This window comes from Somniosus microcephalus, unplaced genomic scaffold (assembly GCF_052327205.1).
Source record: "Somniosus microcephalus isolate GS21.2 unplaced genomic scaffold, FLI_Smic_1.0 unresolved_chr1, whole genome shotgun sequence".
Classification (NCBI taxonomy): Eukaryota; Metazoa; Chordata; class Chondrichthyes; order Squaliformes; family Somniosidae; genus Somniosus; species Somniosus microcephalus.
Window position 1 is genome coordinate 87,349,222 of NW_028225179.1, and position 71,009 is coordinate 87,420,230.

The 71,009-nt window shown below is 54.7% G+C and overlaps 1 protein-coding gene across 1 annotated transcript; it reads left to right on the plus strand.

Moving 5' to 3' along the window:
• The first annotated feature begins 13,362 nt into the window (after window positions 1-13,362).
• On the plus strand, window positions 13,363-41,813 carry LOC147095564 (zinc-binding protein A33-like). The gene is made up of 6 exons (XM_085974692.1): window positions 13,363-14,523; window positions 16,207-16,302; window positions 16,383-16,616; window positions 28,593-28,615; window positions 28,708-28,835; window positions 38,551-41,813. The coding sequence occupies exons 1-6, from the start codon at window positions 13,426-13,428 to the stop codon at window positions 39,099-39,101; spliced, it is 2,130 nt and encodes a 709-aa protein (XP_085830818.1). The 5' UTR covers window positions 13,363-13,425; the 3' UTR covers window positions 39,102-41,813.
• Window positions 41,814-71,009: the final 29,196 nt, after the last annotated feature.

The window sequence follows — 71,009 nt, forward strand, 5'->3', positions numbered from 1 at the left end:
GCAGCCTCTTGGCAATCTAGGAAGGAATGCTTCTTTTGTGGAGATGCTTTTCACCCTCGGAAAACCTGCCCTGCTCGCAATGCAATCTGCAGTTATTGCGGGAAAAAAGGACACTTTGCTAAAGTTTGCCTATCAAGGGCCTCTACGAGGGCCAATCCAGCTAAGGCCTACCGAACTGCCCCAATTAGGGCCTATCAAGATGCTCCAGCTAGGACCTATCAAGCTTCCTCTCGAGCTCTCTCCCGAAGAAGCACACCGAGAGTTTTAGCCACTCTCTGTGCAACGACACCAATTACAGCTGCTTGCCCACAGAACCTGTCTCATGCAGCCACAAAAATTTCAATTAAAGGGCATACCTTAGATGCCTTAATTGACTCAGGAAGTACTGATAGTTTCATTAAGGAACAGATTGTTGCGAAATTGAAACTACATGTCTTCCCATCGGACCAGGCAATTGCGATGGCCCAGTCATCACTTAATACCAGAATCTCCGGCTTTTGTGTTGTTGATATGACACTTCATGGTCGTATGTATCCCTCCACCCGACTTTCGGTGCTCAAGGACTTATGTAGTGATCTCCTCTTAGGGCTGGACTTCCAAAAACAGCATAAGAAACTCACCATTGAGTTTGGTGGATCCAAACCCGGACTTACTATTTCTAATATACCGTCTAAATTACCATTTTGTGCATTATCAGCAGCTTCACTTGATGAACCCTCATTATTTGCCAGTATTCCGCCTCAATGCGAACCGATAATAACGAAATCGCGGCGCTTTAATCAGGAAGACCAATCTTTTATTGCGGCCGAAATCTCTCGACTTCTAGCAGAGGATATCATTGAACCATGTTCGTCGCCCTGGCGGGCTCAAGTCGTCATTGTCAAGAACCCTCTAAAACCTCACAAACAGCGACTATGCATCGATTATTCGCAAACCATCAATCAATATACCGACTTGGACGCCTACCCATTGCCACGCATTGATGATATGGTTAATAAACTGGCCGAATACAAAGTGTTCTCAACTTACGATTTAAAAAGTGCCTATCATCAGTTACCCTTGAAGGTCTCAGATAAGCAGTACACAGCCTTTGAGGCTAATGGACGGCTGTACCAATTTCGTCGCCTCCCATTCGGGGTTACTAATGGAGTGGCTGTCTTTCAACGGGCAATGGATGGCCTGGTTAAGCAGGAAAACCTAAGGGACACCTTTCCCTATCTTGATAACATTACCATTGCAGGTCACGATCAACAGGAACACGACTCCAACCTCCAAAAATTTCGGGATGCCCTCCATCGCCGTAATTTGACCCTGAATGAATCCAAATCTGTTGAGTCGCAACCGACCATCAACATCCTTGGCTACTGCGTAGGCAATGGTATCATTAAGCCAGACCCGGAAAGACTTCGCCCGCTCCAAGAGCTCCCGTCACCTAAGAATCCGGCTTCTTTACGTCGGGCTCTCGGTCTGTTTGCATACTACGCTAAATGGATTCCTCATTTTTCGGACAAAATCCAACCCTTGCTGCATGCTAGATCATTTCCACTGGGAACAGCGGCTGTTGCAGCCTTTAACCTTCTCAAAAAACAGTTGGAGAAAGCGGCTCTTCACTCCATTGATGAGAATCTCCCTTTCGTGGTTGAATGTGATGCCTCGGAGGTGGCGATCTCGGCTACTCTGAATCAGGAAGGTCGTCCTGTAGCATTTATGTCCAGGACCTTACAAGGTGCCGAGCTACATTATCCTCCGGTTGAGAAAGGAGCCACAGCCATCATAGAGGCAGTACGGAAGTGGAACCATTTTCTAGCTCGCCAGCACTTTACATTGATCACGGACCAACGATCAGTCGCCTTCATGCTCGATAATCGAAAACGAACCAAAATTAAGAATAATAAAATACAACTTTGGAGGATGGAACTGGCCTCTTTTGGTTATACCATTCTCTATCGGCCTGGCAAGGAGAATGTGGCCCCGGACACCCTCACACGGGCATTCTGCTCCACTATGTCATCCTCCACTCTCATGGATGTCCACAATGGTTTGTGTCATCCTGGCGTTACGCGCATGCTACATTTCGTACGATCACGGAATCTCCCTTTTTCCACTGGAGATGTAAAGAAAATATGCTCAGAATGCCGGCTTTGTGCGGAATTAAAACCTCAGTTCTTCCGCCCCTCAGATGGTATACTCATACATGCAACCCAACCGATGCAACGACTTAGCATCGATTTTAAGGGCCCAGTGCACTCTTCAACTCGGAACACATATTTGCTCACCATGATTGACGAATATTCACGTTTTCCGTTTGCCTTCCCCTGCTCCAATATGCTGGCGTCCACAGTAATCTGCTGCCTTGAGCAGGTATTTTCTCTCTGTGGCATGCCGGCTTATATTCACTCAGATCGGGGTCCATCCTTTATGTCAAGGGAACTCAAGGACTACCTCTCAGAACGGGGAATTGCTACAAGCAAAACAACACCATACCATCCCATCGGAAATGGGCAGGTAGAGAGGTATAACGGTATCATCTGGAATTCCGTACGTCTCGCTTTAAGATCTCGGGGCCTACCAGACCAGCAATGGGAAACAGTGCTTCCGGATGCATTGCACTCTATACGGTCCCTGCTTTCTACAGCCACAAATACTACACCTCATGAGCGGTTCTTTGGATTCCAGCGTCGCTCATCTCATGGGACATCACTCCCGTCATGGCTAACTACTCCTGGACCTGTATTACTCCGAAGATACGTTCGGACATCTAAAAATGACCCTCTTGTAGACGAGGTCGAACTAACCGATGCCAACCCCACCTATGCAAACATACGATATTCCGACGGCCGAGAATCTACCGTATCATTACGGGATCTGGCTCCCTGCCCACCAGGACCTAGTGGGACATCGGGTGATGGCATTTCACCAGGAAACTCTTGGGACCTATCGGGTACCCCTCTCCAGGATCCTGATCGGACACCAACTAGCTTGGTGCCGGTAGAACCCCGTGCTCAAGGTTGCGACCCTCCCAGTACCGCGCATGAAAGTACTGATCCGCCACAGACCAGCTCTGCACCTCCCTCTGAACAGAGGCAGTCCGACTTTGAACCTACTGGGGCTCGTACTCGAAGCCATGATCTCCCCGACCCTTCACAGGGCAATCCAGGCCACACAGACTCTGACCAATGGCCAACTGCATGTAAGCGGACCAGCGACCCTCTACGACGGGAATCCAAACGGGTGCGACTCTTCCTTGTTCGGCGGCTGCGGACCAAAAGGTAGACCACAGCCTCCTAATCCTGCAGGAGGGAAGAATGTGATAAAAATAATAACTTCCGGGAAGTTATGTCATCACTTCCTGTGAACTGTGAACTGTGAACTATGAACTATGAACTGCGTACATACCTCACTTCCTGTCATATGTCACTTCCTGTTGGACTGGTATAAATACTGGTCTGTTCAGTATTGTAAGAGGCTTCTACCAGAGGCATGGTAAAGACCTCTCTTGTGTATAGTGTGTTTATAAGTTACTTAAAGCTTACTTTAAAGTTACTTGATGGTAAGTCTCCTTTTTCTTACATCAGCCCTATTTGTCTTATGACCATTTTTTCTTACCCGGACCCTATTTGTTAGTGCACTCCTTTGTTTGTACGCTCTGTCCCTTCCTGACACAATCTGGTTATCCTTACCCCAATCACTTTCCTGCACTGCTTCCTTGTCTTTTCTCTTTAGCATTCTAGATTTCTCCTCACCGGGACCCTCCCCCCACTTATTTAGTTTAAATCCCTATCTACCTCCCTAGTTAATCGATTCGCTAGAACTCTGGTCCCAGCATGGTTCAGGTGTAGTTCGTCCCAACGGAACAGCTCTCTCTTTCCCCAGTACTGGTGCCAGTGCCCCACGAATCGAAACCCACTTCTCCCACACCAAACTTTGAGCCACACATTCATCCCCCTGATCCTATTGACCCTATGCCAATTTGCTCATGGCTCCGGTAATAATCCAGAGATTATGACCTTTGTGGTTCTCCTTTTTAATTTAGTCCCTAGCTGCTCAAACTCTCTCAGCAGAACCTCTTTCTTTGTCCTACCTATGTCATTGGTACCTACATGGACCACGACAACTGGATCTTACCCCTCCCACTCCAAGTTCTTCTCCAGCCCGGAGGAGATGTTCTTTACCCTGGCACCGGGTAGGCAACATAGCCTTAGGGACTCACGCTCCTGGCTGCAGAGAACAGTGTCTATCCCCCCTCACTATAATGTCACCTACTACAACCACCTTCCTTTTTACTCCCCCCACTTGAACGGCTTCCTGTACCACGTTGCCGTAGTCAGTTTGCTCGTCCTCCCCGCAATCCCTGCAAAAGGGTTGCAAGAATCTCGAATCTATTGGACAAGTGCAGGGACTGAGGCTCCTGCAATACTACCTTCTGAATCCCCATACCTGCCTCAACTCGGAGCCGAAGTTCCTTGAGCCGCAGACACTTACCGCAGATGTAGTCGCCCCGGACAAAAATGTCCACAAGCTCCCACATATTGCAGCAGCAATACATCGCCTGTTCTCCCATTATTTATATATTTAATTAATTAGCTTAGTATTAATCAAATTATTTACCTCACTTAGTTTATTAAATTAATTAAATTAAGTTTCGTTTTTAAAATGTAGTTATCTATATATATAAAAGGATATGTCTGTCTGTCTGTCTGTCTGTCTCTCTGTCTGTCTGTCTGTCTGTCTGTCTATCTCTCTGTCTGTCTCTCTGTCTGTCTCTCTGGCCGGCTATACAATCAAAAGTCATAGAGCGTACCTACACATATGTTATATCAAAAGAAAGCTCATCATTAGGGGACTCTTGTAGGCGTATTTACTTTTTGCTCGGACAAAAATTGTGCCGACGGTCGGACGAAAATTGTGCCGACGGTATCCAAAAAACGTTCAAAATTCCTCTCATTATCCGCTCATTTGCATTGAGTGGGGGCGGGTTCATTGTGTGTGCGGGCGGGCCATCCTACAGATGAATGACGTGATGATTGACCAATCCTACAGTTCAGTGACCTAACGGTTGACCAATCGGTGCGTGTGTGGGCGGGCCTTATCATTCTGAACCGAGGTGAGTCGCCGCCATCTTGATTCCAAACTTTTCATTTCTTTTTCCCGCTTTCTGCGTCTTTAAAAAAAAAGTTGCTTTTAAAACACATAGGCCTAGAAATTCAGTATAGCCACGTTCGGGGCGCTAAAGTCGGGCGGCCGCTAAAGTTTGCGCCCGGCGCAAGTTCGCCCCACCTTCGCCGATATTCAGTCGCATCGCCCCAAGAGGTTGCTGCTGCGCTAGAACAGGCGATGCACGACTATCATTAGGCGCTAAGCCGGCGGTCCGGGGCGATACCCCCGAGGGCGGGCGCAGCGCAGGTGCGGCGAGTTGCTGATTGACGGCAGACACTCTGGCGCCGGTCAGCTCTTAAAGGGGGAGGGTGGGTTTGTTTGCCTGCCACGCCCTGCACACTGCAGCCCTCAAGCTAGGCCTGACCACTTCTGCTTCATCTGTGCAACGCCCAGGGCAATGGAGAAGGCCAGCGTTTGCACCCATTGCAGCCCCCATTATATGTTTGCAAACAATGATATGACACTGAATGCAAAGACAAGTGGAAAGCTGTGGCCTGAAGCCACAAGTACCTGTCCGAGTGTTGAGCCAAAGCAGAAAGCTCTCTACCTTTGTCTCTCTGCAAAGATCCATCTCTCAGAAAGAAGGAGTGCTGCGAAATGGCAGCCTTTTCTACTGCAGGAGGAGTGCCCTTTAATTTGCGCCCCCCGCATCGACTGAGAACCGTTCCCCTCTACCAGTCGCTAGGGGCGCCAGGTGCACAATAGGGCGTCGCCACTGAATTTCCGGTTTGGGGCGCACAAAGGGCGTTGCACGAGGAAATGACGTCAGGATCTGCGCGCGCAGCTGAGCGCGCGCAAAGAGTTTGCGCCGCCGCTGAATCTTGAGTGAAGTTGGGGAGAGGCGCAGATCGCGCTGCGCCCGGCTGCTAGCCACCTAGCGCCCAACATCTCCTCCTCCTAAGGCGCTACCGGCTGGCGCAAGCAACTGAATTTCTAGGCCATATTGTTTTTAAAAAAAGTTAATTACTTTCTAATAGTGGTTATAGTGGCATAGTGGTTAGCACTGTTGCCTCACAGCGCCAGGGACCTGGGTTCGAATCCGGCCTCGGGTGACTGTCTGTGTGGAGTTTGCACATTCTCCCCGTGTTTGCGTGGGTCTCCTCCGGGTGCTCCGGTTTCCTCCCACAGTCCAAAGATGTGTGGGTTAGGTTGATTGGCTGTGATAAATTGACCCTTAGTGTTAGGGGGATTAAATACATGGGGTTACGGGGATAGGGTGGGATATGTGTCGGTGCAGGCTCGATGGGCTGAAATGGCCTCTGTCTGCACTGTGGGGTTTCTGTGATTCTGTGATGATAAATCTTTTATCTAATCTCATTAATTTTCCTACCTTTCCCCATTTTTGCAGGTAGGCCTCGAAGCCTGGGCGTCTGTTGCCAGCCATGCTGCACCCTAGGCAATTGTTTTGTGACAAGCTCCTCCCACCCCTCACCCCCCACCCCCCCCCCCCCCCCGCGCTGGGCCCGATTCCGAACCAGCGGCCAACTATCTTGGTAAAGGCTGGCTGGGCTCACTGCAATCTCCTCGCGCTAAATTCACGCTCGCGCTGCACGGCGCACGCGCACCTCCACACAGAGCGCAGCCAGAGGGAAGCGGGCAGGTTAGCGGGGGGGTGGGGGGCGGGGCTCGGGAGGGGAGGGGAGGGGGAGCGGAGAGGGTTACCCCGGCAACCGGGCTCGCCAGCCGCAATCGGCCGCCTCAAGCCGCTCAGGCCCGGCCTCGGGCTGACCGGGGCGCTGCGCTCGGCATGTCAGTGCGTGGGGCGGCACGGAGCTCAGCGGAGCCATCTCCGGCAGAGGGGAGAGGGTCTGCCCCTCTCTCTCCCCCTCTACCCCCCTCCCCCTCTCCTCCCTCTCCCCCTCTCTCCCCCCTCTCCATCCCTTCCCCCCTCCCTCCCCTCCCCCTCCCCCTCCCCCTCCCACCCTCCTCTTCCTCCTCCCCTCCCTCCCCCCTCCCTCCCCCTCCCCCCTTCCTCCCCCTCCCCCTCCCCCCTTCCTCCCCCTCCCTCCCCCCTTCCTCCCCCTCCCCCCTCCCTGCCCCCTCCCTCCCCCCTCCCTCCCCCTTCCTCCCCCTCCCCTTCCCCCCTCCCCTCCCCTTCCCCCCTCCCCCCTCCCTCCCCCCTCCCCCCTCCCTCCCCCTTCCTCCCCCTCCCCCTCCCCTCCCCTTTCCCCCCTCCCCACCCCTTCCCCCTCCCCTCCCCTTTCCCCCCTCCCCTCCTCCCCTCCCCTTTCCCCCCTCCCCTCCCCTTTCTCCCCTCCCCTCCCCTTCCCCCTCCCCTCCCCTTCCCCCCTTCCCTCCCTCCCCCCTTCCCCCCTCCCCTTTCCCCCTCTCCCCTTTTCCCCTCCCCTTCCCCCCCACTCCCCTTCCCCCTCCCCTTTCCCCCCCTTCGTTCCCCCCCGCTTCTTCCCCCTCCCCTTTCCCCCTCTTTCTTCCCCCCTCCTTCCTTCCCCCCTTCCTTCCCCCCCTTCCTTCCCCCCTTCCCCCCAGTCGCTCTCTCTCTTCCCCCCAGTCGCTCTCTCTCTTCCCCCCAGTCGCTCTCTCTCTTCCCCCCAGTCGCTCTCTCTCTTCCCCCCAGTGGCTCTCTCTCTTCCCCCCCAGTCGCTCTCTCTCTTCCCCCCGTCGCTCTCTCTCTTCCCCCCAGTCGCTCTCTCTCTCTCTTCCAACAACAACATGCCCTCAAAAGACCCTCGGCACCGCCGGGCACTTCAGCTAGTATGTTATATGTTAACTTAACACTTAGCCCACAGTCACTATCAATCACTTACCACCTGCCTTACCTGTAACGTCACACTGCCGTTTTCTCCTGTTGGTGTTTACATAAGAGCATAAGAAATAGGAGCAGGAACAGGCCACTTGGCCCCTTGAGCCTGCTCCGCCATTCAATAAGATCATGGCTGATCTTGGGCTCAAAGCCACTTCCCCGCCCGCTCCCCATAACCCTTCACTTCATTATCTTGCAAGAATCTGTCTATCTCCACTTTAAATGTATTTAATGACCCAGCCTCCACGGCTCTCTGGGGCAGAGAATTCTACAGATTTACGACCCTCTGAGAGAAGAAATTCCTCCTCATCTCAGTTATAAAGGGTGACCCTTTATTCTAAAACTGTGCCCCCGAGTTCTAGATTTCCCCATGAGGGGAAACATCCTCTCTGCATCTACCTTGTCGAGCCCCCTCAGTAACTTATATGTTTCAATAAGATCAACTCTCATTTTTCTAAATTCCAGTGAGTATAGGCCCAGCCTGCTCAAGCTTTCCTCATAAGTCAACCCCCTCATCTCTGGAATTAACCTCGTGAATCGTCTCTGAACTGCCTCCAATGCAAATATATCCTTCCTTAAATAAGGAGACCAAAACTGTACGCAGTACTCAAGGTGTGGTCTCACCAATACCCTGTACAGTTGTAGCAGGACTTCCCTGCTTTTATACTCCAACCCCTTTGAAATAAAGGCCAACATTCCATTTGCCTTTTTGATTACTTGCTGTACCTGCATGGTAACTGTTTGTGTTTCATGCACAAGGACCCCCAGGTCCCTCTGAACTGTAGCATTTTGTAATCTCTCTCCATTTAAATAATAATTGCATTTTTATTTTTCTTGCCAAAGTGTATAATCTTGCACTTTCCCACATTATACTCCATCTGCCAAATGTCTGCCCACTCACTTAGCCTGTCTATATCCCTTTGCAGGTTCTTTGAGTCCTCTGCACAACTTGCTTTCCCACCCATCTTTGTATCATCCGCAAACTTGGCTACAGTACACTCGGTCCCTTCATCCAAGTCATTAATGTAGATTGTAAATAGTTGAAGCCCCAGCACCGATCCCTGTGGCACCCCACTAGTTACCATTTGCCAACCGGAAAATGACCCATTTATCCCGACTCTCTGCTTTCTGTTAGTTAGCCAATTCTCTATCCATGCTAATATATTACCCCCAATTCCGTGAGCTCTTATCTTATGCAGTAACCTTTTATGTGGCATCTTATTGAATGCCTTCTGGAAATCCAAATACACCACATCCACTGGTTCACCTTTGTCCACCCTGCTCATCACCTCCTCAAAGAACTCCTGCAAATTTGTTAAACTTGATTTTCCTTTCATAAAACCATGCTGACTCTGCTTGACTGCATTATGATTTTCCAAATGCCCTGCTACTGCTTCCTTAATGAAGGACTCCAGCATTTTCCCAACGACAGATGTTAGGCTAACTGGTCTATAGTTTCCTGCTTTCTGTCTCCCTCCTTTCTTAAATAGGGGTGTTACATTTGCAGTTTTCCAATCCGCTGGGACTTCTCCAGAATCCAGGGAATTTTGGTATATTGCAACCAATGCATCCACTATCTCTGCAGCCACTTCTTTTAAGACCCTGGGATGCAGGCCATCTGGTCCAGGGGACTTGTCATCTTTTAGTCCCATTATTTTACCAAGTACTATATCTTTAGTGATAGTGATTGCCTTTAGTTCCCCCCTCCCTGTGGCCCCTTGATTATCCATTATTGGGATGTTGTTAGTGTCTTCTACCGTGAAGACAGATGCAAAATATTTGTTCAGAGTCTCTGCCATTTCCCTGTTCCCCATTATTATTTCCCAGCCTCATCCTCTAAGGAACCAACATTTACTTTAGCTATACTCTTCCTTTTTATATACCTGTAGAAGCTCTTTCTATCTGTTTTAATGTTTCTTGCCAGTTTACTTTCATAATTGATCTTCTCTCTCTTTATTATTTTTTTAGTCATCCTTTGCTGGTTTTTAAAAGTTTCCTAATCCTCTGGTCTCCCACCAATCTTGGCAACACTGTATGCCTTAGTTTTCAATTTGATACCATCCTTTACTTCCTTAGTTAGCCACGGATGGTGCTCCCTTCTCTTAAAATCTTTCTTTCTCACTGGAATATATTTTTGTTGAGAGTTATGAAATATCTCCTTAAATGTCTGCCACTGCATTTCAACTATCTTACCTTTTAATTTATTTTTCCAGTCCACTTTAGTCAGTTCTGCCCTCATGCCATTCTAATTGCCTTTGTTTAAGATCAGGATGCTGGTTTGAGATACAACTTTCTCACCCTCCAAATGAATTTGAAATTCAACCATGCTATGATCACTCTTTCCTAGAGGATCCTTTACTAGGAGATAATTTAGGGTAGAACGTGGGAGGCCGGCCAGGTACGTTGGAATAGTCAAGTCTAGAGGTAACAAAGGCATGGATGAGGGTTTCAGCAGCAGGTGAGCTGAGGCAGGAATGGAGGTGGAAATAGGCAGTGATGGCTCAGATATGTGGTTGGAAGTTCATCTTGACACAAAGGTTGTGAACAATCTCGTTCAGCCTCAGACAGTTGCCAGGGAGAGGGATGGAGTCGGTGGCTGGGGTACGGATTCGTGGCGGGGACTGAAGACAGTGACTTCGGTCTTCCCAATATTTAGTTGGAGGAAATTTCTGGATTGTGGGAGCACGTTTACCACACAGACTGTAGTGGTTCAAGAAGAAGACCCACTACCTCCTTCTCAAGGACAACTAGGGATCAGCAATAAATGCCGGCCTTGCCAGCGAGGCCCATATCCCCAGAATGAATAATAAAAAAATCCGCCCGCTTCCTGCAGGTGCACTTTCTCTGGTCTGCAGTAAAGGTGGAACTGGTAGGATTTCTGGCAGGGGAGGGGAGCAGATGTCATTCTGCTAGTCTGTGAGGGAGATAAGAATAGGAGCCGGCCATTCAGCCCCTCGAGCCTGCTCTGTCTTCTTCTTCTACTTAGGCAGTCCCACGAAACTGCGGATGACTTGCTTCTGCACTGAAAAATGAGTTCTCAGGTGACTGATGAGTCCAATGTGGGACCTACAGTCTCTGTCACAGGTGGGGCAGACGGTGGTTGAAGGGGCAGGTGGGTGGGGTGCTTGGGTTGACGTGCGCTCTTTCCACTGTCACAAGGCACTTCACAGGAGCTCAATCAGACAAACTTTGACACCGAGCTACCAAAGGAGATATGGAAATAAGAGAGGCGGAGAGGTTTAGGCAGGGAATTCCAGAGCTTCGGACCGAGGCAACAGAAGGCACTGCCACCAAAGGCTGAGCGATTATAATCAGCGATGCTCAAGAGGGCAGAATTAGAGGAGCGCAGATATCTCGGGGTGTCACGGGGGTGGGAGCCACCGGGCCGTGTAGATACGGACCCAAGTGCAGAAACCAGGCTAGAGGCAGGTATACAATCTTTAAGGTACTTTACTAGATTCACACATAACTAGATTCATACAAGGAACACAACAATATACATAGAACTCGAGACAAGTTACAAAACGGCTAGTCAAGATAGGAACTCAGGACAGCTTCCATGAGGCAACCTACTTGTCCATACTGAGCTGGGATAAGCTTACCACAAGCGCAACCAGCTTGCCGAGACGAGACTCGAGACAAGCTATCACAAGGGGCTACCACAGGGGTAAAGGCTTATCAATACAAAGCTCAAGACAAGCGCCAACATGGCAACACGCTAGTCCAGCCCAGCACCTTATCAAGACTAAGAACAACAAGAACACAGACTTAGATACATCTTAAATACAGAGCTCGAGAACCATGGCAGCCAGCTAGTCAAAGCCAGCAGCCACAGAGCAAAGGCTAGTCCCCGGTTAGGACTGAGCACAGAGGAAAGCAACCACAGAACTTATATACCAAGAAAACCAGGTGAAACCCATGAACAGCTAACAGGCCATTAAGAATTAACACAGGAGGCTAGGAACAATTAACAAAGGGAAAACAAACAAGTGAAGGTGCCATCTAGAGGCTACAGAAGGAACTGACTGGCACCCTCACATGGGGTGTTGTGGGGCTGGAGATTATTACAGAGATAGGGAGGAGACCATGGAGGGATCTGAAAACAAGGATGAGAATTTTGAAATCGAGGCCAGGTGCCAATGTAGGTCAGCGAGCACAGGGGTGAAGGGTGAACGGGACTTGGTGCAAGTTAGGACATGGGCAGCCGATTGTTGGATGACCTCAAGTTTACATAGGGTAGAACGTGGGAGGCCTGTTGTGTATGTACCTTTAAGAGAATAACTGGTCTCAGACTGCAGTACCGGCAGTGACCACCCCTGTATAAAAGGCGCTTGAGAGCCTCTGTTGTTTAGTTTCGTTATTGACTTCCACCAGTAAAGATCTGTTTGTTTTCACTCCTGCTGGTCCGTGTCTCAATCATTCACGGACTTAACAAGGCCGGCCAGTCAAGTCTAGAGGTAACAAAGGCATGGATGAGGTTTTCAGACGCAGATGAGCTGAGGCAGGAATGGAGGTGGAAATAGGCGGTCTTGGTGATGGTGCAGATATGTGGTCGGAAGCTCATCTCGGGGTCAAATATGACACAAAGGTTGCGAACAATCTGGTTCAGTCTCAGACAGTTACCAGGGACAGGGATGGAGTTGCTGGCTTGGGTACGGAGTTCGTGGCGGGGACTGAAGACAGTGGTTTTGGTCTTCCCAATATTTATTTGGAGGAAATTTCTGGATTGTGGGAGCACGTTTACCACACAGACTTTGGCGGTTCAAGAAGAAGACCCACCACCTCCTTCTCAAGGACAACTAGGGTTCAGCAATAAATGCCGGTCTGGCCAGCGAGGCCCAAATCCCCAGAATGAATAATTTTTAAAAATCTGCCCGCTTCCTGCTGGTGCACTTTCTCCGGCTGCAGTAAAGGTGGAACTAGTGGGATTTCTGGCAGGGGAGGGGAGCAGATGTTATTCCGCTAGTCTGTGAGGGAGATAGGAATAGGAGTCGGCCATTCAGCCCCTCGAGCCTGCTCCGTCATTCAATGAGATCATGGCTGATCTGTATCTTAACTCAATCCACCTGCCTTGGCGCCATATCCTTTTATACACTTGTCTGGCAAAAATCTATCAATCTCAGATTTAAAATTATTACTAATTGAGCGAGCATCTAGTGCTGTTTGTGGGAGAGGCTTCCACACTTCTACCACCCTTAGTGTGAAGAAGTGTTTTCTAACTTCTCTCCTGAAAGGCCTGGCTCTGATTTTAAGGTTATGTCACCAAGGAAGGGGTCCCAGTCCAAATTCCAGCCCTCCCCCCAGACTTGTATCCTCAATCCAGGCTAAGAATTTTTGTGCCTTTGTGTTTTATATGTTTGACATTCAAAGAAATAAAGATTTGCCAGACAAGTTTGCCTGATGACAGTGTCCCTTTAAGAGGACAGATTGTGAAATGAGTTCACAATAAACTGGGAGAAATGAAACTGAAAGTAAAGTGAGCCACAGAATCAGGAGCAGCAACTGAGATGGCCGTCAGTAAACAGATCTTCACCCTGACCGAGGATTTAACCTGTTCCATCTGCCTGGCTCTGTTTGTGGAGCCGGTGCGACTGAACTGTGAGCACAACTTCTGTAAATCCTGTATCCAGAAGTGTTGGGGAAAGCAGCGTAAGGCTGTGTCCTGCCCGGAATGTCAGGGGGTTCTCCCCCGGAGAAGCTACACCAGTAACAGGGTGTTGGCCAATCTCTCCGAGAAAGTACGGCAGCTGGTCCTGATCCTGAAGCTGGAGAAGGAACACGGCGAGAAGCTGAACCGGGACACGGAGAAGGAGTGGTCTCACTGTGAGGAACACGGTGAGAAGCTGAACCGAGACACGGAGAACGAGTGGTCTCACTGTGAGGAACACGGTGAGAAGCTGAACCGGGACACGGAGAAGGAGCGGTCTCACTGTAAGGAACACGAAGAGAAGCTGAACCAGGACACGGAGAAGGGCCGGTCTCACTGTGAGGAACACGGCGAGAAGCTGAACCGGGACACGGAGAAGGAGCGGTCTCACTGTGTGGAACACGGCGAGAAGCTGAACCGGGACACGGAGAAGGAGCGGTCTCACTGTGAGGAACACGGCGAGAAGCTGAACCGGGACACGGAGAAGGAGTGGTCTCACTGTGAGGAACACGGTGAGAAGCTGAACCGAGACACGGAGAACGAGTGGTCTCACTGTGAGGAACACGGTGAGAAGCTGAACCGGGACACGGAGAAGGAGCGGTCTCACTGTAAGGAACACGAAGAGAAGCTGAACCAGGACACGGAGAAGGGCCGGTCTCACTGTGAGGAACACGGCGAGAAGCTGAACCGGGACACGGAGAAGGAGCGGTCTCACTGTGTGGAACACGGCGAGAAGCTGAACCGGGACACGGAGAAGGAGCGGTCTCACTGTGAGGAACACGGTGAGAAGCTGAACCGGGACACGGCGAAGAACCGCTCTCACTGTGAGGAACACGGCAAGAAGCTGATGCTGTTCTGTGAGGAGGATGAGATTCTGATCTGTGCCTGTTTTGTAGATTCTCCCTCACATTCAGACCACAGGTTCCTGTCGGTACAGAAGGCAGTTCTAAAGTACAAGGTAAGGGGACACTGAGTTACCCGTCTCCATTATTCACTGTGCTTATTGGGCTGTAATTAGCGCTGTTTGAAGTTAATTAGAAAACTTTTGGTCAGTCCTCCTGTTTGCTATTTTCAGCTCAACACTGACATTTGACAGTGAAGAATCTGAGTGATAAGACCAGTTAATAGTGTGTGGACTAGTGTGTTACAGGCTGTATTTACACTAATGCTGCAGTTTAACGCAGCTTCCAGTAACACTCCAGGGTCTTGAGCACATAAATCTAAGCTGACACTCCAGTGCAGTGCTGAGGGAGTGCTGCACTGTCGGAGGTTCCGTCTTTCACCTCCGTTAAACCAAGACCCCGTCTGCTCTATCAGGTGGACGTAAAAGATCCCATGACACTATTTCGAAGAGTAGGGGAGTTATCCCTGGTGTCCTAGCCAATATTTATCCCTCAATTAACACCAGAAAAAAAGTTTATCTGGTCATTATCACGTTGCTGTTTGTGGGAGCTTGCTATGTGCAAATTGGCTGCTGCGTTTCCCACTTTACAACAGTGACTACACTCCAAAAGTACTTCATTAGCTGTAAAGCCCTTTGAAACATCCGGTGGTCGTGAAATTCGCTATGGAAATGTAAGTCTTTTATTTGCAAGGCCAGCATTTATTAGCCATCCCTAATTGCCGTTGAGAAGGTGGTGGTGAGCCACCTTCTTGAACTGCTGCAGTCCGTGTATCGAAGATACTCCTACAGTGCCACTTTTGTAACTTGGTTTGTGCCGATGTTGTTTCAACTGATTTTTGAACATATATTCCTGCAGTGTTAGATTCAGTTCATAAGTTTGTGCAATAACTGAGGGTCCAGGTATCATCCCATTCCATTGACCCAGCAGGGGGCTTAGCTAAAACCAACACACAAAGACCTGCTGCTGCCACATCAAAGGGTCGGATTCCACTCGGGGTCATAACGTTGATTGACAGGTCAGTGGGCGGAGCTCCCCTTCTCATAGAATTAAGGCTGGTGATAAATAAGTCTCTCTCACTCTCCCAGACACAGAGAGTGAGCTGTGTTGTCACATCAGCAGTGAGATGCTGTCCATGAATTAAAACTCTGGACCAGCTTGTTTCAAGAGCTCAGCTAGAGAAGGTGAGCCAGTGTTCAAAGAGTGTTCCATCTTTGTTATATTTAATAACTGAGGAGTGAGGAAACTGATTGTTCTCCCTGTTAAATCTGTGTAGAATTACACAGAGTCTACAGCACAGGAACAGGCCATTCGACTGTAATATAACCACTTTCCAGCTTCTCCTTCAGTGTATCTCTGCTATTGGCCTCAACCACTCCCTGTGGCAGTGAATTCCACATTCAACCACTCTCTGGGTAAAGAAGTTTCTCCTGAATTCCCTATTGATTTATTAGTGACTATCTTCTATTGACGGCCCCTAGTTTTGGAATCCCCCACAAGTGGAAACACCATCTCTACGTCGACCCGATCAAACCCATTCATATATTGAATGTAACATAAACCAGTTGTTGGTGTGAAGCTGTGCCTGGTCTGAGTGAGTACTTTTCACACTGCCTTTTGTAAAGAAAGGGGTCCACACTAGTGACACGGGCAACATTCCCTGAACAGCTGCTCCCACAGTTTGGGAATAAACAGCAGACATTGCAATGGGTTATGGTGAGATCTGGTTCCATTTTTAGGACCAGCTGAAATCGGCCTTGGATTCCATGGAGGAGGAAAAGAAAAGTAAAAGTGAATTAAAACGGCAGCAGGAGGGGAGGATTTCAGAACTGGATGTGAGTATTACTGCTGTTACCTTTAAACACGGCCACCCTTTAACAACCTGCTGCTTAAATGATCTCTCTCACCATCTTAGCAACTCACAGGATCCCTGGAGCAAGACATCTCCGCACAATTTGCCAAAATCCATCGATATCTTGAAGAGAAAGAGAAACATTTAATCGAAGAGCTGAGGAGACAAAAGGAGGAAGATCTGCGACCAATGGAGAAGAACTTGGAAAGAAGTGAAGAGGAACTGACGTCACTTGAGGAGAACAGACTGAACCTTTGTGTAGACATCGAGCAGCAAGACAGTATCTCTTTTCTCAAGGTGACCCTTTATAACCCAATCCCCAAGCTGTTGGTGTAAGTGTAAACAGCACTTTATAATAGGGCTCAAACCCCATCACAACAATGCACAATGTGCAGTATAACTGAGGACAAACAGGTATCAGTCAGGACTGAGCTCTGAGTGTCGAGGAGACTGTTCCACACTGTCAGGACCTCACACTGGCTGCAGTATAACTGGAACCAGAGTAAACGGTCCAGAAATGGAGTGTGAGAGAAGAAAGGGGATGCATCTAAACCAAGGAGGGGCGAAGAGACTTGCGAGGAGCATTGAGGCAGCAGTGGGAAATCATTCAAACTAGAGAGGTGGGGGGAGGGCCGGGGGGAAACCAGAGCCAGCCGAGACAAACCGTAGGGCAGAATGTGGTCAGCAGGACGTTCCACACACACAAGGGGAGAAATTCCTCTCGGGCGGCAGCACAAAACGGGCGATAGCCAATCGGCAGCTCGCTTTACATTCTGCCCAATTTACTGTCCCATCAATGGACTCACTCACACATACAGGGCAGAGAAGGTTGTGATTGCACCGCACAGGCCACTGGTCAGACCACACCTTGAATAGAGGAAAGAATTGAAAAGCAGAGAAAAGTGAACAGGCTGGGGCTCTTATCTGTAGAAAAGAGAAGGCTGAGGGGTGACCTGATAGAGGCCTTCACAATGATGAAAGGGTTTGATAGGGTAGAGGTAGGGAATAGATTTCCACTAGTGAGGGAGGAAAAACTAGAGACCGTGAGTATAAGATAGTCAGGAATGAATCCAATATGGAATTCAGGAGAAACTTCTTTACCCAGAGAGTGGTTAGAATGTGGAACTCACTACCACACGGAGTAGTTGAAGCGAATAACATCGATACATTTAAGGGAAGCTCGATAAACACACGAGGGAGAAAGGAATAGCAGGTTATGCTGATAAGGTTCGATGAAGAAGGGTGGGAGGAGGTTCGTGTGGAGCATAAACAGCGGCACAGACCAGTTGGGCCGAATGGCCTGTTTCTGTGCTGTAGACTCTGTGTAATTCGATGTAAGATTGTGTCTAGTTCTGGTCACCCAGAAGTAAGGCAGTGCTGAGAAGAGCGGTGAGGCTAATCCCCAGTGTCAGGGTCTGAGCCCTGAGGAAAGACTGGAGACACTTGAACCCTTCACTTTGGAAAGGACGGGGGTCATTTTGACTTTGTGTAAAACGTGTGATATCAGCTCAGTCACCCATTAAACACCTCTCCCGATTTGAAGTCAATAGAGACGGAAATGTGGAGAAGTGTTTAACGGGTGGCCGAGCCGATATCGCCCGTGTTACACAATCACCCAGCGTCAAAATGACCCCCGAGGTCATAGAGTCATAGGTAGAGTCATAGAGTTATACAGCACAGAAAGAGGCCCTTCGGCCCATCGCGTCCATGCCGGCCATCAAGCCCTATCTAATCCCATTTTCCAGCATTTGGTCCATAGCCTTGTATGCTATGGCATTTCAAGTGCTCATCCAAATGCTTCTTGAATGTTGTGAGGGTTCCTGCCTCTACCACCCTTTCAGGCAGTGAGTTCCAGATTCCAACCACCCTCTGGGTGAAAAAGTTTTTCCTCAAATCCCCTCTAAACCTCCTGCCCCTTACCTTGAATCTATGCCCCCTTGTTATTGACTCTACTAAGGGGAAAAGTTCCTTTCTATCCACCCTATCTATGCCCCTCATAATTTTGTATACCTCAATCAGGTCCCCCCTCAGCCTTCTCTGCTCCAAGGAAAACAACCCCAGCCTGTCCAGTCTTTCTTCATAGCTGAAGCGCTCCAGCCCAGGTAACATCCTGGTAAATCTCCTCTGCACCCTCTCCAAAGCAATCACATCCTTCCTATAGTGTGGCGACCAGAACTGCACACAGTACTCCAGCTGTGGCCTTACCAGCATTTTGTACAGCTCCATCATAACCTCCCTGCTCTTATATTCTATGCCTCGGCTAATGAAGGCAAGTATCCCATATGCCTTTTTAACCACCTTATCCACCTGTTCTGCTGCCTTCAGGGATCTATGTACATGCACACCAAGATCCCTCTGATCCTCTGTCTTTCCTAGGGCCTTACCATTCATTGTGTATTCCCTTGCCTTGTTAGTCCGTCCAAAATGCATCACCTCACACTTTTCAGGGTTAAATTCCATTTGCCACTGTTCCGCCCATCTGACCAACCCATCTATATCGTCCTGTAGCCTGAGGCTTCCCGCCTCGCTATTTACCATCCCACCAATTTTCGTGTCATCTGCGAACTTACTGATCATACCTTTTACATTCACATCCAAACCATTAATGTAGACCACAAACAGCAAGAGATCCAGCACCGATCCCTGCGGTACCCCACTGGACACAGGCTTCCAGTCACAAAAACAACCTTCCACCATCGCCCTCTGCCTTCTGCCACTAAGCCAGTTTTGGATCCAATGTGCCAAGGCACCCTGGATCCCATGGGCTCTTACCTTCCTGACCAGTCTCCTATGCGGGACTTTATCAAAAGCCTTACTGAAATCCATGTAAACCACATCCACTGCACTACCCTCATCCACACACCTAGTCACCCCCTCGAAAAATTCAATCAAATTGGTCAGACATGATCTTCCCTTGACAAAGCCATGCTGGCTATCCCTAATTAATCCCTGCCTCTCCAAGTAGAGACCAATTCTGTCCCTCAGAATTTTTTCCAATAATTTCCCTACCACTGATGTTAGGCTCACTGGCCTGTAATTCCCTGGTTTATCCCTACTACCCTTCTTGAATAATGGTACTACGTTAGCTGTTCTCCAGCCCTCTGGCACATCCCCTGTGGCCAGAGAGGTTCTGAAAATTTGTGTGAGAGCCCCTGCAATCTCTTCCTTTGCCTCACATAGTAGCCTGGGATACATCTCGTCCGGGCCTGGGGATTTATCCACTTGTAAGCCTGCTAAAACCGCTAGTACCTCCTCCCTCTCAATGCTAATATGTTCAAGTATATCACAGTCCCCCTGCCCGATTTCTATATCCACATCGTCCTTCTCCATAGTGAACACAGAGGCAAAAAATTCATTTAAAACCCCACCTACATCCTCTGGCTCTACACACAGTTTGCCACTTTGGTCCCTAATGGGCCATACTCTTTCCCTAGTTATCCTCTTGCCCTTAATATACTTATAAAACACCTTAGGATTTTCCTTTATTTTGCTCGCCAGTGTTATTTCATGGCCCCTCCTCGCTCTCCTAATTTCTTTTTTAAGTATCCCCCTGCACTTTTTATACTCCTCTAGGGCTTCCTCTGTCTTTAGTCCTTTGTAGTGGAAAAGAGGGAAGTCATATGAAGTCAGAAATAGATGGTGGAAAGGTGAGAAGCAATAAGCAAAGGAGAGAAACACAAAGGGCCAAACTAATTCATAATGAGAGTGTGAAAAAAGCAAGCCTGAAGGCTTTGTATCTTAATGCTAGAAGCATTAGGAACAAGGTGGATGAATTAGTTGTGGAAATAGAGGTAAACAAGTATGATTTGATTGGGATTACAGAAACGTGGCTGCAGGGTGGGCAAGGCTGGGAACTTAACATCCAGGGATATACAATATTTAGGAAGGATCGGCAAAAAGGTAGGGGAGGTGGGGTAGCATTGCTGGTAAAGGAGGGGATTAATGCAATGGAAAGGAAGGATATTAACTCGGATGAAACGGAATCTGTATGGGTAGAAATGAGAAATAGCAAGGGGAGGAAAACGTTAGTGGGTGTGATATATAGGCCTCCAAATAGTAATATGGAGGTGAGGGAAGGCATAAAAAGGGAAATTAGAGAAGCGTGCGATAAGAGCACAGCTGTCATCATGGGTGACTTTAATTTGCATATTGATTGGACTACCCAAACTAGTAAAAATTCTGAGGAGGAGGAATTCCTGGAATGTTTTCGGGACGGTTATCTGGACCAATATGTCGAGGAGCCGACTCGAGATCAGGCCATTTTAGACTGGGTATTGTGCAATGAGAAGGGACTTATCAGCAATCTTCTTGTACGAGGCCCCTTGGGTCAGAGCGATCATAATATGATCGAGCTCTCAGTCGAGATGGAGAGTGAGGAAATTGAATCAGAGACTAAGGTCCAGAACTTAAATAAAGGGAATTACGAGGGTATGAGACGGGAATTGGGTAAGATTGATTGGGTGGTGTTTCTGGGGGGATTGACAGTGGATAGACAATGGCAAGCATTCAAAGATAGAATGGAAGAATTCCAGAACATGTTTATACCGGTTTGGCACAAAAATAAACCTAAAAAGGTGACTCAACCGTGGATAATGAGGGAAATTAGGGACAGCATAAAATCAAAAAAAAGGGCATATCAACTGGCAAAAAAAAGCACCAGACTGGAAGATTGGGGGCAGTACAAGATACAGCAAAAGAGGACAAAGGGATTAATCAGGAAGGGGAAAATAGAATACGAAAGTAAACTTGCAGCAAACATAAAGACAGACTGCAAAAGCTTTTATCGGTATATCAGGAGGAAAAGACTGGTAAAATCCCAAGTCGGTCCCTTGCAGTCCGATTCGGGAGAATATATAATGGAGAATAAGGAAATGGCAGACCAATTAAACTCATACTTTGGTTCTGTATTCACAAAGGAGGACACAAATAACCTCCCAGGAATATCGGCAAACATAGGGACTAATGAGAGGGAGGAGCTGACAGAAATTAGTATCTCTAGGGATATGGTGCTGGGTAAGTTGAGGGGACTGAAGGCCGACAAATCCCCGGGGCCTGATAAACTACATCCTAGGGTACTTAAGGAGGTGGCCCTGGAGATAGCAGATGCTCTAAGGATCATCTTCCGGAACTCCATTGACTCGGGAACAGTACCCGTGGATTGGAGGGTAGCTAATGTTACCCCAATATTTAAAAAGGGGGGTAGAGAGAAAGCAGGGAATTATAGACCAGTAAGCCTTACATCGGTTGTGGGCAGAATGCTAGAGTCCATTATTAAGGATAAAATAGCGGAGCACTTGACAAATGGGGAAAGGATCGGACAGAGTCAACATGGATTTACAAAGGGTAAATCGTGTTTGACTAATCTGCTGGAATTTTTTGAGGAAGTAACTGGTAAAATAGATGGGGGAGAGCCAGTGGATGTGGTGTACCTTGACTTCCAGAAAGCCTTCGATAAGGTTCCGCACAAAAGATTATCATGCAAAATTTAGGCTCATGGGATTGGGGGCAAAGTATTAACGTGGATAGAGAACTGGCTGGCGGATAGAAAACAGAGAGTTGGAATAAACAGCTCGTTTTCGGAGTGGCAGGCAGTGACCAGCGGGGTGCCGCAAGGATCTGTCCTGGGACCCCAGCTGTTCACAATATATATAAATGATCTGGATCAGGGAATTGGATGCAATATTTCCAAATTCGCTGACGACACTAAACTAGGAGGAGGGGTGGGCTCTGATGAGGATGTCAGGAGGCTACAGTGCGATTTGGACAGGTTGGGGGAATGGGCGGATACGTGGCAGATGCACTATAATGTGGATAAATGCGAGGTTATCCACTTTGGGGGTAAAAACAGGAGGGTAGATTATTATCTAAACGGCAATAGATTGGGAGATGGGGAAGCGCAGAGGGACCTGGGTGTTCTTGTGCACCAGTCACTGAAGGAGAGCATGCAGGTGCAACAGGCGATTAAGAAGGCAAATGGTATGTTGGCCTTCATATCAAGGGGGTTCGAGTATAGGAATAGGGATACCTTACTACAGCTGTACAAGGTGCTGGTGAGACCGCATCTGGAGTATTGTGTACAGTTTTGGTCGCCCCATCTGCGGAAGGATGTTCTTGCCATGGAAAGAGTGCAACGGCGATTCACCAGGCTGATACCTGGAATGGCGGGAATGACCTACGAAGAGAGATTAAATAGTTTGGGCTTGTACTCACTGGAGTTTAGAAGATTGAGAGGGGATCTCATCGAAACATATAAAATTATGGCAGGCCTGGACAGGCTGAATTCAGAGAGAATGTTTCCAATGGCCGGGGAGCACAGAACCAGGGGCCACAGTCTAAAAATAGCGGGCAAATCATTTAAAACAGAGATGAGGAAGAATTTCTTCACTCAAAGAGTGGTGAGCCTGTGGAATTCCCTGCCACAGAGGGCTGTGAAGGCTAATTCAATAAATATTTTCAAGAGAGAATTGGATATATTTCTGAAGGCTAAGGGGATTAAGGGTTACGGAGAAAAGGCGGGGACGGGGTACTGAACTGGTAAGATCAGCTATGATCTCAGACGAAGATCAGCCATGATCTCATTGAATGGCGGAGCAGGCTCGAAGGGCCGAATGGCCTACTCCTGTTCCTATCTCTATGTTTCTATGTTTCTATGTATCTGCCAAAAGACCCCCTTTTTTTCCTAATCTATTCTCGTATATCCCTTGACATCCAAGGTTCCCTGGGCTTGTTGGTCCTACCCTTGACCTTTACGGGAACATGTTGCCATTGTACTCTCTCTATTCCCTTTCTGAAAGACTCCCATTGCTCCGATGTGGATTTTCCTTCAAGTAGCTGATCCCAGTCCACATTGGCCAGATCCTGCCTTATCATATTAAAATCGGCCTTCCCCCAATTTAGAACCTTTATTTTCGGTCCATCCTTGTCCTTTTCTATGACTACCTTAAATCTCACCGAATTATGGTCACTGTCACCAAAGTGCTCACCTACTAACACTTCTACCACTTGCCCCGGCCACATTCCCTAGAATTAGGTCCAGTACCGCCCCCTCTCTTGTAGGACTTTCTACATGCTGGCTCAAAAAGCTCTCCTGGATGCACTTTAAGAATTCTGCACCCTCTAAGCCTTTCACACTCTGACTATCCCAGTTAATATTGGGGAAGTTGAAATCCCCCACTATAATTACCCTATTATTTGCACACTTCTCTGAGATTTGCCTACATATCTGTTCCTCTATCTCCCCCTGGCTGTTTGGGGGCCTATAGTACACTCCCAGCAAAGTGCTAGCCCCCTTTTTGTTTTTAAGTTCAACCCATATGGCCTCATTAGAGGAACCTGTTAATATATCATCCCTCCTTACAGCAGTAATTGTCTCCTTAATTAATATTGCGACACCCCCTCCTCTTTTACCACCGCACCCCCCCTCTGTCTCGCCTGAAGATTCTATACCCCGGAATATTGAGCTGCCAGTCTTGCCCCTCCCTCAACCATGTCTCCGTGATAGCAACAATATCATACTCCCATGTGTTCATCAACAACTTCAGTTCATCCACCTTATTCGTAAGACTCCTTGCATTAAAATAAATGCCATTTAGCCTTGCCCTACTCCCTTGTGCCGTTACGTATTTGCTCTGCCTTCCAGTCTGACTTATTTTTTCCTCTATATTTGGCTGTACATCACCCCCTATTATAGCTCCACTCTGTATCCCATCCCCCTGCCAAGTTAGTTTAAACCCCCCGAACAGTGCTAGCAAACCTTCCCACAAGGTGTCTGAGAGGTGGTTTTATTGAGGTGGAAGGGAGAGTAAATAGTATGGAGACGGCAAATCAAAATCATACTTTAATTGTTGGAGTAGGACAAGGGAAACTAGGAAATGTAAATCTGGGACTGATGTCAGGAAGTTTATCTCACACAACAGTGATGAACACATGGAATGAGCTAATGGGTAGCATTAGGAGAGGAACCGATTAGATGATGTAATGTGGGGTGGGGCACCGCTAGTCTGTCTAGATGGAGGAATTGATGGGCCGAATGGCTTCCCTCATCTATAAGTATCCTGTGAACTCACCATCTGAAAATCTCCTGCAGGTGACTGAGGTTTCCTCAGTGAGGGTTTGTGCTTTCGGCCCCTTAGTTTTCTCCCCCTCTATTCTGTCCTGAGAGCAGTGACATGTTGGGGTTCAGTCCCATGGGTGCTAGCCCTGAGAGCAGTGACATGTTGGGGTTCAGTCCCATGGGTGCTGGCCCTGAGAGCAGTGACATGTTGGTGTTCAGTCCCATGGGTGCTGGCCCTGAGAGCAGTGACATGTTGGGGTTCAGTCCCATGGGTGCTGGCCCTGAGAGCAGTTACATGTTGGTGTTCAGTCCCATGGGTGCTGGCCCTGAGAGCAGTTACATGTTGGTGTTCAGTCCCATGGGTGCTGGCCCTGAGAGCAGTGACATGTTGGGGTTCAGTCCCATGGGTGCTGGCCCTGAGAGCAGTGACATGTTGGGGTTCAGTCCCATGGGTGCTGGCCCTGAGAGCAGTGACATGTTGGGGTTCAGTCCCATGGGTGCTGGCCCTGAGAGCAGTGACATGTTGGGGTTCAGTCCCATGGGTGCTGGCCCTGAGAGCAGTTACATGTTGGTGTTCAGTCCCATGGGTGCTGGCCCTGAGAGCAGTGACATGTTGGGGTTCAGTCCCATGGGTGCTGGCCCTGAGAGCAGTGACATGTTGGGGTTCAGTCCCATGGGTGCTGGCCCTGAGAGCAGTGACATGTTGGTGTTCAGTCCCATGGGTGCTGGCCCTGAGAGCAGTGACATGTTGGGGTTCAGTCCCATGGGTGCTGGCCCTGAGAGCAGTGACATGTTGGGGTTCAGTCCCATGGGTGCTGACCCTGAGAGCAGTGACATGTTGGGGTTCAGTCCCATGGGTGCTAGCCCTGAGAGCAGTGACATGTTGGGGTTCAGTCCCATGGGTGCTGGCCCTGAGAGCAGTTACATGTTGGTGTTCAGTCCCATGGGTGCTGGCCCTGAGAGCAGTGACATGTTGGGGTTCAGTCCCATGGGTGCTGGCCCTGAGAGCAGTGACATGTTGGGGTTCAGTCCCATGGGTGCTGGCCCTGAGAGCAGTTACATGATGGTGTTCAGTCCCATGGGTGCTGGCCCTGAGAGCAGTGACATGTTGGGGTTCAGTCCCATGGGTGCTGGCCCTGAGAGCAGTGACATGTTGGGGTTCAGTCCCATGGGTGCTGGCCCTGAGAGCAGTGACATGTTGGTGTTCAGTCCCATGGGTGCTGGCCCTGAGAGCAGTGACATGTTGGGGTTCAGTCCCATGGGTGCTGGCCCTGAGAGCAGTGACATGTTGGGGTTCAGTCCCATGGGTGCTGACCCTGAGAGCAGTGACATGTTGGGGTTCAGTCCCATGGGTGCTGGCCCTGAGAGCAGTGACATGTTGGTGTTCAGTCCCATGGGTGCTGGCCCTGAGAGCAGTGACATGTTGGGGTTCAGTCCCATGGGTGCTGGCCCTGAGAGCAGTGACATGTTGGGGTTCAGTCCCATGGGTGCTGGCCCTGAGAGCAGTGACATGTTGGGGTTCAGTCCCATGGGTGCTAGCCCTGAGAGCAGTGACATGTTGGGGTTCAGTCCCATGGGTGCTGGCCCTGAGAGCAGTGACATGTTGGGGTTCAGTCCCATGGGTGCTGGCCCTGAGAGCAGTGACATGTTGGGGCTCAGTCCCATGGGTGCTAGCCCTGAGAGCAGTGACATGTTGGGGTTCAGTCCCATGGGTGCTGGCCCTGAGAGCAGTGACATGTTGGGGTTCAGTCCCATGGGTGCCGGCCCTGAGAGCAGTGACATGTTGGGGTTCAGTCCCATGGGTGCCGGCCCTGAGAGCAGTGACATGTTGGGGTTCAGTCCCATGGGTGCTGGCCCTGAGAGCAGTTACATGTTGGTGTTCAGTCCCATGGGTGCTGGCCCTGAGAGCAGTGACATGTTGGGGTTCAGTCCCATGGGTGCTGGCCCTGAGAGCAGTGACATGTTGGTGTTCAGTCCCATGGGTGCTGGCCCTGAGAGCAGTGACATGTTGGGGTTCAGTCCCATGGGTGCTGGCCCTGAGAGCAGTGACATGTTGGGGTTCAGTCCCATGGGTGCTGACCCTGAGAGCAGTGACATGTTGGGGTTCAGTCCCATGGGTGCTGGTCCTGAGAGCAGTGACATGTTGGGGTTCAGTCCCATGGGTGCTGGCCCTGAGAGCAGTGACATGTTGGGGTTCAGTCCCATGGGTGCTGGCCCTGAGAGCAGTGACATGTTGGGGTTCAGTCCCATGGGTGCTGGCCCTGAGAGCAGTGACATGTTGGGGTTCAGTCCCATGTGTGCAGGCCCTGAGAGCAGTGACATGTTGGGGTTCAGTCCCATGGGTGCTGGCCCTGAGAGCAGTGACATGTTGGGGTTCAGTCCCATGTGTGCAGGCCCTGAGAGCAGTGACATGTTGGGGTTCAGTCCCATGGGTGCTGGTCCTGAGAGCAGTGACATGTTGGGGTTCAGTCCCATGGGTGCTGGCCCTGAGAGCAGTGACATGTTGGGGTTCAGTCCCATGGGTGCTGGCCCTGAGAGCAGTGACATGTTGGGGTTCAGTCCCATGGGTGCTGGCCCTGAGAGCAGTGACATGTTGGGGTTCAGTCCCATGTGTGCAGGCCCTGAGAGCAGTGACATGTTGGGGTTCAGTCCCATGGGTGCTGGCCCTGAGAGCAGTGACATGTTGGGGTTCAGTCCCATGGGTGCTGGCCCTGAGAGCAGTGACATGTTGGGGTTCAGTCCCATGGGTGCTGGCCCTGAGAGCAGTGACATGTTGGGGTTCAGTCCCATGGGTGCTGGCCCTGAGAGCAGTGACATTTTGGGGGTCAGTCCCATGGGTGCTGGCCCTGAGAGCAGTGACATGTTGGGGTTCAGTCCCATGGGTGCTAGCCCTGAGAGCAGTGACATGTTGGGGTTCAGTCCCATGGGTGCTGGCCCTGAGAGCAGTGACATGTTGGGGTTCAGTCCCATGGGTGCTAGCCCTGAGAGCAGTGACATGTTGGGGTTCAGTCCCATGGGTGCTGGCCCTGAGAGCAGTGACATGTTGGGGTTCAGTCCCATGGGTGCTAGCCCTGAGAGCAGTGACATGTTGGGGTTCAGTCCCATGGGTGCTGGCCCTGAGAGCAGTGACATGTTGGGGTTCAGTCCCATGGGTCCTGGCCCTGAGGGCAGTGACATGATGGGGTTCAGTCCCATGGGTGCTGGCCCTGAGAGCAGTGACATGTTGGGGTTCAGTCCCATGGGTGCTGGCCCTGAGAGCAGTGACATGTTGGGGTTCAGTCCCATGGGTGCTGGCCCTGAGAGCAGTGACATTTTGGGGGTCAGTCCCATGGGTGCTGGCCCTGAGAGCAGTGACATGTTGGGGTTCAGTCCCATGGGTGCTAGCCCTGAGAGCAGTGACATGTTGGGGTTCAGTCCCATGGGTGCTGGCCCTGAGAGCAGTGACATGTTGGGGTTCAGTCCCATGGGTGCTAGCCCTGAGAGCAGTGACATGTTGGGGTTCAGTCCCATGGGTGCTGGCCCTGAGAGCAGTGACATGTTGGGGTTCAGTCCCATGGGTGCTGGCCCTGAGAGCAGTGACATGTTGGGGTTCAGTCCCATGGGTGCTAGCCCTGAGAGCAGTGACATGTTGGGGTTCAGTCCCATGGGTCCTGGCCCTGAGGGCAGTGACATTTTGGGGTTCAGTCCCATGGGTGCTGGCCCTGAGAGCAGTGACATGTTGGGGTTCAGTCCCATGGGTGCTCCGCCCAGTCAGCAACAGGGGGCTATTTGACTGTGTGGGCATCACACTGATCCTAATCCTGTTTTTCTTCCGATGTGTAGACAGGTGCGTGTTGCCCCAGAGCTGCCTGGAAGTGTCCAGGAGCAGGTACATCGGCTGCTGTCTCCCGATCGAAGGGATGCTGAGGTTAGGTGTAACACCACTGTCCCCAGCTCAGGGCCGCACAGACCAGAGACAAGCTCTGAGTTACTGGGGAAATAGAGACCAGAAATAAAAGGAACTGATCAGTGAACCTTCAAAGTCTTCAGCAGCAGAGGAAACCCTGTCGAGTGTATTCCGGGGGTAACTGACGTGGTTTCACATCACTGGAGCCCGTCAGTGAAAACTCCACCCAGATCCCTTCACATTTTACTAAAACCACTGATTATACATCATTAAACTGTACAATCTAAACAGTGCCGTATATTTATTAAAATGTTTCTGATTCTCTGTCCTGCAGGAACTGAAAAGATTGAGAGAAAGGTGAGTATCCAATCCAAACCCACACACGGTCTGACACTGTGACCACAGTTTGTATCCTGCACTGAGTGACTGAATCAATCCCATTCAAACAGGTACCTGGACAAAGGTGAGGAGGGTGAAGGTGCAGAGATCCTGGTGTCTGCAAGTCTGAAATACACAATGTTTCGAGGCCCGTTACTTTACGCAGTGTGGAAAGAAATGAAACAGATCATCTCTCCAGGTAAGAAACTCCACAGCTTTGTGTCCACTTCCTGTCGTGTCCTGCTCTCTTCCCCCTCTCCTGAAGGTGCTGCCTGTTGCTGGGTACAGATCACTGGGGCAGCAGCTCTGGGGCCTCACTCAAGGGGCCATTCTTTATGTGGAACCTTAGATTGAGCGATTCAAGCATGAGGGTGTTATGTCTGACATTGGTGATAGGTACTCGATTGCCTTGGCCTGAGCACATGGAGTTTGATAGTGCTGTTATCGTTGTATTGTGTCTGACATTGGATATAGGTGTTCGATTGCTTTTGCCTGGGAGAGTGTGTTTGGATCAGCTATTAAAAGCAACATGAACTGAGCTCTGCATACGGCCTCTGGATTATCTTTGCAAACGCAACATTTGGCGACGAGGATGGGATGAAATCTCTCTTCCACCACCTCCTCCCTTCCTTGCACTACCCGGTGAGCCGCCGATCCCACGGGTTCGCTGGTTACAGTCCTTTGAAACCTACCTCATTGCTCTTGGACTAGAAAATGTGAGTACAGCACGGAAACAGGCACTGTTATCCCATTGCTTGGGAGCGGAGGGCCAGCGTGTTCTTGGGACGTTATGCACAGCAGACTCAATTCAAACGTATGATGAGGCTGTGGCTCTGCTAAGCACACATTTCTCTGCCCCACAAAGTGCCCTCCTGCGGCGATTCATTTTTAGACAGCGTCACCAACTCCCCGGCCAGTCGGTGCATCAATACGTGGCTAATTTGAGGGGGTTAGCTAGCTCGTGCAAGTTCGGTGCACTACAAGACAAGATGGTGCGTGATCAACTAATAGAGCACACCAACAACGTGAGAGTGCGTGAAAGACTGTTACTCGAGTCCGACGATCTGTCGTTGTCACAGGCAGTCAACATTGCATTTCAAGTGGAGTCTGCAGCCGAATGTGCAGCGAAACTAGCACACACACCCAGTGACAGCGCCCTCAGCCCCGACAGCTCTGACACTGTAATGCTCGCGCGACGGCAGCAATGCCCGCTACCGCGGCAACAGTGTGGAAACTGCGGATCTCGTTCACATGCTACCAGAGCGCAGAATTGCCCCGCGCGCGGCCAAGCCTGTCGCAATTGTGGAAAACAAAATCACTTTGCCAATGTCTGCCGCTCTGCCCCTGTTGCTACAAATGAACACTCTCAGTCCTCAAGCAGTTGGCCTATAATTCACAACGTGAGTTCTGGGCCAGTAGTGGCTTTCAAGTCATGCACAATTAACCTGAATGCTGTGTGCATCCCTCTGTTTTTGGATACCGGTGCCAGCATCTCACTGCTGAATGTGGACACATTCAAATGTTTTTTCAACTCCCTGCCACTCTCTGCGCCCTCCACTGCCCTTTGCGGGTATGGTAATTCAAAAATTGGACTAGTGGGCTCGGTCAACCTCACTGTATGCTATGGAACAAAAGTTTTGCCAGATTTTTGTTTTCATGTGGCACGCCAAGGAGCTAACCTGATGGGACTGGATCTTTTCACTGACCTGGGTTTTTCTCTCTTGGACACCGGCGGGTCTGCGATTCTGCACGTCGCCTCACCGTGGCACCAAACATGGCCAGCACTCTTCGAGGGTCTGGGCTGCCTGACTGCCTTCACCCACCAGCCCATGGTTGACTCCACCGTTACCCCTGTCATTCAGCCACTGTGCCGCATCCCGCTTGCTCTCCATGACGGGGTCACAGCTGAACTAAAGCAGCTACTGGAAGCTGGCATCATCGAACCAGTTGATGCCTCCCCATGGGTCTCCAACCTGGTGGTCGCAACGAAAAAGTCAGGTGGTCTACGCGTCTGTGTCGATCTTCGAGCAGTGAATAAGGCCGTAATCCCTGACAAATATCCACTGCCCACGTCAGAGGAACTCACAGCGCAGTTCTATGGTTCCATCCTGTTCTTGAAACTGGACCTTCGACAGGGCTATCTACAGGTTCCCCTCCACCCCAGCAGCAGGGACCTCACTGCTTTTGTGACACATGCTGGCGTCTTTCGGTACACCAGGATGCCATTTGGACTTGGCTCTGCACCCAGCTGCTTCCAAAAGGTGATGTCCTCTGTGCTCGCGGGCATTGCTGGGGTGGCCATCTACCTGGATGACCTCGTCGTGCATGGGCCCTCGACCTCCACTCACGACGAACGCCTTCACAGAGTTTTCACGGCTGTAGCAAAACACAAGCTCACACTGAATGGTGAAAAGTGTGTCTTTGCTGTTTCAGAGATCGAATTTGTGGGGTTTCGGTTGTCGGCTGACGGTATATCCCCACTCCAGTCAAACGTGGATGCCATTCACAGCATCCCAGAACCCAGCTCTGCAGCACAGGTTGCCTCCTTCCTTGGCATGACTGGGTACTACCTGAAGTTTTTGCCCCAGTACTCAGCCACCACAGCCCCACTGCGCCAGCTCCTGCGAAAGGATGAGCCCTGGGTGTGGTCACAAGCCTGTACAGAAGCTGTTCGCCTCCTCAAATTGCAGCTCACGTCGCCTCCAGTGTTGGCTCACTTTGACGTCGCCAGCCCCACCCTCATCACCTGCGATGCGTCCGCTGCAGCTGTGGGGGCAGTGTTATCGCAGATACAGAATGGAGTGGAGAAACCAATCACCTTTGCCTCCCGAGCCCTTAGCCCCACTGAACAGAAGTACTCAGTCGGCGAGTGTGAGGCGCTGGCGTGCGTCTGGGCATGTGAGCGGTGGCACCTGTACACGTATGGCCGTGCCTTCACCCTGCGAACCAATCACCAGGCTCTCACTGCCCTGTGGTCTGACCGCCTCCGCCAATACAATTTCAGTCTCCAGTTCACACCAGGACGTGACAATGTTGTTGCAGATCTGCTCTCCCGCACTGTCTCTGCCCCAGCCCCACTCGTTGGGTCTGAACATGTGGAACAGGATATCGTCCAGATGCTGCACACTCCTCTCCAAACCACAGTCTCTCTCCAGGAGCTCAAAGAGGCCTCTGAACAGGATCCGGCCCTCTCCCAGCTGTGCACCTTCATCAGAGATGGCTGGCCTCGCAAGGTGCCTGAGGAACTGTCTGCCTACTCCAGAGTTAAAGAGGAGCTCTCCTGCTGGAATTACTCCTGTGTTGCACGTGGGCTCTGCACTGTGGTCCCAAGTGCCCTTCGTGCGTGTGTTTTATCCATGGCGCACGAGGGCCACTTGGGCATAGTGAAGCTCAAACAACGATGCCGAGACCTAGTGTGGTGGGCATAGTGAAGCACAAACGATGATGCCGAGACCTAGTGTGGTGACCGGGTATCGACAGGGATATCGAGGCCCTGGTCAAGGACTGTGCAGCCTGCCTTGTAAGTGGCAAGACTGGCCACCAAGCTCCTCCACCCCTGCAACCCCTTGCCTGGCCCTCTCAGCCCTGGGAGCACCTGCAGCTGGACGTCTGCAGGGAGATCCATGGTGTCACCCACCATCAACGGTTCCTAGTGGTGACCTATGACCTGCACTCAAAATGGCCAGAGGTCACTGCCGTGGGCTCCGTCACCTCTCGGGTCATCATCGATATCCTTGAGTCCCTCTTCTCCTGCTGGGGGCATCCAAAGGCCATCACCACAGACAATGGCCCCCAAATGGTCTCTTCGGAACTCCTCTTACCGTGAGAGCAAGGGCATCCGTCATATACGCATACCACCCCGAGTCAAATGGCGGGGGGGGGGTGGAGCGTTTTAACCAGACACTGAAAAATGGCCTCAGAGTACACCTATCCCAGGGGTGTGCGTTTGACAAGGCCCTCCTCCACACACTGCTGCACTACAGAGCCTCCCAGCATTCCACTACAGGAGTCTCACCCGCATCCCTCATGCTAGGCTGTGAGCTCATGCTGCCCCTTGGCAGGCTCCGCCCCTCGCTAGCTCAGAGCCCTGCTCCACCGGCTCAAGCCACAGTCGCTAGACAGCAGGAGAAGATGAAACTCCGCTTCGACCAGTCGAAGAGGGCCAAGGCGCCCAACATCTCAGTCTCCGATTGGGTCAGATTCCGCAGGCCTCACCGCAACAATAAGATGGCGTCATTCTGGTCCTCCCCTCTCCAAATCAGCCGCCAACTTGGACCAGCCACTTTTTGCCTCACTGATGGCTTTCGGTGGCATGCCAGCCATCTTCGGAAGGTGCCAGCACCCCCTGATGCGGGATTATACGGACATAATCCCAAGCCTTACCCCCAGAGTGGCGGGATGCACATGTGACTCAGCCAGCCAACCCTCAAGCAGATATTGTGCCTCAGCCTGCTCCTCAGCAGTCCCCACTTCGACCTGCTCTTCACCAGTCCGCAACTCGACCTGTTCGTACACGTTCTCGCCCTGGCCACCTAAAGGACTTTGTCACTACATTTCATGTTTGAAATTCCGTGAGGGGGGAGGAAATGTTATGTCTGACATTGGAGATAGGTACTCGATTGCCTTGGCCTGAGCACATGGAGTTTGATAGTGCTGTTATCGTTGTATTGTGTCTGACATTGGATATAGGTATTCGATTGCTTTTGCCTGGAAGAGTGTGTTTGGATCAGCCATTAAAAGCGACATGAGTTGGGCTCTGCATACGGCCTCTGGATTATCTTTGCAAGCGCAACAGAGGGCATCAGAACATCTTCTTCTTTGACATCCAGACACTTGCGCTTTCCAGTAGGATTCACTGGACAGTGATCAGACTGGGACCCCAGGCTGATTGTCCAGTGAGTCCTGGGTCAGAGAGGAACGCAGTGATCAGACTGGGACCACTGGCTGATTGTGTTCCTCTCTGACCCAGGACTCACTGGACAGTGATCAGACTGGGACCCTGGGCTGATTGTGTTCCTCTCTGAGCCAGGACTCACTGGACAGTGATCAGATTGGGACCCCTGACTGATTGTGTTCCTCTCTGACCCAGGACTCACTGGACAGTGATCAGACTGGGACCCCTGGCTGATTGTGTTCCTCTCTGATCCAGGACTCACTGGACAGTGATCAGATTGGGACCCCTGGCTGATTGTGTTCCTCTCTGACCCAGGACTCACTGGACAGTGATCAGACTGGGACCCTGGGCTGATTGTGTTCCTCACTGACCCAGGACTCACTGGACAGTGATCAGACTGGGACCCTTTATTGATTGTGTTCCTCTCTGACCCAGGACGCACTGGACAGTGATCAGACTGGGACCCTGGGCTGATTGTGTTCCTCTCTGACCCAGGACTCACTGGACAGTGATCAGATTGGGACCCCTGGCTGATTGTGTTCCTCTCTGACCCAGGACTCACTGGGCAGTGATCAGACTGGGACCCCGGACTGATTGTGTTCTTCTCTGACCCAGGACTCACTGGACAGTGATCAGACTGGGACCCTGGGCTGACTGTGTTCCTCTCTGACCCAGGAATACTGATGGTCGATCCTCTGCTCTGTGTGGTTTTGTATCTTCACTGAGCCGTACACCCCACCGCCCACCCTCACATACCATCACTGACCTTCATACACTTTCCACTGGTGTGATTGTTGTATTGGGAGATTTTGAGTGTAGTTTTCCTTTAATTTGAGCTTTTTGTGGAATATGCTTGTTGGGAGTGTTTAGTTGTGGTGATGTCAGTGGGTGGTTTCTATAATGGGAGGCCAATCCCCATCTCCACCTTTATACTCAGGCAGCAAGTTAAACATCAACCTCTGTTATTTACCATGTCTCCTCTCCTTATCCCACACGGCAAATACTTCATAAACTTTCTAATGGTGCACTCACTGGAACAGTCATTTAGAGAATGCTTATTGTACTGTAGAGGGTGCGATGGTGTAGTGGTTGTGTTACTGGACTAATAATCCAGAGAGTGTGAGATTAATCCCACCATGGCAGTTTGAGAATTTAACTTCCGTTCAATGAGTAAATCTGGAATAAAAAGCTGGTCTCAGTAAAAGTGACCATGAAGCTGTCGGATTGTCGTAAAAACCCAGCAGGTTCACTGATGTCCTCTCGGGAAGGAAACCTGCCGTCCTTAGCCGGTCTGGCCTATGTGACTCCAGTCCCACACCAACGTTGACTCTTGACTTCCCTCTGAAGGGGACGAGCGAGACACTCAGTTACATCAAAACCGCTAGAAAGGAAAATAAGAATAAAACCTACCGACCTCTCGGCTGTGACCAAGACATTGAATTAGGACATGACAAAAACACACCCAGCCCAGTCTACATTGCAAAGTGCTCCCCACTAACAGACCCACTGGCAGGACAGACCCACCAGAGGTGGGGGCACGGTGGGTGGGTGTGGGAGTCCTCAACATTGCGGTCTCTTGGCCTTCTGCTGAGGAAGCCGTACTCCTTCATGTTGAACACCACTTGGAAGAAGCACTGAGGGTAGCAAGGGCACAGAATGTACTCTGAGTGCGGACTTCAAAGCCCATAACAACAACAACTTGCATGTATATAGTGCCTTTAACACAGTAAAATGTCCCAAGACACTTCACAGAAGCTCAATCAGACAAACCTTGACACCGAGGTACCTAAGGAGATATGGAAATAAGAGAGGTGGAGAGGTTTAGGCAGGGAATTCCAGAGCTCAGGGCCGAGGCAGCTGGAGGCACGGCCGCCAATGGTGGAGCGACTGAAATAGGGGATGCACAAGAGGCCAGAATTGGAGGAGTGCAGAGATCTCGGAGGGTGGTAGGGCTGGAAGAGGTTACAGAGATAGGGAGGGGCGAGGCCATGGAGGGATTTGAAAACAAGGATGATCATTTTAAAATCAAGCCGTTGCTGGACTGGATGTCAGTGTAGGTCAGCGAGCACAGGGGTGATGGGTGAATGGGACTTGGTGTGAGTTAGGACACAGGCAGCAGAGTATTTGATGCGTTCAAGATTACGTAGGGTAGAACGTGAGAGGCCGGCCAGGAGTGCATTGGAATAGTCAAGTCTAGAGTAATAAAGGCATGGATGAGGGTTTCAGCAGCAGATGAGTTGAGGCCGGGGGGAACTCGGGCACTGTTACTGAGGAGGAAGTATGTGGTCTTGGTGCTGGAGAGGATATGGGGTCAGAAGATCAGCTCAGGGTCAAATAGAATGTCGATGTTGTGAACAGTCTGGTTCAGCCTCAGAAGGTGCCCAGGGAGACGGATGGAGTCGGTGGTTAGTGAACGGAGTTTGTGGCGAGGACCCAAAACAATGGCTTCGGCCTTCCCAATATTTAATTAGACAAAATTTATGCTCCTCCAATACTGGATGACGGACAAACAGTCTGACGAATCAGAGGCAGTGAGGGGTTGAGAGAGGTGGTGGTGAGGTAGAGCTGGGTGTCGTCAGCGTACATGTGGATCCTGACGCTGTAGTTTCAGATGATGTCTCCGAGGGGCAGCATGTAGGTGAGAAATAGGAGGCTCAGTCATCACCAAGACTGGCTCAGTACCACCAATGTGTCCTGAAGGACAAAGCTGCCAGACTGGGTTTGCGGCAAGTGGTGAGAAAATCAACACGAGGGAATAACATACTTGACTCAGATGCATCTGTCCATGGCTGTATTGGTCGGAGTGACCACCCCACAGTCCTTGCGTTCATAGAACAAACAGCAGTCTGGGAATATATCTAACTGTACACTGTACCCAGTCTGTAATATCTGTTCACTGTACACACTGGAGTCTGGGAATATATCTAACTGTACACTGTACCAGTCTGTAATATCTGTTCACTGTACACACTGGAGTCTGGGAATATATCTAACTGTACACTGTACCAGTCTGTAATATCTGTTCACTGTACACACTGGAGTCTGGGAATATATCTAACTGTACACTGTACCAGTCTGTAATATCTGTTCACTGTACACACTGGAGTCTGGGAATATATCTAACTGTACACTGTACCAGTCTGTAATATCTGTTCACTGTACACACTGGAGTCTGGGAATATATCTAACTGTACACTGTACCCAGTCTGTAACATCTGTTCACTGTACATACTGGAGTCTGGGAATATATCTAACTGTACACTGTCCAAGGATTGTGAGTTGTGAGTAGGCTGCAACGAGGCTTCAAGGCGATTTATATCAGTTTAGTGAGCGGGCAAATACATGGCAGATGCAGTATAACGTAGATAAATGTGACGTTATCCACTTTGGCAGGAAAAACAGAAAGGCAAAGTATTATTTAAATGGTGATAGATTTGGAAATGTTGATGTACAGAGGGACCTGGGTGTCCTTGTACAACAGTCACTGAAAGCAAACATGCAGGTGCAGCAAACAGTTAGGAAGGCAAATGGTATGTTGGCCTTCATTGCAAGAGAGTTTGAGTACAGGAGCAAGGATGTCTTACTACAGTTATACAGGGCCTTGGTGAGACCACCCCTGGAAGTTTTGATCTCCTTACCTAACAAAGGATATACTTGCCTTAGAGGGAGTGCAGCGAAGGTTCACCAGACTGATTCCTGGAATGGCAGGACTGTCGTAGGAGGAGAGATTGGGTCGAATAGGCCTGTATTCACTAGAGTTTAGAAGAATGAGAGGATCTCATTGAAACGTATAAAATTCTGACAGGGCCAGATAGACTGGATGCAAGGAGGTTGTTTCCCCTGGCTGGGGGTTCCAGAACGAGGGGTCACAGTCTCAGGGTACAGGGTAGGACATTTAGGACAAAGATGAAGATAAATTTCTTCACTCGAGGGTGGTGAACCTGTGGAATTCTCTACCACAGAAGGCTGTGGAGGCCAAGTCACTGAATATATTTAAAAAGGAGATAGATAAATTATTGACACAAAAGGCATCAAGGGGTATGGGGAGAGAGGGGGAATATGGTGTTGAGATAGAGGATCAGCCATGATCATATTGAATAGCGGAGCAGGCTCGAAGGGCCGAATGGCCTACTCCTGCTCCTATTTTTCTATGTTTCTATGTAACCAGTCTGTAATATCTGTTCACTGTACACACTGGAGTCTGGGAATATATCTAACTGTACACTGTACCCAGTCTGTAATATCTGTTCACGGTACACACTGGAGTCTGGGAATATATCTAACTGTACACTGTACCCAGTCTATAATATCTGTTCACTGTACACACTGGAGTCTGGGAATATATCTAACTACACTGTACTCAGTCTGTAATATCTGTTCACTGTACACACGAGTCTGGGAATATATCTAACTGTACACTGTACTCAGTCTGTAATATCTGTTCACTGTACACACGAGTCTGGGAATATATCTAACTGTACACTGTACCCAGTGTGTAATATCTGTTCACTGTACACACTCTAGTCTGGGAATATATCTAACTGTACACTGTACCCAGTCTGTAATATCTGTTCAGTGTACACACTGGAATCTGGGAATATATCTAACTGTACACTGTACCCAGTCTGTAATATCTGTTCACTGTACACACGAGTCTGGGAATATATCTAACTGTACACTGTACCCAGTGTGTAATATCTGTTCACTGTACACACTCTAGTCTGGGAATATATCTAACTGTACACTGTACCCAGTCTGTAATATCTGTTCACTGTACACACTGGAGTCTGGGAATATATCTAACTGTACACTGTACCCAGTCTGTAATATCTGTTCACTGTACATACTGGAGTCTGGGAATATATCTAACTGTACACTGTACCCAATCTGCAGTATTTACTGATACAGAAATTATGGACTGGGTGCCAAGTCCAGTTCTACAGACATCAGATATTAACCTGTGTCCGTCCACCTTCCTCTGTCTAAAATATTTAACGTGATGTCATTTTTATTTCCGCAGTCCCAGCCTCACTGACCCTGGACCCAAACACAGCGCATCGTAAGCTCATCCTGTCTGAGGATCGGACCAGTGTGAGATACAGTAACAGAGAATTACAGCTTCCTGCTAACCCGGAGAGATTCGATACGTGTCCATGTGTCCTGGGGTCACAGGGTTTCACATCAGGGAAACACTACTGGGAGGTGGAGGTGGAGGTCGGGGACAAGACTGAGTGGGACGTGGGTGTGGCCAGAGAGTCAGCCAATAGGAAGGGACAGATAACACTGGGGCCTAAATGTGGATACTGGGCTGTGTGGCTGAGAAATGGGAATGAATATAAAGCTGTTGAACGCCGGTCTGTCCCACTGACCCCGAGTGTGAAGCCCAGGACCATCGGAGTTTACCTGGACTATGAGGGAGGACAGGTGACCTTTTACAATGCTGATGATATGTCCAATCTCTACATTTTCACTGACACATTCACTGAGAAACTCTTTCCTTATTTCTATCTTGGATCGTACGATGAGGGTAAAAATGCTGCTCCTCTTAAACTACGCCATTTCGAACCGTAGGTTCCTAAACTGCTGTCAGAGTGCGGAGAGAATGTGTCCAGTGTGGGGCGAATATTGTACATCTCACACAGTAACTTGGAGATACAGCAGAATACAGAGAGAATGGGGTCGATATTAACTCCCCACAACACGGGGGTGAGGGTCGGGGGGGGGGTTAAAAATAAAAAGTCAGGACAGGCGCCCCCGCCTGCCGTGTACGCACAGGCCGTCGATTTTGCGACGGAGGGTCGCGGGCGAGTCTGTGTCCCGCTCTCGCAGTGCCATTGGGAGCCCGATTTAAATTTAAGGCTGGCCGGCCGGGATTCCCAGGGTGCGGCAATCCCGGGAACTGAATGGAGACGGGAGCAGCCGCATCAGGCAGGCAAGTACTTTTCCAGCACGGCTTGTGAGCTGGGAGGACCAGGAGTTCAACCCCCCGGCCCCCACCCCCCAAACAAAGCTTCTACTGATCACAGCCTCTCCTCACCGCCACAATTCACCCCCCACTAGATCTGTCCCTCCCTCCCGATTGTCGCTCTGACCAACCCTCCCCTCCCCACCCCACCAGATCTGTCCCTCCCTCCCGATTGTCACTGACCAACCCTCCCCTCCCCACCCCACCAGATCTGTCCCTCCCGATTGTCGCTCTGACCAACCCTCCCCTCCCCACCCCACCAGATCTGTCCCACCCTCCCAATTGTCACTCTGACCAACCCTCCCCTCCCCACCCCACCAGATCTGTCCCTCCCTCCCGATTGTCGCTCTGACCAACCCTCCCCTCCCCACCCCACCAGATCTGTCCCTCCCTCCCGATTGTCGCTCTGACCAACCCTCCCCTCCCCACCCCACCAGATCTGTCCCACCCTCCCAATTGTCACTCTGACCAACCCTCCCCTCCCCACCCCACCAGATCTGTCCCTCCCTCCCGATTGTCGCTCTGACCAACCCTCCCCTCCCCACCCCACCAGATCTGTCCCTCCCTCCCGATTGTCGCTCTGACCAACCCTCCCCTCCCCACCCCACCAGATCTGTCCCTCCCTCCCGATTTGTCGCTCTGACCAACCCTCCCCTCCCCACCCCACCAGATCTGTCCCTCCCTCCCGATTGTCGCTCTGACCAACCCTCCCCACCAGATCTGTCCCACCCTCCCGATTGTCGCTCTGACCAACCCTCCCCTCCCCTCCCCACCAGATCTGTCCCTCCCTCCCGACTGTCGCTCTGACCAACCCTCCCCTCCCCACCCCACCAGATCTGTCCCTCCCTCCCGATTGTCGCTCTGACCAACCCTCCCCTACCCACCCCACCACACACCGTCCCGCTCCCTCTCCATAAATATTGGGGCCAATGTGTCCAGTGCGGGGCTAATATTGCACATCTCACACAGTAACTTCGGGTCTGATCTCGGCAGGGGCGGGGGCGGCGGTTCTGCTCGCGTGCAGTGCTGGAAAGGCTCTTCCCTCTGCCATGAAGTCGTCCTCGCCACCCTTTAGCTGCCATGTTTCCAGCTGCCTGGGAGAGGGTTGCCTGACTGCCCACCGTACCGCCTCCTTTAAAACCAGAAGTGGGCAGGATTGAGTTTTTTTAATTTCTCCTCTCACCTGACTCAAACCCACCCGTTTTTGGGGGTTAAAGTTCCCCCCCAATGTGTCCAGTGCAGGGTGAATATTGCACATCTCACACAGTCACTTCGAGACACAGCAGGAATCAGCACTGGGAAAGGGGCTTGGCAATAAATGGGGTTGAGAGTGTTGGGCTGGTGATTTGTAAGTGTTCCTTGTGCTGAGCTCTTGGGCTGTGATCACGGACTGGGACGTGTGTTACTGTGCAGGGTGAAGAGGTCCCAACGTGAGCTCCTGGCCGCTCGCACCAGCTCTCCAATCTGGAACTCTTCACTCCTGGTCATTCCACCGTGAGAGGCCCTGCTGCTCTTTGTGAATCCGGGGTCCATGTTACAAATTCCAGCAGAGTCGTTCACCGTCAGGAAACTGGAGTAACGGGATCCTGGAGTCACATTGCACTGTTTACACACACGCAGGGGCTAGTAGAGTAAAAATACTAAAATATACAACAGTTTTATATAAATGGGTTAAATCGGCTCCGGGCAGGCTGAAGCAACAAGAGGGTCGCTGAGTTAAACCGTGTGGTTGTAACATGAGAATAAAAGATCATAGGAACTTGCAGAACCTGGCCACAGACCAGCTGAAGCTCTCCATAACCAGGCTCCAGACCAGCTGAAGATCTCCATATCCTGGCTCCAGACCAGCTGAAGATCTCCATAACCTCGCTCCAGACCAGCTGAAGATCTCCATAACCTGGCTGCAGACCAGCTGAAGATCCCCATAACCAGGCTCCAGACCAGCTGAAGATCCCCATAACCAGGCTCCAGACCAGCTGAAGATCTCCATAACCTGGCTCCAGACCAGCTGAAGATCTCCATAACCTGGCTCCAGACCAGCTGAAGATCTCCATAACCTGGCTGCAGACCAGCTGCTACACCACAACCCGGGGGCACCGAGATATTTTCACGGTCTCGGCTAGTCTGAGCCAACCTTGAGTAGACCTTAGACTTTTCTTCAGGGGTTAATCTGGGATGGGGCTTTGTTTGCAGATAGGGGATCGCATTTTGGGAGTCAGAAGGTTTTCTTAGTGTCGTTAAAGCAATTCTAAATCGTGCAGCAATTGTAGATAATGTGGTATTTTACTGATATATAATAAATTAATCTTTTCCTTATGAAGCCTTGGTTTAAGCCTGGAGTTTGTTATTAGCGAATAGAGCCACTAAGTTAAATATGAAGGCCTGGAGATTTCGCTCGATTGCATCCTTACTCCTCCCAACGCTAGATGGCGCTGTGTCAGGATGACCCCAATTATAATGCTACATTTTAATTAAACTGCACTAACAATTTTGTCCTTGCCTTTAAGTAGCAATTTAAACTAATTTTTTTTTATTCGTATATGGGATGTGGGCGTTGCTAACAAGGCCAGCATTTATTGCCCATCCCTAATTGCCCTTGAGAAGGTAGTGGTGAGTTGCCTTCTTGAACCGCTGCAGTCCATGTGGTGAAGGTACTCATACAGTGCTGTTAGGGAGGGAGTTCCAGGATTTTGACCCAGCAACGATGAAAGATCGGCGATATATTTCTAAGTCAGGATGGTATGTGACTTGGAGGGGAACTTGAAGGTGGTGGTGTTACCATGCGCCTGCTGCCCTTGTCCTTCTAGGCGGAAGAGGTCACGGGTTTGGGAGGTGCTGCCAAAGAAGCCTTGGCAAGTTGCTGCAGTGTATCTTGTAGATGGTACACACTGCAGCCACGGTACGCCGGTGGTGGAGAGAGTGAATGTTTAAGGTGGTGGATGGGGTGCCAATCAAGTGGGCTGCTTTGTCCTGGATGGTGTTGAGCTTCTTGAGTGTTGTTGGAGCTGCACTCATCCAGGCAAGTGGAGAGTATTCCATCACACTCCTGACTTGTGCTTTGTAGATGGTGGAAAGGCTTTGGGGAGTCAGGAGGTGAGACACTCGCCGCAGAATTCCCAGCCTCTGATCTCTTGTTGCCAGTTAAGTTTCTGGTCAATGGTGACCCCCCCAGGATGTTGATGGTGGGGGATTCGGCAATGGTAATGCCGCTAAATGTCGAGGGGAGGTGGTTAGACCCTCGCTTGTTGGAGATAGTCATTGCCTGGCACTTCTGTGGCGCGAATGCCACTTATCAGCCCAAGCCTGAATGTTGCCCAAGTCTTGTTGCACGCGGGCATGGACTGCTTCATTATCTGACGAGTCTCAAATGGTGCTGAACAGTGTGCAGTCATCAGTGAACATCCCCATTTCTGACCTTATGTCGGAGAGAAGGTCATTGATGAAGCAGCTGAAGATGGTTGGGCCAAGGACACTGCCCTGAGGAACTCCTGCAGCGATGTCCTGGGGCTCTGTTGATTGACTTTCAATCACCACAACCATCTTTCTTTGTGCTAGGTATGACTCCAGCCAGTGGAGCGTTTTCCCTCCAATCCCATTGACTTCAGTTTTACTGGGGCTCCTTGATGCTATACTCTGTCAAATGTTGCCTTCATGTCAAGGGCTGTCACTCTCACCCCTTAATTTATAAGATATAGACAACAACAACAACGTATATATTTATATAGCGCCTTTAACATAGTAAAATGTCCCAAGGCACTTCACAGGAGCTTTTAAAAAAAAAAAAAAATTGACACCGAGCCAGATCAGGAGATGTTAGGGTAGATGACCAAAAGCTTGGTCGAAGAGGTCGGTTTAAAGGAGGAAAGAGAGGCGGAGAGGTTTAGGGAGGGAATTCCAGAGCTTAGAAACATCGGCAACTGAAGGCACGATCGCCATTGGTGGAGCGATTAAAATCGGGGATCATTGAATCATAGAAAAATTATGACACAGAAGGCCATTCAGCCCATCGTGTCCATGCCGGTCAGAAAAGAGCTTCCCAGCCTAATTCCACCTTCCAGCACTAGGTCCGTAGCCCTGTCGGTTACGATTCTTCAAGTGCACATCAAAGTATTTTTTAAAAGTGATGAGGGTTTCTGCCTCTACCAACCTTTCAGGCAGTGAGTTCCAGACCCCCACCACCCTCTGGGTGAAAATCTTTTTCCTCATCTCCCCTCTCATCCTCCTACCAACTACTTTAAATCTACGCCCCCTGGTTCTTGACCCCTCTGTGAAGGGAAATAGGTCCTTCCTATCCACTCTATCTAGGCCCATCAGAATTTTATACACCTCAATTAAATCTCCCCTCAGCCTCCTCTGTTCCAAGGAAAACAACACCAGCCTATCCAATCTTTCCTCATAGCTAAAGTTTTCCAGTCCTGGCAACATCCTCGTAACTCTCCTCTGCACCCTCTCCAGTGCAATCACATCCTTCCTGTAATGTGGTGACCAGAACTGCACGCAGTACTCAAGCTGTGGCCTAACCGGTATTGTATACAGTTCTAGCATAATGTGATGAAATATGCCATTCATCAGGCACGCTGTATTCTCTGTGTTTGTGACTGTGACAAGCAGGGGAGTTTAGTTTCAGTTTCATTTCCTTACCTGTATTGTGTTGTGTGTAGGGCTCCGCCCATACCTGGCCCCTACTTAAGCAGGCCCCAGCGTGTCTCACAGGCAGTACAGCAGATCTCTGGATGAGAGACACTTCTCCACTGTGTATTACTTTCTGAGTTAATAAAAGCCTTGCTTTGCTCCGTTAACGTTGAGTCTCGGATTCATTGAGGCACATCAATTTTATTAACTCAATTTTCAACGCAATGGATCAACTCTTGAAACCCGAACGTTTGGATTTGGACCCGCATGCTTCGGACGCATCGGCACGATTCGGACACTGGTTTAAGTGTATGGAATTCTTCCTGGACAATTCCGCAGCCATCACAGACGCTACGGACGCTGAAAGTATGAAACTCGGAATCCTGCGGAATTGGGTAAGCCACCGGGTTTACCCTCATCCAAGACGCCGACACGTACCCGGCCGCTTGCGACATCCTAAAGGTGCATTACCAGCAGCCTACGAACGAGGTGTACGCTAGGCATCTGCTCGCTACTCGCACACAGCGACCTGGGGAATCGCTGGATGAGTTCCTAGTCACCCTGAAAACGCTTGGCAAAGACTGCAAGTGCCAAGATGTAAAAGCCGCAGTGTACACCGACAAGCTTGTTCGTGATGCCTTTATCACAGGCATCAGCTCCACTTACATCTGGCAGAGACTACTGGAAAAAACGGGATTGGACCTGAAACAGGCTGTGGACACAGCGCGATCCCTGGATGTGGCCCAGAGAAACTCGGACGCCTACTCTTCAGCCCGCGTCGCCCACGCCGCCACGTGTGCACCAAGGGCGCCGCCATCTTGGAAGGCATCTTCCCCGCCCGACAGCCCGACACCGTCGGGGCCCCGCTCTCCCCCCCAGAAGCCCTACGACAGCCGCGACGCGTCGGGGCCCCAACTGCTACTTCTGCGGGCAGCCGAAGCACACCAGAAACCTGTGCCCGGCGAAAGGCACCACCTGCTTTAAGTGCGGTAAGAAGGGGCACTTCAGGAAGGTGTGCAGAGGGAACCCCGCTGGAAAACCCGCCACCGCCGCGTGTGCGCCGTGGGAGCGGCCATCTTGGACGCCATCTTGCCCGACCTCGTGGGGTCCGCCATCTTGTGAGCAGACAGCGTGGACACCATCTTGTCTCGATCAGGGCCCTACAGTGGCATCGGTCACAGTGGACCAGACCAGACCGCACCCGCTATCCAAATCAATGGTGGACATCGAGGTAAACGGGTGCGGGGTTAAATGTTTAATTGACAGTGGAAGCACGGAGAGTTTTATTCACCCTGGACTAGTACAACAACTCTCTCTAACGGTGGTCCCTGCTCGGGGCACCATCTCTATGGCTGATAAAACCCAGACATCGACCATTATGGGTTACTGCGCGGTACAATTGTCCGTTAACGGAACTGTATATGATAATTTTAAATTACTAATCATGAAGAGTCTATGTGTGGGCGTGATCTTGGGCCTGGACTTCCAGTGCCACCACCAAAGCATCACGCTCAATTACGGTGGGTCCCAGCCACCCCTCGGTGTGCGGTCTGGCTACCCTGAAGGTAAAGCCGCCTTCGCTATTCGCGAACCTTACTCCCAACTGCCGGCCAATAGCGACCAAAAGCAGGAGGTACAGCTGGGAGGACAGGCGGTTTATCGCGACCGAGGTGGACAGGCTGCTGAGGGAGCGCGTTATTGAATGCAGCAACAGCCCGTGGCGCGCCCAAGTGGTGGTGGTGAGGGGTAGCGAGAAGAAACGGATGGTGATCGACTACAGCCAAACGATCAACATGTACACCCAACTAGACGCCTACCCGCTACCCCGCATATCAGAAATGGTGAACCAAATTGCCCAATACCGGGTGTTCTCCACCATCGACCTCAAGTCAGCGTACCACCAGCTCCCTATCCGGACGCCTCTACCAATTCCTCAGAGTCCCCTTTGGGGTGACGAATGGGGTCTCGGTCTTCCAGAGGGAGATGGACCGCATGGTCGATGACCACCACTTGCAGGCAACCTTCCCCTACCTCGACAACGTCACCATCTGCGGTCACAACCAGCAGGATCACGACTCGAACTTTGAGAGGTTCCTGAAAACCGCACAAAAACTCAACCTCACTTACAACGAGGACAAGTGCGTTTTCAACACCACGCGCCTCTGCATACTAGGCAGCGTGGTGGAGAATGGGGAAATCGGACCAGACCCCGACCGATTGCGCCCCCTACGGGAGCTGCCCCTGCCCAACACTCCCAAATCCCTGAAAAGGTGCCTGGGGTTATTTTCTTATTATGCCCAATGGGTCCCCAACTACTCCGACAAAGCCCGCCCCCTCTTGAAAGCGTCCTCTTTTCCGCTCTCTGCTGAGGCCCACGCCACCTTCAAAAGCATTAAGCGGGATATTGAGCAGGCCACGCTACAGGCAGTGGACGAGAACACTCCCTTTCAAGTGGAAAGTGATGCGTCTGACTTTGCCTTGGCGGCCACCCTCAACCAGGCGGGGCGGCCCGTAGCTTTCTTCTCGAGGACCCTCCAAGGGCCCGAGATCAGACACTCCTCCGTGGAAAAGGAGGCCCAAGCCATCGTGGAGGCAGTGCGCCACTACCTAGCCGGCAAACGCTTCACCCTACTTACCGACCAGCGGTCGATAGCGTTTCTGTTTAATAATAAACAAAAGGGGAAGATTAAAAATGGTAAGATTCTCAGGTGGCGGATCGAGCTCTCCACCTTCGAGTATGACATCATTTATCGGCCAGGGGCCCTTAACGAATCCCCCGACGCCCTCTCACGAGGGATGTGTGCCAGCGCCACCGGGGATCGGCTACAGACCCTCCGCAACGACCTCTGCCACCCAGGGGTCACACGGCTGTTCCACTTCATAAAGTCCCGCAACTTACCCTACTCGATTGAGGAAGTTCGGTCTCTGACCAGGAACTGCCGCACTTGCGCTGAGTGCAAGCCTCGGTTCTACCGCCCAGATAGAGCCCACTTAATCAAAGCTACACGGCCCTTTGAGCGGCTCAGCTTAGATTTCAAGGGCCCCCTCCCGTCAGCCGACCGCAATGTTTACTTCCTGAACATTGTGGACGAATACTCCCGTTTCCCATTCGCCTTCCCCTGCCCAGACATGACCAGCGCCACGGTCATTAAATGCCTCAGCAGCCTGTTCTGCCTGTTCGGTATGCTGAGCTACATCCATACGGATAGGGGGGCGTCCTTCATGAGTGAAGAGCTACGCCAGTACATGCTGTCCAAGGGGATCGCCATGAGCCGTACCACCAGCTACAACCCCCAGGGTAACGGTCAGGTGGAGCGAGAGAACGGGACAGTATGGAAAGCAGTCAGTCTAGCTCTAAGGACCAAGGGCCTCCCTACCTCCCGCTGGCAGGAAGTCCTCCCAGATGTGCTCCATTCGATACGGCCGCTATTGTGTACTGCCACTAATGCCACGCCTCATGAGCGAATGTTTGTCTTTCCCCGGAAATCCACCTCAGGCGTATCCATGCCATCATGGCTCTCCACCCCAGGTCCGGTATTTGTACGAAGGCATGTGAGGGGCCACAAGACGGACCCTCTCGTGGAGTCAGTGCACCTACTCCACGCCAACCCCCAATACGCGTATGTCCGGCACACCGACGGAAGGGAGGACACCATGTCCATAAAAGACGTCGCCCCAGCCGGTAACGACAACAACCACGACAACAACAGCAACAACGATCACAGCAACTCTTACCCACCCACTATTCTTTCATCACCCCCGGAAGAACATAGACCAATGGTGCCCCCACCAACTACCCCTTCAACAACCCTGGCGGCGCCCCCGGCAGAGACCCAGGAGGCCACCGGGGACACCCAGCCGACACCCGCGGCACCACAACAGCTACGTCGGTCACAGAGGACTACCAAACTCCCGAACAGACTAAATCTGTAGAAGGGGTGAATGTGATGAAATATGCCATTCATCAGGCACGCTGTATTCTCTGTGTTTGATTGTGCCTGTGACTGTGACAAGCAGGGGAGTTTAGTTTCAGTTTCATTTCCTTACCTGTATTGTGTGTAGGGCTCCGCCCATACCTGGCCCCTACCTAAGCAGGCCCCAGCATGTCTCACAGCCAGTACAGCAGATCTCTGGATGAGAGACACTTCTCCACTGTGTTTTACTTTCTGAGTTAATAAAAGCCTTGCTTTGCTCCGTTAACGTTGAGTCTCGGATTCATTGAGGCACATCACATAACTTCCCTGCTCTTATATTCTGTGCCTCAGCTAATAAAGGAAAGCATTCTGTATGCCTTTTTAACTACTTTATCGGCCTGTCCTGCTACCTTTAAGGATCTGTGGACATACACTCCAAGGTCCCTCTGTTCCTCCACAACTCTCAGTATCCTCCCATTAATTGTGTATTCCCTTGCCTTGTTGTCCCTCCCTAAATGCATTACCTCACACTTTTCTGGATTGAATTCCATTTGCCATTTTTCTGCCCAACAGACCAGTTCATCGATATCTTCCTGCAGTCTAAATCTTTCCTCCTCACTGTCAACCACACGGCCAATTTTTGTATCATCTCCAAATGTCTTTATCATGCTACCTACATTTAAGTCAAAATCATTAATATATACTACAAAAAGTAATGGACCAAATACTGAGCCTTCGAGTCGCAAAAACTCCCATCAACCATTACCCTTTGCGTCCTGCCACTGAGCCAATTTTGGATCCAATTTGCCACTCTCCCTTGGATCCCATGGGCTTTTACTTTTTTGATCAGCCTGCCATGTGGGACCTTGTCAAAAGCCTTGCTAAAATCCATGTAGACTACATCAAACGCACTGCCCTCATCGACCCACCTTGTTACCTCCTCGAAGAATTCAATCAAGTTAGTCAGACACGACCTTCCCTTAACAAAACCGTGCTGACTGTCCTTGATTAATGTGTCTTTCTAATTGAAGGTTGATACTGTCCCTCAGAATTGATTGCAGTAATTTGCCCACCACCGAGGCTAAACTAACTGGCCTGTAATTGCTCGGTTTATCCCTTCCTCCCTTTTTAAACAATGCTACAACATTAGCAGTTCTCCAATCCTCTGGCACCACTCCTGCAGCCAGGGAGGATTGGAAAATGATGGTCAGAGCCTCCGCAATTTCCTCCTGTGCTTCTTTTAATAGCTTCGGGTATATTTCATCCGGCCCTGGCGATTTATCTACTTTCAAGGATGCTAAACCCCTTAATACTTCCTCTCTTACTATGTTTATCCCATCCAATATTTCACTATCTTCTTCCTAAACTTCAACATTGGCATCGTCCCCCTCTTTTGTGAAGACAGCTACAAAGTATTCATTAAGTACCTTACCCACATCCTCCGCCTCCACACACACATCACATTTTGGTCCCTGACAGGCCCTACTCTTTCCTTAGTTATCCTCTTGCTCTTTATGTAATTATAAAAGAACTTTGGGTTTTCTTTGATTCTACTTGCCAGTAATTTTTCATGTCCTCTTTTTGCTTTCCTAACTTCCTTCTTAATTTCACCCCTACGCTTTCTATACTCTCCTAGGTTTTCTGCAGTATTGAGCTCACGATATCTGATAGAGGCTTCCCTTTTTTGCCTTATCTTACCCCGTTTGCATCTTGCCATCCAGGGGGCTCTAAATTTGGCAGTTCTGCCCTTTTTCATTGTGGGAACATGTTTACCCTGAACTCCATGTATCTCCCTCTTCAATGCCTCCCACTGCTCTGATACTGATTTACCTTCAAGGAACTGTTTCCAGTCCACTTTTGCTAAATCACTTCTCAACCAAGTAAAATTGGCCTTCCCCCAATTTAGAACCCTTACTCCTGTTTTGCCTTTGTCCTTATCCATAATTATGCTAAATCTAACTGAATTATGATCACTACCACAAAAATGCTCTCCCACTGATACTCCTTCCACCTGTCCAGCTTCATTCCCTAAAACCAAATCCAAAACTGCCCCCTCCCCCTCTTGTTGGGCTTGCCCCTTATTGGCTAAAAAAGGTTCTCCAGAATTCAATTTAGGAATTCTGTGCCCTCTATACCTTTTACACTGGTAGTATCCCAGTTAATGTTGGGGTAATTGAAATCCCCCACTATTACTGCCCTATTGTTTTTGCACTGGTTAGAAATTTGCCTACAAATTTGCTCTTCTCTCTCCCTTGCTTGGGGGTCTATAGTACACTCCCAGCAGTGTGATTGCCCCTTTTTTGTTCTTTAATTCAACCCATATGGCCTCATTTGATAATCCTTCTAACATATCATCCCTCCTCACAGCTGTAATTGTCTCTTTATTCAAGACTGTGACCCCCCCTCCTTTTTTTAACCCCCTCTCTATCTCGTCTGAAAACCCTGTAACCAGGAATGTTGAGCTGCCATTCCTGCCCTTCTTTCAGCCATGTCTCAGTAAGGGCTATAATATCAGACTCCCACGTATCTGTGACCTTAGCTCATCTGCCTTATTTCCTAGGCTCCTTGCATTGAAGTATATACCATTTAGCATTGCCAAACTCCCGTGTTGTCTATTTCCTAGCCCTTGTTTCCTCTGCCTTCCAAACTCGCTTACTAATTTTCTGCCCTCCATTTCCAGCTTTGCTTCTCTCCCTTCTGAATCCACTCTCAGATTCCCATCCTCCTGCCAAACTAGTTTAAACCTTCCCCAACATCACTAGCAAACAGCCTCCCCCCGCCCAGCGAGGATATTGGTCCCATTCCCGTTGAGGTGCAACCCATCCGGCTTGTACAGGTCCCACCTCCTCAGGAATCTAAAGCCCTCCCTCTTGCACCATCTCTCCAGCCACGTATTCATCTGCTCTACCCTCCTATTTCTGTACTCACTAGCACGTGGCACCGGGAGTAATCCGGAGATTACTACCTTTGAGGTCCTGCTTTTTAATCTCTTTCAGAGCTCCCTAAAATCTGCCTGCAGGACCTCATCCCTCTTTCTACCTATGCCGTCGGTACCGATATGGACAACAACCTCTGGCTGATCACCCTCCTCCTTCAGAATGTCCTGCAGCCGTTCAGTAACATCCTTGACCCTGGCACTAGGGAGGCAACATGCCATCCTGGAGTCACGTCTGCGGCCGCAGAAATGCCTGTCTGCTCCCCTATCAAATCCCCTAAGAATATTGCTCTTCCAATCTTCTTCCTCCCGCCCTGTGCAGCTGAGCCACCCGTGGTGCCGTGGCTTTGGCTGCACTCCCCAGAGGAACCATCGCCCCCACCGGTATTCAGAGCTGAAAACCGATTAGCGAGCGAGATGCACTCGGGATTCCTGCCCTACCTGCTTAGTCCTCCTCTTCTGTCTAGCGGTCACCCATTCCCTCTCTGCCTGCACACTCGGGTGACCACCTCCTGAAACGTGCTATCCATGAAGTTCTCAGCCTTGCCGATGCACTGCAGTGACTCCAGCCGCCGCTCAAGCTCCGAAACCCGGAGCTCGAATTGCTGTAGTTGGCGACACTTCCTGCACACGTGGTCGCCCAGGCCACCAGAAGCATCCAGGACTTCCCACATGGCACAGGATGTGCATTCCATGGGACTGAGCTGCCCTGCCATACCACTATTTATTAGATTAATTAACTAATGTCTTTAGTACACCCCTCTGTCCTAAATTAAAGACTAAAAAACAGACAAGAAAAAAAGATATTCACCGGCCCGGAACCTGAATAGCAAGGAAAAATGACGTGACCTTTACCAGCCAATCAGTTAACACATATCCTGTGACGTCACTCCTTGTGTTTATTTCCCCCTCGCCTCCACCACTGCCGGTGAATCTGGGCCTCGCTCGCTCTCCCGCTGCTTAAATCCTTAGTGTCCTCGCTCAGGCTCCACCCAGGGCCGCTGCTGGTGATGTTCAAAAGGCCAGAATAGGCGGAACGCAGACATCCAGAGAGATTATAGGACTGGAGGAGGTTACAGAGATAGGGAGGGGTGAGGCCATGGAGGGATTTAAAGACAAGGATGAGAATATTGAAATCCAGGCATTGCTTAACCGGGAGTCAATGTATGTCAGCGAGCACAGGGGTGATGGGCGAACGGGACTTGGTGCGAGTTAAGACACGGGCAGCCGGGTTTTGGATAAGCTCAAGTTTACGTAGGGTAGAATGTGGTAGGCCAGCCAAGAGTGCGTTGGAATAGTCAAATCTAGAGGTAACAAAGGCATGGATGAGGGTTTCAGCAGCGGATGAGCTGAGGCAGGAATGGAGGTGGAAATAGGCGGTCTTACTGTTAGAACCTCAATTGATGATCCAATTAGACTATCACAAACAACGTGAAGGTGAGGTCTCACTCTGACCAGGGTCAGCTGGGTCTCGGTGTGACTCGGGCCCGTGCTCACTCTGACCAGGGTCAGCTGGGTCTCGGTGTGACTCTGGCCCGGGCTCACTCTGACCAGGGTCAGCTGCGTCTCGGTGTGACTCGAGCCCGTGCTCACTCTGACCAGGGTCAGCTGGGTCTCGGTGTGACTCGGGCCTGGGCTCACTCTGACCAGGGTCAGCTGGGTCTCGGTGTGACTCGGGCCCGGGCTCACTCTGACCAGGGTCAGCTGGGTCTCGGTGTGACTCGGGCCCGGGCTCACTCTGACCAGGGTCAGCTGGGTCTCGGTGTGACTCGGGCCCGGGCTCACTCTGACCAGGGACAGCTGGGTCTCGGTGTGACTCGGGCCCGGGCTCACTCTGACCAGGGTCAGCTGGGTCTCGGTGTGACTCGGGCCCGGGCTCACTCTGACCAGGTTCAGCTGGGTCTCGGTGTGACTCGGGCCCGGGCTCACTCTGACCAGGGTCAGCTGGGTCTCGGTGTGACTCGGGCCCGGGCTCACTCTGACCAGGGTCAGCTGGTTCTCGGTGTGACTCGGGCCCGGGCTCACTCTGACCAGGGTCAGCTGGGTCTCGGTGTGACTCGGGCCCGGGCTCACTCTGACCAGGGTCAGCTGGGTCTCGGTGTGACTCGGGCCCGGGCTCACTCTGACCAGGGTGAGCTGGGTCTCGGTGTGACTCGGGCCCGGGCTCACTCTGACCAGGGTCAGCTGGGTCTCGGTGTGACTCTGGCCCAGGCTCACTCTGACCAGGGTCACCTGGGTCTCGGTGTGACTCGGGCCGGGCTCACTCTGACCAGGGTCAGCTGGGTCTCGGTGTGACTGGGGCCCGGGCTCACTCTGACCAGGGTCAGCTGGGTCTCGGTGTGACTGGGGCCCGAGCTCACTCTGACCAGGGTCAGCTGGGTCTCGGTGTGACTCGGGCCGGATTCACTCTGACCAGGGTCAGCTGGGTCTCGGTGTGACTCGGGCCCGGGCTCACTCTGACCAGGGTCAGCTGGGTCTCGGTGTGACTCGGGCTCACTCTGACCAGGGTCAGCTGGGTCTCGGTGTGACGCGGGCCCGGGCTCACTCTGACCAGGGTCAGCTGGGTCTCGGTGTGACTCGGGCCGGGCTCACACTGACCAGGGTCAGCTGGGTCTCGGTGTGATTCGGGCCGGGCTCACTCTGACCAGGGTCAGCTGGGTCTCGGTGTGACTCGGGCCCGGGCTCACTCTGACCAGGGTCAGCTGGGTCTCGGTGTGACCCGGGCTCACTCTGACCAGGGTCAGCTGGGTCTCGGTGTGACTCGGGCCCGGGCTCACTCTGACCAGGGTCAGCTGGGCCTCGGTGTGACTTGGGCCGGGCTCACTCTGACCAGGGTCAGCTGGGTGTCGGTGTGACTTGGGCCCGGGCTCACTCTGACCAGGGTCAGCTGGGTCTCGGTGTGACTCGGGCCCGGGCTCATTATGACCAGGGTCAGCTGGGTCTCGGTGTGACTCGGGCCTGGGCTCACTCTGACCAGCGTCAGCTGGGTCTCGGCCTGACTGGGGCCCGGGCTCACTCTGACCAGGGTCAGCTGGGTCTCGGTGTGACTCGGGCCTGGGCTCACCCTGACCAGGGTCAGCTGGGTCTCGGTGTGACTCGGGCCCGGGCTCACTCTGACCAGGGTCAGCTGGGTCTCGGTGTGACTGGGGCCCGGGCTCACTCTGACCAGGGTCAGCTGGGTCTTGGTGTGACTCGGGCCCGGGCTCACTCTGACCAGCTCAGCTGGGTCTCGGTGTGACTCGGGCCCGGGCTCACTCTGACCAGGGTCAGCTGGGTCTCGGTGTGATTGGGGCCGGGCTCACTCTGACCAGGGTGAGCTGGGTCTCGATGTGACTCGGGCCCGGGCTCACTCGGACCAGGGTCAGCTGGGTCTCGGTGTGACTCGGGCCGGGCTCACTCTGACCAGGGTCAGCTGGGTCTCGGTGTGACTCGGGCCGGGCTCACTCTGACCAGGGTCAGCTGGGTCTCGGTGTGACTCGGGCTCACTCTGACCAGGGTCAGCTGGGTCTCGGTGAGACTCGGGCCCGGGCTCACTCTGACCAGGGTCAGCTGAGTCTCGGTGTGACTCAGGCCCGGGCTCACCCAACCAGGGTAAGCTGGGTCTTGTTGTGACTCGGACCCGGGCTCACTCTGACCAGGGTCAGCTGGGTCTCGGTGTGACTGGGGCCCGGGCTCACTCTGACCAGGGTCAGCTGGGTCTCGGTGTGACTCGGGCCCGGGCTCACACTGACCAAGGTCAGCTGAGTCTCGGTGTGACTCGGGCCAGTGCTCACTCTGACCAGGGTCAGCTGGGCCTCGGTGTGACTCTGGCCCGGGCTCACTCTGACCAGGGTCAGCTGCGTCTCGGTGTGACTTGGGCCCGGGCTCACTCTGACCAGGGTCAGCTGGGTCTCGGTGTGACTCGGGCCCGGGCTCACTCTGACCAGGGTCAGCTGGTCTCGGTGTGACTCGGGCCCGGGCTCACTCTGACCAGGGTCAGCTGGGTCTCGGTGTGACTGGGGCCCGGGCTCACTCTGACCAGGGTCAGCTGGGTCTCGGTGTGACTCGGGCCGGGCTCACTCTGACCAGGGTCAGCTGGGTCTCGGTGTGACTGGGGCCCGGGCTCACTCTGACCAGGGTCAGCTGGGCCTCGGTGTGACTTGGGCCGGGCTCACTCTGACCAGGGTCAGCTGGGTGTCGGTGTGACTCGGGCCCGGGCTCACTCTGACCAGGGTCAGCTGGGTCTCGGTGTGACTCGGGCCCGGGCTCACTCTGACCAGGGTCAGCTGTGTCTCAGTGTGATTCGGGCCCGGGCTCACTCTGACCAGGGTCAGCTGGGTCTCGGTGTGACTCGGGCCCGGGCTCACTCTGACCAGGGTCAGCTGGGTCTCGGTGTGACTGGGGCCCGGGCTCACTCTGACCAGGGTCAGCTGGGTCTCGGTGTGACTCGGGCCTGGGCTCACTCTGACCAGCTTCAGCTGGGTCTCAGCCTGACTGGGGCCCGGGCTCACTCTGACCAGGGTCAGCTGGGTTTCGGTGTGACTCGGGCCTGGGCTCACCCTGACCAGGGTCAGCTGGGTCTCGGTGTGACTGGGGCCCGGGCTCACTCTGACCAGGGTCAGCTGGGTCTCGGTGTGACTTGGGCCGGTCTCACTCTGACCAGGGTCAGCTGGGTGTCGGTGTGACTCGGGCCCGGGCTCACTCTGACCAGGGTCAGCTGGGTCTTGGTGTGACTCGGGCCCGGGCTCACTCTGACCAGCTCAGCTGGGTCTCGGTGTGACTCGGGCCCGGGCTCACTCTGACCAGGGTCAGCTGGGTCTCGGTGTGATTGGGGCCGGGCTCACTCTGACCAGGGCCAGCTGGGTCTCGGTGTGACTCGGGCCCGGGCTCACTCTGACCAGCGTCAGCTGGGTCTCGGTGTGACTCGGGCCTGGGCTCACCCTGAGCAGGGTCAGCTGGGTCTCGGTGTGACTCGGGCCCGGACTCACTCTGACCAGGGTCAGCTGGGTCTCGGTGTGACTGGGGCCCGGGCTCACTCTGACCAGGGTCAGCTGGGTCTTGGTGTGACTCGGGCCCGGGCTCACTCTGACCAGCTCAGCTGGGTCTCGGTGTGACTCGGGCCCGGGCTCACTCTGACCAGGGTCAGCTGGGTCTCGGTGTGATTGGGGCCGGGCTCACTCTGACCAGGGTGAGCTGGGTCTCGGTGTGACTCGGGCCCGGGCTCACTCGGACCAGGGTCAGCTGGGTCTCGGTGTGACTTGGGCCGGGCTCACTCTGACCAGGGTCAGCTGGGTCTCGGTGTGACTCGGGCCGGGCTCACTCTGACCAGGGTCAGCTGGGTCTCGGTGTGACTCGGGCTCACTCTGACCAGGGTCAGCTGGGTCTCGGTGAGACTCGGACGCGGGCTCACTCTGACCAGGGTCAGCTGAGTCTCGGTGTGACTCAGGCCCGGGCTCACCCAACCAGGGTCAGCTGGGTCTCGTTGTGACTCGGACCCGGGCTCACTCTGACCAGGGTCAGCTGGGTCTCGGTGTGACTGGGGCCCGGGCTCACTCTGACCAGGGTCAGCTGGGTCTCGGTGTGACTCGGGCCCGGGCTCACACTGACCAGGGTCAGCTGGGTCTCGGTGTGACTCGGGCCCGGGCTCACTCTGACCAGGGTCAGCTGGGTCTCGGTGTGACTCGTGCCCGGGCTCACACTGACCAGGGTCAGCTGGGTCTCGGTGTGACTCGGGCCCGGGCTCACTCTGACCAGGGTCAGCTGAGTCTCGGTGTGACTCGGGCCACTGCTCACTCTGACCAGGGTCAGCTGGGCCTCGGTGTGACTCTGGCCCGGGCTCACTCTGACCAGGGTCAGCTGCGTCTCGGTGTGACTTGGGCCCGGGCTCACTCTGACCAGGGTCAGCTGGGTCTCGGTGTGACTCGGGCCCGGGCTCACTCTGACCAGGGTCAGCTGGGTCTCGGTGTGACTCGGGCCTGGGCTCACTCTGACCAGCTTCAGCTGGGTCTCAGCCTGACTGGGGCCCGGGCTCACTCTGACCAGGGTCAGCTGGGTCTCGGTGTGACTCGGGCCTGGGCTCACCCTGACCAGGGTCAGCTGGGTATCGGTGTGTCTCGGGCCCGGGCTCACTCTGACCAGGGTCAGCTGGGTCTCAGTATGATTGGGGCCCGGGCTCACTCTGACCAGGGTCAGCTGGGTCTCGGTGTGACTTGGGCCGGTCTCACTCTGACCAGGGTCAGCTGGGTGTCGGTGTGACTCGGGCCCGGGCTCACTCTGACCAGGGTCAGCTGGGTCTTGGTGTGACTCGGGCCCGGGCTCACTCTGACCAGCTCAGCTGGGTCTCGGTGTGACTCGGGCCCGGGCTCACTCTGACCAGGGTCAGCTGGGTCTCGGTGTGATTGGGGCCGGGCTCACACTGACCAGGGCCAGCTGGGTCTCGGTGTGACTCGGGCCCGGGCTCACTCTGACCTGCGTCAGCTGGGTCTCGGTGTGACTCGGGCTGGGCTCACTCTGACCAGGGTCAGCTGGGTCTCGGTGTGACTCGGGCCGGGCTCACTCTGACCAGGGTCAGCTGGGTCTCGGTGTGACTCGGGCTCACTCTGACCAGGGTCAGCTGGGTCTCGGTGTGACTCGGGCCGGGCTCACCCTGACCATGTTCAGCTGGGTCTCGGTGTGACTCGGGCCCGGGCTCACTCTGACCAGGTTCAGCTGGGTCTCGGTGAGACTCGGGCCCGGGCTCACTCTGACCAGGGTCAGCTGAGTCTCGGTGTGACTCAGGCCCGGGCTCACTCTGACCCGGGTCAGCTGGGTGTCAGTGTGACTCGGGCCCGGGCTCACTCTGACCAGGGTCAGCTGGGTCTTGGTGTGACTCGGGCCCGGGCTCACTCTGACCAGGGTCAGCTGGGTCTCGGTGTGATTGGGGCTGGGCTCACTCTGACCAGGGTCAGCTGGGTCTCGGTGTGACTCGGGCCGGGCTCACTCTGACCAGGGTCAGCTGGGTCTCGGTGTGACTCGGGCCGGGCTCACTCTGACCAGGGTCAGCTGGGTCTCGGTGTGACTCGGGCTCACTATGACCAGGGTCAGCTGGGTCTCGGTGTGACTCGGGCTCACTCTGACCAGGGTCAGCTGGGTCTCGGTGAGACTCGGGCCCGGGCTCACTCTGACCAGGGTCAGCTGAGTCTCGGGGTGACTCAGGCCCGGGCTCACCCTGACCAGGGTCAGCTGGGTCTCGTTGTGACTCGGAACCGGGCTCACTCTGACCAGGGTCAGCTGGGTCTCGGTGTGACTCGGGCCCGGGCTCACTCTGACCAGGGTCAGCTGGGTCTCGGTGTGACTCGGGCCGGGCTCACTCTGACCAGGGTCAGCTGGGTCTCGGTGTGACTCGGGCCTGGGCTCACTCTGACCAGGGTCAGCTGGGTCTCGGTGTGACTCGGGCCCGGGCTCACTCTGACCAGGGTCAGCTGGGTCTCGGTGTGACTCGGGCCCGGGCTCACTCTGACCAGGGTCAGCTGAGTCTCGGTGTGACTCGGGCCCGTGCTCACTCTGACCAGGGTCACCTGGGTCTCGGTGTGACTCTGGCCCGGGCTCACTCTGACCAGGGTCAGCTGGGTCTCGGTGTGACTCGGGCCCGGGCTCGCTCTGACCAGGGTCAGCTGGGTCTGGGTGTGACTCGGGCCCGGGCTCACTCTGACCAGTGTCAGCTGGGTCTCGGTGTGACTCGGGCTCACTCTGACAAGGGTCAGCTGGGTCTCGGTGTGACTCGGGCTCACTCTGAACAGGGTCAGCTGGGTCTCGGTGTGACTCGGGCTCAGTCTGACCAGGGTCAGCTGGGTCTCGGTGTGACTCGGGCTCACTCTGACCAGGGTCAGCTGGGTCTCGGTGTGACTCGGGCCCGGGCTCACACTGACCAGGGTCAGCTGGGTCTCGGTGTGACTCGGGCCCGGGCTCACACTGACCAGGGTCAGCTGAGTCTCGGTGTGACTCGGGCCCGTGCTCACTCTGACCAGGGTCAGCTGGGTCTCGGTGTGACTCTGGCCCAGGCTCACTCTGACCAGGGTCAGCTGGGTCTCGGTGTGACTCGGGCCCGGGCTCACTCTGACCAGGGTCAGCTGGGTCTGGGTGTGACTCGGGCCCGGGCTCACTCTGCCCAGGGTCAGCTGTGTCTCGGTGTGACTCGGGCTCACTCTGACCAGGGTCAGCTGGGTCTCGGTGTGACTCAGGCTCACTCTGACCAGGGTCAGCTGGGTCTCGGTGTGACTCGGGCTCATTCTGACCAGGGTCAGATGGGTCTCGGTGTGACTCGGGCTCACTGTGACCAGGGTCAGCTGGGTCTCGGTGTGACTTGGGCCCGGGCTCACTCTGACCAGGGTCAGCTGGGTCTCGGTGTGACTCGGGCCCGGGCTCACTCTGACAAGCTCAGCTGGGTCTCGGTGTGACTCGGGCCCGGGCTCACTCTGACCAGGGTCAGCTGGGTCTCGGTGTGATTGGGGCTGCGCTCACTCTGACCAGGGTCAGCTGGGTCTCGGTGTGACTCGGGCCCGGGCTCACTCTGACCAGGGTCATCTGGGTCTCGGTGTGACTCGGGCCGGGCTCACTCTGACCAGGGTCAGCTGGGTCTCGGTGTGACTCGGGCCGGGCTCACTCTGACCAGGGTCAGCTGGGTCTCGGTGTGACTCGGGCTCACTATGACCAGGGTCAGCTGGGTCTCGGTGTGACTCGGGCTCACTCTGACCAGGGTCATCTGGGTCTCGGTGTGACTTGGGCCGGGCTCACCCTGACCATGGTCAGCTGGGTCTCGGTGTGACTCGGGCCCGGGCTCACTCTGACCAGGGTCAGCTGGGTCTCGGTGAGACTCGGGCCCGGGCTCACTCTGACCAGGGTCAGCTGAGTCTCGGGGTGACTCAGGCCCGGGCTCACCCTGACCAGGGTCAGCTGGGTCTCGGTGTGACTCGGGCCGGGCTCACTCTGACCAGGGTCAGCTGGGTCTCGGTGTGACTCGGGCCCGGGCTCACTCTGACCAGGGTCAGCTGGGTCTCGGTGTGACTCGGGCCCGGGCTCACTCTGACCAGGGTCAGCTGGGTCTCGGTGTGACTCGGGCTCACTCTGACCAGGGTCAGCTGGGTCTCGGTGTGACTCGGGCCCGGGCTCACACTGACCAGGGTAAGCTGGGTCTCGGTGTGACTCGGGCCCGGACTCACTCTGACCAGGGTCAGCTGAGTCTCGGTGTGTCTCGGGCCCGTGCTCACTCTGACCAGGTTCAGCTGGGTCTCGGTGTGACTCTGGCCCGGGCTCACTCTGACCAGGGTCAGCTGGGTCTCGGTGTGACTCGGGCCGGGCTCACTCTGACCAGGGTCAGCTGGGTCTCGGTGTGACTCGGGCCCGGGCTCACTCTGACCAGGGTCAGCTGGGTCTCGGTGTGATTCGGGCCCGGGCTCACTCTGACCAGGGTCAGCTGGGTCTCGGTGTGACTCGGGCCCGGGCTCACTCTGACCAGGGTCAGCTGGGTCTCGGTGTGACTCGGGCCCGGGCTCACTCTGACCAGGGTCAGCTGGGTCTCGGTGAGACTCGGGCCCGGGCTCACTCTGACCAGGGTCAGCTGAGTCTCGGGGTGACTCAGGCCCGGGCTCACTCTGACCAGGGTCAGCTGGGTCTCGTTGTGACTCGGAACCGGGCTCACTCTGACCAGGGTCAGCTGGGTCTCGGTGTGACTCGGGCCCGGGCTCACTCTGACCAGGGTCAGCTGGGTCTCGGTGTGACTCGGGCCCGGGCTCACTCTGACCAGGGTCAGCTGGGTCTCGGTGTGACTCGGGCTCACTCTGACCAGGGTCAGCTGGGTCTCGGTGTGACTCGGGCCCGGGCTCACACTGACCAGCGTAAGCTGGGTCTCGGTGTGACTCGGGCCCGGGCTCACTCTGACCAGGGTCAGCTGAGTCTCGGTGTGACTCGGGCCCGTGCTCACTCTGACCAGGGTCAGCTGGGTCTCGGTGTGACTCTGGCCCGGGCTCACTCTGACCAGGGTCAGCTGGGTCTCGGTGTGACTCGGGCTCACTGTGACCAGGGTCAGCTGGGTCTCGGTGTGACTGGGCCAGGGCTCACTCTGACCAGGGTCAGCTGGGTCTCGGTGTGACTCGGGCCCGGGCTCACTCTGACCAGGGTCAGCTGGGTCTCGGCGTGACTCGGGCTCACTCTGACCAGGGTCAGCTGGGTCTCGGCCTGACTCGGGCTCACTCTGACCAGGGTCAGCTGGGTCTCGGCCTGACTCGGGCTCACTCTGACCAGGGTCAGCTGGGTCTCGGCCTGACTCGGCCTCACTCTGACCAGGGTCAGCTGGGTCTCGGCGTGACTCGGGCCCGGGCTCACTCTGACCAGGGTCAGCTGGGTCTCGGCGTGACTCGGGCCCGGGCTCACTCTGACCAGGGTCAGCTGGGTCTCGGCGTGACTCGGGCCCGGGCTCACTCTGACCAGGGTCAGCTGGGTCTCGGCGTGACTCAGGCCCGGGCTCACTCTGACCAGGGTCAGCTGGGTCTCGGCGTGACCCGGGCCCGGACTCACTCTGACCAGGGTCAGCTGGGTCTCGGCGTGACCCGGGCCCAGGCTCACTCTGACCAGGGTCAGCTGGGTCACGGCGTGACTCGGGCCCAGGCTCACTCTGACCAGGGTCAGCTGGGTCACGGCGTGACTCGGGCCCAGGCTCACTCTGACCAGGGTCAGCTGGGTCACGGCGTGACTCGGGCCCGGGCTCACTATGACCAGGGTCAGCTGGGTCTCGGTGTGACTCGGGCTCACTCTGACCAGGGTCAGCTGGGTCTCGGTGAGACTCGGGCCCGGGCTCACTCTGACCAGGGTCAGCTGAGTCTCGGGGTGACTCAGGCCCGGGCTCACCCTGACCAGGGTCAGCTGGGTCTCGGTGTGACTCGGGCTCACTCTGACCAGGGTCAGCTGGGTCTCGGTGTGACTCGGGCCTGGGCTCACTCTGACCAGGGTCAGCTGGGTCTCGGTGTGACTCGGGCTCACTCTGACCAGGGTCAGCTGGGTCTCGGTGTGACTCTGGCCCGGGCTCACTCTGACCAGGGTCAGCTGGGTCTCGGTGTGACTCGGGCCCGGGCTCGCTCTGACCAGGGTCAGCTGGGTCTGGGTGTGACTCGGGCCCGGGCTCACTCTGACCAGTGTCAGCTGGGTCTCGGTGTGACTCGGGCTCACTCTGACAAGGGTCAGCTGGGTCTCGGTGTGACTCGGGCTCACTCTGAACAGGGTCAGCTGGGTCTCGGTGTGACTCGGGCTCAGTCTGACCAGGGTCAGCTGGGTCTCGGTGTGACTCGGGCTCACTCTGACCAGGGTCAGCTGGGTCTCGGTGTGACTCGGGCCCGGGCTCACACTGACCAGGGTCAGCTGGGTCTCGGTGTGACTCGGGCCCGGGCTCACACTGACCAGGGTCAGCTGAGTCTCGGTGTGACTCGGGCCCGTGCTCACTCTGACCAGGGTCAGCTGGGTCTCGGTGTGACTCTGGCCCAGGCTCACTCTGACCAGGGTCAGCTGGGTCTCGGTGTGACTCGGGCCCGGGCTCACTCTGACCAGGGTCAGCTGGGTCTGGGTGTGACTCGGGCCCGGGCTCACTCTGCCCAGGGTCAGCTGTGTCTCGGTGTGACTCGGGCTCACTCTGACCAGGGTTAGCTGGGTCTCGGTGTGACTCAGGCTCACTCTGACCAGGGTCAGCTGGGTCTCGGTGTGACTCGGGCTCAGTCTGACCAGGGTCAGATGGGTCTCGGTGTGACTCGGGCTCACTGTGACCAGGGTCAGCTGGGTCTCGGTGTGACTGGGCCCGGGCCCACTCTGACCAGGGTCAGCTGGGTCTCGGTGTGACTCGGGCCCGGGCTCACTCTGACCAGGGTCAGCTGGGTCTCGGTGTGACTCGGGCCCGGGCTCACTCTGACCAGCTCAGCTGGGTCTCGGTGTGACTCGGGCCCGGGCTCACTCTGACCAGGGTCAGCTGTGTCTCGTTGTGATTGGGGCTGGGCTCACTCTGACCAGGGTCAGCTGAGTCTCGGTGTGACTCGGGCCCGGGCTCACTCTGACCAGGGTCAGCTGGGTCTCGGTGTGACTCGGGCCCGGGCTCACTCTGACCAGGGTCAGCTGGGTCTCGGTGTGACTCGGGCCCGGGCTCACTCTGACCAGGGTGAGCTGGGTCTCGGTGTGACTCGGGCCCGGGCTCACTCTGACCAGGGTCAGCTGGGTCTCGGTGTGACTCTGGCCCAGGCTCACTCTGACCAGGGTCACCTGGGTCTCGGTGTGACTCGGGCCGGGCTCACTCTGACCAGGGTCAGCTGGGTCTCGGTGTGACTGGGGCCCGGGCTCACTCTGACCAGGGTCAGCTGGGTCTCGGTGTGACTGGGGCCCGAGCTCACTCTGACCAGGGTCAGCTGGGTCTCGGTGTGACTCGGGCCGGATTCACTCTGACCAGGGTCAGCTGGGTCTCGGTGTGACTCGGGCCCGGGCTCACTCTGACCAGGGTCAGCTGGGTCTCGGTGTGACTCGGGCTCACTCTGACCAGGGTCAGCTGGGTCTCGGTGTGACGCGGGCCCGGGCTCACTCTGACCAGGGTCAGCTGGGTCTCGGTGTGACTCGGGCCGGGCTCACACTGACCAGGGTCAGCTGGGTCTCGGTGTGATTCGGGCCGGGCTCACTCTGACCAGGGTCAGCTGGGTCTCGGTGTGACTCGGGCCCGGGCTCACTCTGACCAGGGTCAGCTGGGTCTCGGTGTGACCCGGGCTCACTCTGACCAGGGTCAGCTGGGTCTCGGTGTGACTCGGGCCCGGGCTCACTCTGACCAGGGTCAGCTGGGCCTCGGTGTGACTTGGGCCGGGCTCACTCTGACCAGGGTCAGCTGGGTGTCGGTGTGACTTGGGCCCGGGCTCAATCTGACCAGGGTCAGCTGGGTCTCGGTGTGACTCGGGCCCGGGCTCACTATGACCAGGGTCAGCTGGGTCTCGGTGTGACTCGGGCCTGGGCTCACTCTGACCAGCGTCAACTGGGTCTCGGCCTGACTGGGGCCCGGGCTCACTCTGACCAGGGTCAGCTGGGTCTCGGTGTGACTCGGGCCTGGGCTCACCCTGACCAGGGTCAGCTGGGTCTCGGTGTGACTCGGGCCCGGGCTCACTCTGACCAGGGTCAGCTGGGTCTCGGTGTGGCTGGGGCCCGGGCTCACTCTGACCAGGGTCAGCTGGGTCTTGGTGTGACTCGGGCCCGGGCTCACTCTGACCAGCTCAGCTGGGTCTCGGTGTGACTCGGGCCCGGGCTCACTCTGACCAGGGTCAGCTGGGTCTCGGTGTGATTGGGGCCGGGCTCACTCTGACCAGGGTGAGCTGGGTCTCGGTGTGACTCGGGCCCGGGCTCACTCGGACCAGGGTCAGCTGGGTCTCGGTGTGACTCGGGCCGGGCTCACTCTGACCAGGGTCAGCTGGGTCTCGGTGTGACTCGGGCCGGGCTCACTCTGACCAGGGTCAGCTGGGTCTCGGTGTGACTCGGGCTCACTCTGACCAGGGTCAGCTGGGTCTCGGTGAGACTCGGGCCCGGGCTCACTCTGACCAGGGTCAGCTGAGTCTCGGTGTGACTCAGGCCCGGGCTCACCCAACCAGGGTAAGCTGGGTCTTGTTGTGACTCGGACCCGGGCTCACTCTGACCAGGGTCAGCTGGGTCTCGGTGTGACTGGGGCCCGGGCTCACTCTGACCAGGGTCAGCTGGGTCTCGGTGTGACTCGGGCCCGGGCTCACACTGACCAGGGTCAGCTGGGTCTCGGTGTGACTCGGGCCCGGGCTCACTCTGACCAGGGTCAGCTGGGTCTCGGTGTGACTCGGGCCCGGGCTCACACTGACCAGGGTCAGCTGGGTCTCGGTGTGACTCGGGCCCGGGCTCACTCTGATCAGGGTCAGCTGAGTCTCGGTGTGACTCGGGCCAGTGCTCACTCTGACCAGGGTCAGCTGGGCCTCGGTGTGACTCTGGCCCGGGCTCACTCTGACCAGGGTCAGCTGCGTCTCGGTGTGACTTGGGCCCGGGCTCACTCTGACCAGGGTCAGCTGGGTCTCGGTGTGACTCGGGCCCGGGCTCACTCTGACCAGGGTCAGCTGGTCTCGGTGTGACTCGGGCCCGGGCTCACTCTGACCAGGGTCAGCTGGGTCTCGGTGTGACTGGGGCCCGGGCTCACTCTGACCAGGGTCAGCTGGGTCTCGGTGTGACTCGGGCCGGGCTCACTCTGACCAGGGTCAGCTGGGTCTCGGTGTGACTGGGGCCCGGGCTCACTCTGACCAGGGTCAGCTGGGCCTCGGTGTGACTTGGGCCGGGCTCACTCTGACCAGGGTCAGCTGGGTGTCGGTGTGACTCGGGCCCGGGCTCACTCTGACCAGGGTCAGCTGGGTCTCGGTGTGACTCGGGCCCGGGCTCACTCTGACCAGGGTCAGCTGTGTCTCGGTGTGATTCGGGCCCGGGCTCACTCTGACCAGGGTCAGCTGGGTCTCGGTGTGACTCGGGCCCGGGCTCACTCTGACCAGGGTCAGCTGGGTCTCGGTGTGACTGGGGCCCGGGCTCACTCTGACCAGGGTCAGCTGGGTCTCGGTGTGACTCGGGCCTGGGCTCACTCTGACCAGCTTCAGCTGGGTCTCAGCCTGACTGGGGCCCGGGCTCACTCTGACCAGGGTCAGCTGGGTCTCGGTGTGACTCGGGCCTGGGCTCACCCTGACCAGGGTCAGCTGGGTCTCGGTGTGACTGGGGCCCGGGCTCACTCTGACCAGGGTCAGCTGGGTCTCGGTGTGACTTGGGCCGGTCTCACTCTGACCAGGGTCAGCTGGGTGTCGGTGTGACTCGGGCCCGGGCTCACTCTGACCAGGGTCAGCTGGGTCTTGGTGTGACTCGGGCCCGGGCTCACTCTGACCAGCTCAGCTGGGTCTCGGTGTGACTCGGGCCCGGGCTCACTCTGACCAGGGTCAGCTGGGTCTCGGTGTGATTGGGGCCGGGCTCACTCTGACCAGGGCCAGCTGGGTCTCGGTGTGACTCGGGCCCGGGCTCACTCTGACCAGCGTCAGCTGGGTCTCGGTGTGACTCGGGCCTGGGCTCACCCTGAGCAGGGTCAGCTGGGTCTCGGTGTGACTCGGGCCCGGACTCACTCTGACCAGGGTCAGCTGGGTCTCGGTGTGACTGGGGCCCGGGCTCACTCTGACCAGGGCCAGCTGGGTCTTGGTGTGACTCGGGCCCGGGCTCACTCTGACCAGCTCAGCTGGGTCTCGGTGTGACTCGGGCCCGGGCTCACTCTGACCAGGGTCAGCTGGGTCTCGGTGTGATTGGGGCCGGGCTCACTCTGACCAGGGTGAGCTGGGTCTCGGTGTGACTCGGGCCCGGGCTCACTCGGACCAGGGTCAGCTGGGTCTCGGTGTGACTTGGGCCGGGCTCACTCTGACCAGGGTCAGCTGGGTCTCGGTGTGACTCGGGCCGGGCTCACTCTGACCAGGGTCAGCTGGGTCTCGGTGAGACTCGGACGCGGGCTCACTCTGACCAGGGTCAGCTGAGTCTCGGTGTGACTCAGGCCCGGGCGCACCCAACCAGGGTCAGCTGGGTCTCGTTGTGACTCGGGCCCGGGCTCACACTGACCAGGGTCAGCTGGGTCTCGGTGTGACTCGGGCCCGGGCTCACTCTGACCAGGGTCAGCTGGGTCTCGGTGTGACTCGTGCCCGGGCTCACACTGACCAGGGTCAGCTGGGTCTCGGTGTGACTCGGGCCCGGGCTCACTCTGACCAGGGTCAGCTGGGCCTCGGTGTGACTCTGGCCCGGGCTCACTCTGACCAGGGTCAGCTGCGTCTCGGTGTGACTTGGGCCCGGGCTCACTCTGACCAGGGTCAGCTGGGTCTCGGTGTGACTCGGGCCCGGGCTCACTCTGACCAGGGTCAGCTGGGTCTCGGTGTGACTCGGGCCTGGGCTCACTCTGACCAGCTTCAGCTGGGTCTCAGCCTGACTGGGGCCCGGGCTCACTCTGACCAGGGTCAGCTGGGTCTCGGTGTGACTCGGGCCTGGGCTCACCCTGACCAGGGTCAGCTGGGTATCGGTGTGTCTCGGGCCCGGGCTCACTCTGACCAGGGTCAGCTGGGTCTCAGTATGATTGGGGCCCGGGCTCACTCTGACCAGGGTCAGCTGGGTCTCGGTGTGACTTGGGCCGGTCTCACTCTGACCAGGGTCAGCTGGGTGTCGGTGTGACTCGGGCCCGGGCTCACTCTGACCAGGGTCAGCTGGGTCTTGGTGTGACTCGGGCCCGGGCTCACTCTGACCAGCTCAGCTGGGTCTCGGTGTGACTCGGGCCCGGGCTCACTCTGACCAGGGTCAGCTGGGTCTCGGTGTGATCGGGGCCGGGCTCACACTGACCAGGGCCAGCTGGGTCTCGGTGTGACTCGGGCCCGGGCTCACTCTGACCTGCGTCAGCTGGGTCTCAGTGTGACTCGGGCCGGGCTCACTCTGACCAGGGTCAGCTGGGTCTCGGTGTGACTCGGGCCGGGCTCACTCTGACCAGGGTCAGCTGGGTCTGGGTGTGACTCGGGCCCGGGCTCACTCTGCCCAGGGTCAGCTGTGTCTCGGTGTGACTCGGGCTCACTCTGACCAGGGTCAGCTGGGTCTCGGTGTGACTCAGGCTCACTCTGACCAGGGTCAGCTGGGTCTCGGTGTGACTCGGGCTCAGTCTGACCAGGGTCAGATGGGTCTCGGTGTGACTCGGGCTCACTGTGACCAGGGTCAGCTGGGTCTCGGTGTGACTGGGCCCGGGCCCACTCTGACCAGGGTCAGCTGGGTCTCGGTGTGACTCGGGCCCGGGCTCACTCTGACCAGGGTCAGCTGGGTCTCGGTGTGACTCGGGCCCGGGCTCACTCTGACCAGCTCAGCTGGGTCTCGGTGTGACTCGGGCCCGGGCTCACTCTGACCAGGGTCAGCTGGGTCTCGGTGTGATTGGGGCTGCGCTCACTCTGACCAGGGTCAGCTGGGTCTCGGTGTGACTCGGGCCCGGGCTCACTCTGACCAGGGTCATCTGGGTCTCGGTGTGACTCGGGCCGGGCTCACTCTGACCAGGGTCAGCTGGGTCTCGGTGTGACTCGGGCCGGGCTCACTCTGACCAGGGTCAGCTGGGTCTCGGTGTGACTCGGGCTCACTATGACCAGGGTCAGCTGGGTCTCGGTGTGACTCGGGCTCACTCTGACCAGGGTCATCTGGGTCTCGGTGTGACTTGGGCCGGGCTCACCCTGACCATGGTCAGCTGGGTCTCGGTGTGACTCGGGCCCGGGCTCACTCTGACCAGGGTCAGCTGGGTCTCGGTGAGACTCGGGCCCGGGCTCACTCTGACCAGGGTCAGCTGAGTCTCGGGGTGACTCAGGCCCGGGCTCACCCTGACCAGGGTCAGCTGGGTCTCGGTGTGACTCGGGCCGGGCTCACTCTGACCAGGGTCAGCTGGGTCTCGGTGTGACTCGGGACCGGGCTCACTCTGACCAGGGTCAGCTGGGTCTCGGTGTGACTCGGGCCCGGGCTCACTCTGACCAGGGTCAGCTGGGTCTCGGTGTGACTCGGGCTCACTCTGACCAGGGTCAGCTGGGTCTCGGTGTGACTCGGGCCCGGGCTCACACTGACCAGGGTAAGCTGGGTCTCGGTGTGACTCGGGCCCGGACTCACTCTGACCAGGGTCAGCTGAGTCTCGGTGTGTCTCGGGCCCGTGCTCACTCTGACCAGGTTCAGCTGGGTCTCGGTGTGACTCTGGCCCGGGCTCACTCTGACCAGGGTCAGCTGGGTCTCGGTGTGACTCGGGCCGGGTTCACTCTGACCAGGGTCAGCTGGGTCTCGGTGTGACTCGGGCCCGGGCTCACTCTGACCAGGGTCAGCTGGGTCTCGGTGTGATTCGGGCCCGGGCTCACTCTGACCAGGGTCAGCTGGGTCTCGGTGTGACTCGGGCCCGGGCTCACTCTGACCAGGGTCAGCTGGGTCTCGGTGTGACTCGGGCCCGGGCTCACTCTGACTAGGGTCAGCTGGGTCTCGGTGAGACTCGGGCCCGGGCTCACTCTGACCAGGGTCAGCTGAGTCTCGGGGTGACTCAGGCCCGGGCTCACTCTGACCAGGGTCAGCTGGGTCTCGTTGTGACTCGGAACCGGGCTCACTCTGACCAGGGTCAGCTGGGTCTCGGTGTGACTCGGGCCCGGGCTCACTCTGACCAGGGTCAGCTGGGTCTCGGTGTGACTCGGGCCCGGGCTCACTCTGACCAGGGTCAGCTGGGTCTCGGTGTGACTCGGGCTCACTCTGACCAGGGTCAGCTGGGTCTCGGTGTGACTCGGGCCCGGGCTCACACTGACCAGGGTAAGCTGGGTCTCGGTGTGACTCGGGCCCGGGCTCACTCTGACCAGGGTCAGCTGAGTCTCGGTGTGACTCGGGCCCGTGCTCACTCTGACCAGGGTCAGCTGGGTCTCGGTGTGACTCTGGCCCGGGCTCACTCTGACCAGGGTCAGCTGGGTCTCGGTGTGACTCGGGCTCACTGTGACCAGGGTCAGCTGGGTCTCGGTGTGACTGGGCCAGGGCTCACTCTGACCAGGGTCAGCTGGGTCTCGGTGTGACTCGGGCCCGGGCTCACTCTGACCAGGGTCAGCTGGGTCTCGGCGTGACTCGGGCTCACTCTGACCAGGGTCAGCTGGGTCTCGGCCTGACTCGGGCTCACTCTGACCAGGGTCAGCTGGGTCTCGGCCTGACTCGGGCTCACTCTGACCAGGGTCAGCTGGGTCTCGGCCTGACTCGGCCTCACTCTGACCAGGGTCAGCTGGGTCTCGGCGTGACTCGGGCCCGGGCTCACTCTGACCAGGGTCAGCTGGGTCTCGGCGTGACTCGGGCCCGGGCTCACTCTGACCAGGGTCAGCTGGGTCTCGGCGTGACTCGGGCCCGGGCTCACTCTGACCAGGGTCAGCTGGGTCTCGGCGTGACTCAGGCCCGGGCTCACTCTGACCAGGGTCAGCTGGGTCTCGGCGTGACCCGGGCCCGGACTCACTCTGACCAGGGTCAGCTGGGTCTCGGCGTGACTCGGGCCCAGGCTCACTCTGACCAGGGTCAGCTGGGTCACGGCGTGACTCGGGCCCAGGCTCACTCTGACCAGGGTCAGCTGGGTCACGGCGTGACTCGGGCCCAGGCTCACTCTGACCAGGGTCAGCTGGGTCACGGCGTGACTCGGGCCCGGGCTCACTATGACCAGGGTCAGCTGGGTCTCGGTGTGACTCGGGCTCACTCTGACCAGGGTCAGCTGGGTCTCGGTGAGACTCGGGCCCGGGCTCACTCTGACCAGGGTCAGCTGAGTCTCGGGGTGACTCAGGCCCGGGCTCACCCTGACCAGGGTCAGCTGGGTCTCGGTGTGACTCGGGCTCACTCTGACCAGGGTCAGCTGGGTCTCGGTGTGACTCGGGCCTGGGCTCACTCTGACCAGGGTCAGCTGGGTCTCGGTGTGACTCGGGCTCACTCTGACCAGGGTCAGCTGGGTCTCGGTGTGACTCGGGCCCGGGCTCACACTGACCAGGGTAAGCTGGGTCTCAGTGTGACTCGGGCCCGGGCTCACTCTGACCAGGGTCAGCTGAGTCTCGGTGTGACTCGGGCCCGTGCTCACACTGACCAGGGTCACCTGGGTCTCGGTGTGACTCTGGCCCGGGCTCACTCTGACCAGGGTCAGCTGGGTCTCGGTGTGACTCGGGCCCGGGCTCGCTCTGACCAGGGTCAGCTGGGTCTGGGTGTGACTCGGGCCCGGGCTCACTCTGACCAGTGTCAGCTGGGTCTCGGTGTGACTCGGGCTCACTCTGACAAGGGTCAGCTGGGTCTCGGTGTGACTCGGGCTCACTCTGAACAGGGTCAGCTGGGTCTCGGTGTGACTCGGGCTCAGTCTGACCAGGGTCAGCTGGGTCTCGGTGTGACTCGGGCTCACTCTGACCAGGGTCAGCTGGGTCTCGGTGTGACTCGGGCCCGGGCTCACACTGACCAGGGTCAGCTGGGTCTCGGTGTGACTCGGGCCCGGGCTCACA

Excerpts from the sequence above, each read along its gene's own strand:
- LOC147095564 (XM_085974692.1), top strand. The coding sequence starts at position 13,426 with ATGGCCGTCAGTAAACAGATCTTCACCCTGACCGAGGATTTAACCTGT. Across the intron at positions 16,617-28,592 it reads ACAGTATCTCTTTTCTCAAG|GAACTGAAAAGATTGAGAGA; the intron begins GTGACCCTTTAT and ends TCTGTCCTGCAG. Across the intron at positions 28,836-38,550 it reads GAAACAGATCATCTCTCCAG|TCCCAGCCTCACTGACCCTG; the intron begins GTAAGAAACTCC and ends TTATTTCCGCAG.